The sequence below is a fragment of the Ixodes scapularis genome, unplaced genomic scaffold (genome assembly GCF_016920785.2).
Source record: "Ixodes scapularis isolate PalLabHiFi unplaced genomic scaffold, ASM1692078v2 PGA_scaffold5__190_contigs__length_132052651, whole genome shotgun sequence".
Classification (NCBI taxonomy): Eukaryota; Metazoa; Arthropoda; class Arachnida; order Ixodida; family Ixodidae; genus Ixodes; species Ixodes scapularis.
In genome coordinates, this window is record NW_024609880.1 from 97,235,576 (window position 1) to 97,307,664 (window position 72,089).

Genomic DNA, 72,089 nt, shown 5'->3' on the forward strand with positions numbered 1-72,089 from the left:
GGAAGGGCCTGAGGCTTTTTTACTGCAGTCCAAAGCCCACATCGACAACTACATAGACGTTATTCGTGGGGATGACTAGGACAGCTTGAAGTCGCGGTTGCGCGATACAAAATACCGTCTGCTGACAATAGGGCGTTTTAGGGAACCATTTTTGGTTCCCTAAAACGTAACCCTAAAACTCCTTATTGTCTGAGGCCCGTTTCTTCTTTGTACGACGGTCACGTTGGTTTTACAAAGACTGCCATCAGACATGTTCGAAGCAAAGACGCATCGAACATATGCTCGCAGCGTATCCGCAGATAACTCGCATCATATCGGCAAAGAAACTCCGCGTCTTTTGGATGATGTATGAACCGCGTAATCGCAGCGTGAGAGTGAGAAAAAAAACAAAAAAAACATGTACTATATAGTCGCTCACAGCTTATGAAACACAGGACGCAGGAGCTAATAGCGTCCACGCTCTTTGCTTTGTGATTTGTTCTACGGGGTTCTTATCGGCGAATCCAACAATCTCAAAGGCTGAAGAGCGATAACGAGGTGCTCAGGAGGTTATCCGGAGGGGGCTCCAATCGTAACTATTTTCATCTGAATGGCGGCGTTACGTAGCAAGTGATCGCCGTGGCCAGGTTTTGTCGCGTTCAGTTATTGTTGGAATTAGGATTGTCGAACTTTCGTAACTTTGGTTGGCTTTTTTTCGATTTCATTTAGTTTCATTTTGTGAGCGTTTACGGGCAGCATCGATGATGTGATATCGTAGTTTTCTGGTTGTGTAGAATTGTTGGCGCCATATTGCTCTTGTTTTGTGATAAAGCGAGACTATACCTGTTTACGCTCACCTATTGTCCCTCTAAGAGGTTCCAAGTTTACACTAATGTAAAACAATATCAGGATCTTTCGCCGCCCGTCTGGCCACGTACGTGGTCTTAAAAAATCTGGGTTAATTTTTCAAGTGTGAATTGTCTTGTGCTCGGCTCTTTAGGAGACATAAGTGTGCTTATCGAGTCGTTTATTACACTTATTTTGAATGTTTTCATGTGAGATCCTTCTTTTATAACGTGCTCTTTATCTAGTAAGACGATTCGAGGCCTTGCATTTATGCGGCAGCTCTAAACATTATTTGGTTTCACGTTCAATCGACCGGCAATTACTAGATAAATCTGTAAAATGAACGGAGGGACAAAAGGATTTCTCGTGTGCTTTTGTTTGTTTGTTTGCGTTCGCGTTTGATCCTATACCAAACTAGATTATATTAAAGGCATTGTTGTACGGAACCGCGTTCCAAGGAACGGCGTTCCTGGAACGCGTTCCTTCTAGGAGGAACGACGGAACGCCGCCGTTCCATTTCGCATCGGTGGAACTGGAACGGGAACGCGTTACATCTTTACTGGAACGGAAAAAGAAACGGCGTTCCTTTCTTTGCCCAGTTGGGTAATTTTTACTTTATTTCAAAGAGGGAAATTTGAAAGGTATAAAGACAATATCTTTACAAAGAACAGGATATCGCTAACTTTTTGGTGACTTATCTTAGGGTTTATTTGTGTGGTCCTCGCTTGATAAAAATCGGGTGTAAGAGAGTTAGTGGACATCAATTCTTGTTTCGGTGTCCGAGACGGCCGTTCAAAAAGAGAGAAGTTTCAAACTCAGCTACGTTCTTTGCTTTCACAAATCCTTATACACTCAGAAATTTAAGGCCGACTACAGCCATCACTGAATTTCCACAAAAATCCCTACAGCTATACAACAATAAAAACAGGTTACCAGACATTGAACCCACCCTTGCATCAGGATTAATTGGGGGGGGGGGGGGGGGGGCGGGGGGGGGGGGGGGGGCTAGTTGGTTGATCGAACGTCTAGACGGTGGTTTAAAAAGACCGAATATTTGATACTTAAAAGATACACAAAAATTAACCTTTGTTCCTTTTCCCTTTGTCCCCCACCTTCACATTGAACAAAGAATCCCACCTTTAAGAAGGACTTGTAGTATTCAAGACTGACCTCCCAAAAGCCCTGCCCTCTTCTTCACTTGCTCGTCTTGCGGACAGCAACATCGAGAAGCAACTGTTATTAGGTTCGAACAAGGGAATTTGTTAGATTGAAACGCGTGAGATTGTAAAACGCTCGTGCAATATGGGGTAACAGTACATTTGGCTCGTCCGAATTCCCCACCACGAACTTGAATATGGTTAAAAGCTGAGATTTTTAATGGTGAATATATCAACAAATGAAACCCTGCTTCCGCTTGTTTTCTTCTGCTGGTGCCCTTCCATCATGGTATTCAAATTGGTACATTCCCATTTGATGGGATAGATTAAAAAAAAAAAAAACTTTCCTCGACCTAATTAAATATGGTAATTAGCAAAATACAAATGTAACGTATATGTAACGATACGTTCCAATTTCTTAACTGTAACGGGAACGAGTTCCTTTTTTACATATGGAACTTGTAACGGGAACGCGTTCCGAAATTCGGAAGGAACGAGGAAACGATCTTTCGTTCCTTTTTTGGAGGAACGTGTACAACACTGATTAAAGGCCTACTCGGCGAACCAAATGTCGTAGTAGCTAATGAGAGTGCATCGTATGAGGGCCTCAGCTGTTCCCACTAACGCTTCCTCATTTCCCGACAGTTCTCTCAAGTGGAAACGTTGGTGTTTTTGTGTTTTTTTTTGTTGTTTTTTTGTTTTTTATTACACCTATCGCTTATCTCGTATCTTTATGCAATTTTTATTTTATTTTCTCTTCTTTTTTTTCGTGGGTGGCACAAGTTCTTACTATCTTTCCGCATCAAAAAAAAAAAAAAAAAAGACTGGACGTTTTTGTGACCGCAACTCTGTGGTGTTGATGCGCGAAGGCGGTTAATTGTTTAATCATGCATGCATGACCCTTATCGCCACATGGGATTTATCGCCATAAAACTTGGCGTCGTTATTGCACCCGGACACTCCCTGAAACGGAGGACAACTCAAATAATTAGTAAAAGGCGATACAAATAAATACAATAACGCTCTGGAGCCTGACGGGGAGCAGTTAATTTCTCCCACTTCTTTGCGCCCGTTTTATCGCTGAATTTGCTGGTTAAGCGAGCGCGGGAGTTGTATTTCAATGTTGCGTAAGAATAAGCGAGGAATAGAACGATTAATTAGCTCCCTACTTTATGCTACTGCCCTGTGAAACTGTATCGTTTTAGTTACCTTAAACAGTTTTATTTTACATTCTGTGTGTTTTCTCTTGTTTTATTTTGAAAAAAAAAAACATTTGACGCGCAGTCGATGAGAAAATTATCTAGAAATTAGGGACATTGTTCATTTACGCTTTTCCATGCCCCGTTCAGGCGAAGTACGGCGAACGATACGATGGCATTCGGGCCAATGAGGCGCAGGTATAGTGCCCCATGACCTTTTTCTCCTAGCATCCCTGCTCAGTGCTCACAGTGGCAATGCGAACTGGTGGGCTAAGCGCTTTATTCAGATTTCTTAAGTGAACAGCTCCTGTATGAGTAAATCTTTTATGACGATTTTCGTTTCCCGTGTACCAAAGCTTGTGTGTGTGTGCGCGCGTGTGTGTTTGCGTGTGTGTGCGTGCGTACGTGCGTGCGTACGTGTGTGTGTGTGTGTGTGTGTGTGTGTGTGTGTGTGTGTGTGTGTGTGAGTGAGTGAGTGAAGCGTGCTTCCTTTTTTTAGTTATAACTAAAGAATAAATGAGGAACAAAAAGGACAGAGACGCAGAAACGCGTCTTTCATCACAACGACAATTTATTGGGACGGCATGCACACACCGCCTTCCCAGTGTTTGTTTTTGTTTTCTTTTGCCAACTGGGAAGCAAGGAAAGGATTGAGGCACCAAGTTTAGAAAGAAGTAAGTAGGGGTCTTCAGTCGACATATAATGACTCCTATGTTTTTTGTTTTTTTTTCTTTTGCGTTTGTTATATTATTCTTATAATAACCGTTGTGCGGAAAAGGTCACTGTTTGCACGCACAAAACACTCGGAAGGACAAATTTAACAACGAAATTACAGCCAAACACACAAAAAAAATCATGTTTAGTTTTTCAATTTGTTTTTTATAAGTCTTCTAGGGGGAATGCATTGGCGGAGATATACGCTTAAACAGTGTACAGTCTCGCACAACATGAAAGACTCAGTCGCTGAGAAAGTTTATGCGGTGATGCTAAGCATGCGTCGGCCAGAGCTAGGCACTCTGTTTTTAGAAAGACAATAGAAGAAAGGTTCATTTACTTTCTCACCCTAAGTAATGTACGCTACACCCAAGCAAGTCCCGCGCAGCCACCTGAAACTGCATCGTCGAATAAGTGTTTCAAATTGTTAGAAACTGTACGAATTTCGCTCGCGCAGCATCAGTCGTGACGTCCGATCTCTGTACATAATTTCCACAAGAGCGCAGCCATCTTGAATATCGTCACTTTTGGTACGCGTAAAAACGTCGTTTCGATCTCTCCACACCGCTGGAAGGTGTTCACTAAGAATGACGTGATTGTACCAGATACCGAACCCACCTTACCGGGAACGAAAGGAACCGAAAAACTTCCGCGAAGAGGTGTCGAAAGTGTCGATCGTCTACAAACGTCTCCGCCTTTCCACTGCGTTCCTCCTCACTACGCGAAAAGGCAGCGCATGCGCACTCTAGTGATCAGTCCCCGCGGTATGTGTTCGCCATTCAATATCAAAGGCTCCCCATTGTCTGAGATGGACTCTCCCTTCGGTCTAAGCTCTCTCTAGGGAGGATCAACGGTCGAGCCTCTAGCGACTAAGTTGAAAACTAAAGTGGAGAACGGCGGAGACATCAACTACATTATGAATCATTTCTGTGAGTTTCTGACGCTGGTGCTCGGCCGACGTACCGATCGCTGCGTCAGCGTTCGTTCGGGACTCGCGTGTTTAATCGGTGGAGCAGCGATTGAACGCGAGCCCCAGCCGAACTATGGCTACGTCTACATGGATGCGATCGTAGCACATCGAATCAAGCAGGGACCAATCGCACGTACACTGTCTCGTAATTTATTGCCCTTTTACCCATCTACTACCAATCAAAATAGTCAAATCTCGATTCGATGCGTCACGGTCCCAAGCATGTAAATGCAACCACTGACGCAGCACTCCTGTCCCGTTTCAGAGTGCAGCACTTAGGCCTGGTTCACACTTGCGAATCGGCGGGCGAATCTTCAAGAATTTGGCCGCCGGGCGTAGCGTCCACTGTGCATTGCCGCGGCCGATTCCGCTTCGGTGGCAGCGGATTAGCTGTAAGTGTGAACCAGGCCTTAGGCGCCCGTTTCCGGCTTGAGCGGCGTCGGCGTCGGCGTAACCGCGCGCCGCATGATAGGTAAATTCCCCCGCTAAATTTAGCGGAAAATATTCCCTGCTAAATCTAGCGGAAAATTTTCCCCGCTAAATTTAGCGGAGAATTGTCCCTGCTAAATTTAGCAGAAAAAATTCCCCGCTAGATTTAGCGGAAAAAGCTCCCCGCTAAATTTAGCGGAAAAATTCCTTGCTAAATTTAGCGGAAAACTTTCCCCGATAAATTTACCGAAAGAATTCCCCCGCTAAAATTAGCGGAAAAAGTTCCCCGCCAAAATTTGCGGAAAAAATTCCCCGCTCAATTTAGTGGACAATTTTCCCCGCTAAATTCTGCGGAAAAAATCCCCCCTAAATTTAGCGGAAAAAAACTTCTTGCTAAATCTAGCGGAAAAGTTTCCCCGCTAAATTTACCAGGAAAATTTCCCGTAAGATTTAGCAGGGAATTTTTTCCGCTACATTTAGCGGAAAATTTTCCCTTAAATGGAGGGGGGCGAGCAGGAGAGGATGAGGGGCATAGCCCCCTCTCCGTACCTGCCCCTCCTCCTCCTCAAGAGCTGCGCTCTAATTCGGCGTTAAAGGGAGTTGTAAACGGCTTTCATTTTTTTTTAAGCTTTGTGCTTTACCGAGAAAGACGGCGTAAAGAATCCAGTCCGGGCTTCGTGTCGGGTAAACACCGAACTCTGTGGAAATAACGAGTAAGGCCCCCTGATAAAATTCACTCTTCGCACTTTTTTGAAGTAGCGACAACCGTTGTTGTGCGAACGGGGGAACCTTGTGCCTCATGCGAGCGCTGCGGCGTAAGTAATTCTGTTGTTACGTATGTTTACACAGCTGGAAGTGACTCTGCCTCGATGGGAGGCCTGTTTCTCAGCTATAGGCGAGACATTTAGACAGTGCAGTACAACCGCCAGCCCGATCGCACTCCGGTACGATGCTCATCCAGATCGAAACGGGCTGCGTGGGGAATGAACCCAGCATCCCTGGGTTCTGCAGCGCGAGCTTTCGCTCCACATGTGTTGCGCCGTCACTTTGCTTCCAATGGCACCTTATTTTAATGCTGCACCGCCGTCTGCTTCCAAGAGCGTCACGAGGCACAGGCCTCAAACTTTGGCGCATTTCACGATATCACAAGACAAACAGAAACACGTCAAGAGGCTTCAATAACGAGCCAGATATAGCGCCCCCTATTGGCGACGAGATGTTTCGGTGGCGCCCTCTTACGGTTCCTATCCCTGACGTCACGATCGAGATTATTAGTAGTGAGCGACAAGTTCGATGGTGCGTGAAAAAGTGCGGTGCATGGAGGCCTGTTAAGCACGTTCCTAAAACAACACCGTCAAAGTTCGGAGTCTGACTTCGTTCTTATTTTCGTCGATGAGCGTAGAACACATCCTACTAAAGACGTCATTGTGCGCGTTTGACCAATCGTGGAAGGCCGATGACAGCGGCGCTTTTGGTCGTACACGTCGCCCATAGTTCGACCTCCTCGACAATACACACCCCCATTGTGTCTGAGCCAGAAATGCCGCCGAAAAGCCAACGTATTCGTCGGATGTCAGATATGACAACATGGAAGAGATGAACGAGGGCATTGAACAAAAGGCCCCTGTGTATAACAATTGTCTCTTCTCTTCTGTTTTTTTCTCTCTCTCCACAAAAGGCGTGTCCGGAGGACAGCGGGGATAATCGAATATTCGCTATACCGGGGCGGTTGTCAGGACAACCGCCCCGGTGTCCAAGCCTTGTGTGTGTTGGGCCTGTTCATGAGAACGCCGGACCGAAGAAAAATGCTCGCCCGCCGGACTGCATAAGCCTACAGGAAATTAGCCCAAGAATCTGGACAAATAGTTGGAGCTCCTGTACGTCTGATGATTTTTGTTCTTGCACGGGGCGTTGCACGTAGTAACGCCACCCACGAGGCCAAAGCGGTCATAATAGAGTGGAACCCACAAACGGCCTCCTCTCTCCCCTTTTTCCTCCTCTCTACGGCTCCTGATTTGTTTTCATGTTTATTCTATATTTTTACTGCTGGAACCAGGAGTCAGCGGACGTGATGATAGCGCCGGTCTTGCGTGTATGCCCACCACTAATTGTCGGGTCATTGAACGTTAGCTCGGGTCAACGTGTGACATTTTTTGTTTCTTAATTTGATTTTTGTTTTTTGACCCATGTTTTGTATAAGATATTTACAAGCTTCTTTTGCACGGCCTGCTGTTTTCGCTGTGTTCCCGGGCCCTGTCGAACCGTGCGTTCGAGTCCTTGTTGTTTGGTATCGTCGAGGTGAATCAAATTAAGAGCGACGGTTTGTTGTCGGGGCCGTCGCCGCACACGCGCTGAGCTGTAGCGAGACAACAGATACTCAGCCGGAATAACTTAAAATCTCACTGTGTGTGTGTGTGTGGTTTTTTTTTTTCTTTTTTTTTTCCGGCATAAGGTTTGTTGTTGGAAGATTTGTCCGGCGTGATTACGCAGCGACGCTGTTGTTTGCGACTGTTATCTTTGTGCGTTTTATTTTCAAAAAGTCGCCGTTATTATAATCAATGAGGGACAGTTTATCGTCGGCTACTGTGTACTTGGAGCAAAGAAAGGAAGTGACAGCTAGGCTCAAGGTTTTTGCCAATCAGGTTTTTCGTTAAAATAATCGTAATTGTTTTCAATAACGGTAAAAGCAACGTCGACAGGTTTTTTTAGACGAGCTAGTCGTCAAGTTGAAGTTTCATGTTCTCCTTCATGTTCTGTGCCAAGAAACAAAAAAAAAAAAAAAAAAAAAAACGTTCGACCATATTTTGTATGCACGATCTGTATGCACATTGATTCCCTTTATTGATCCTCATTTTGCAATTGAGAAGCTGAACGGCATTAGACCTTTCCGGAAAATTCTAAGAGACGTTGCAACGAAGGGAGTTGTGGGTCTGTTCGGACGTGCGCTCGTGCCGGCTCGAACGCTTCGTATATCCTGGTAGCGGCACGGTTCTTTCTTTCCTCTTGTTGAAAGCTGAGAACACACAAAAAATTAAGCGAACAAAAAATAAAGTCATTACATACTATGCTTTGCTTTCTTCCGCCTTCTCTGCGTTCTGAAATCACGAACTGTTAGACCAACCTCAACTTGGTCCTCGCTTCTTGGATAATTTCTCGTGACGTACATCTGAACGTCACAGTGCGTAAATCAGACGCTGGGGGCACCACGTATCACCGGAAAGGTCTATTAAAGCTGTCAGATGCTCAGTGCCGAATCACTCTTTTTGAGAAACTAAAAATAAACAAAAATAGCGCACTTCAATGAACACGAAAATAAGAAAGCTTACAAAGAACAAATTGTGTGGACTATATACACGCAATAAAAATCTTACCCACCGTTCTTCTTAAACCGGCGCGAGTCAATTAAACTCTACTCAATTTCATTAGATAGTATGCACTCGTATACAAGAACACTTTCGTTTTTTTTTGTGCTCTCAGAATTTGGTGACTTCATCCAAGCATAGACGCATATCATAGTATTTTCGGCGGCTTTGTCGTTTCGGTTCGATATTTGATGTGTGCGGGACCAGGAAAGCTCGATGCTCCAACACGCGCCGTCAAAACAATGATATGTAGCGGATCGAACGTACAAATTGGTGGAAGCGATTATACATAGAGAAACTTGGGATCGGTCGAAAAAATCTTCCCTTCTTTGGTCAGCGTGCCCTGCGTTTTTTCTTTTTTTAAGTTATTCGTTACTATTGCGCACGCTTGCAGCGACGGCAAAATCAAAGCGTTACTTGGGCCGGCGGCACACAAACACTGGCTCCCAAGACGTGCGACCTCCTCTACTAAAATCAGCGAAGCGCCATGTTTGAGCGCGATGTCGTTGGCCAGCCTCCAACGATTTCGCTCCGCCCGTACGTTACACGCGCCGCCCAAAATGAGGAAACATCCGAAATCCCTGCGAAGGATATGCTGAGCCCTTGCCAGCTTCCTTTGGCTGTGCGTAGATAAGCCTGCTTGCACATGCAAAGCTGGAATATCCGGATGCCTCGAGCACATCTCCGAACATCTCCCTCCCCCCCTTTTCCCCCCCTTTGCAACAGGCTTCTTAGGTCGTAAACTTTCGATGGCGAAAAAGGCTCAAACCCGTGGCGTAATGGAGCATGTTGTGTGTGTCTGCTTTCGGTGTGGGAAGAAAAGCTACGCGACAAATCGCGGCGAAGCAGGCGGCGTCGAAAAATATAGGGCAGTATATTCGAGCCTAAGGGTTGTTTGTGCAAGATCCGTAGGGACGAACAGAAAAGTGGAAACTGAAGAGGCCTTTTCCGCTTCCTTTTTCACTCTTCTTGCCCGGCGGTAAATTCCTCACGAATCTGGAACGTAAGTACCGTCTGCCTAACGCTTTTTTTTTCTTTTTTTCGCCAGCGGCGTCTATAGCGTTTGGCAGCTTTCGTAGAGTGTACAAAAAAAAAATGCATAAGTGCTACAGAGTTACGACGCTTAAATTTTATTAAAGCTGGTCTATAGGACAAATATTGCGTACATTTTCCCGCATAAAATTTGTTTTTGTCTGCCCGGCCGCTGGATTTTCCAGCTGGGTTCAACACCGGCTTCAGTAGCGTGACACGCCGTGACACCAGCACCTGCGTCCGTTTGTCAGGTACGGCCGGACTGGATGTGCGCACTTCGTTTTCATACGGTCTTTTTTTTTTTTATTTTGTCGCAGGAAAAAGTATGCGCATTTTTCCGTGTAGGGGCGCTGCAACCCAACTATTCTTAAAGCCCCTTGATAAAGGCGTTTCTTACAAGTACCGCCAACCATTGTTGTGGAAACGCACGAGACACGTGCCACGAGCGGGTGCTCCGCGGCCATTCGCTTCCAAGGGCCGCTCATTTCAGTGCTGCGCCGCCATTCGCTTCCAAGGGCCGCTCATTTCAGTGCTGCGCCGCCATTTGCTTCCAAGGGCCGCTCGAGACACGGGCCTCGTGCACTAGCGCATTTGACGCTACTTGCAAGACAAACGCAAATATATCGAGGGGCTTTAACTATTCTTGAAGCCCCTCTATCCTGGGAAACGTGGCACCATTCATTGTTGTGGAAAGGCTCGAGACCCGAGCCGCGTGCCACTTCTGGGAAGAACATGGCGTCTGAAATCTAGCTCAGTGCTGCGCTAGAGTGTACTAGAAGGAACGAGTGGGACGAGCTACAGGCTCCGCTCATGCTTTCAGTTGCACCTCAAAATGTGGAAACCAATCAGGCGGACCCAAGCCACTTCGATCGCAGCGCCACCTTCGTAGAGTGCACTAGAAAGGACTGAGTGAGACGACCGAAGCGTTTTTTCGGCGCCGCCGCTTGTGGAACGATCTTGGCGTTGGAAAGCAACGCGTTTTTCCTAAAAACCGGCTAATCCGAACCGCTTCGCTCGTAGCGCCCTCTCGGGCGCTACGGGCGAAGTAGCTTAGATTAGCCGGTTTTTTCCACATGCGGAGGTACCTAAATAGCACTCCGGTCGCCCCACTCGGTCCTTCTATGTACACTCTAGCACTCTAGCTGCGCTGTGCCGCCATGATCTTACCAAGGGCTGCACGCTGCACGTGCCTCGTGCACCAACACACCTTGCGCTACTTTTAAAACATGAAGGGGCTTTAACTATTTTCGCTGTATGAGCCTGCTCCTCAACGGGTCTGGCTTCGCGTGGCCTATTGGTATTGGTGTATTGTTGTGTCTCGGTTTGGCAGTTGACATCGGGGAAGACTTTCGACGCGTTTTTTTCCACCAGCTGCCTTGCGATATATCGCTAAACACCGCGTGAAATAAGAAGACACCAAAAAAGAACATGGTTGTGGACGATATGTCTCAGTCGACGTTTGCGTGCAGCAGGCACTTTAAACCGGAGAATTGTCTATGAGGATTCCGCGTAAAGAAGCTAGTCCCAGGAGCCTTGCCCATGGCCCTGGATGGGTCTTCGATGGACCTACGGTAATGCCTGCACTCAAGAAAACCAGAAAAGAACCCGCTTTGAAGCAGTCGGCATCTGCGCCAAAAAGCAGAACGTGAGAGGCAGATGCATTGGCTCCCCAAGAGGATTGTGAACAGACAGAGCAATATTAATCAAACGGTTCTCAAGCACGTGCTCCCGTGCCTTTGGCTGAATAGTCACATAATGTTGTCCACGACTATTGTAGTGACACTTCCTGCGGCCGCGCTGCGGCGCAGCTCTCGGTCGCCCAGTGTCGCTTCCAGTCTACTATGTGTAAACCCCCTGATAAAGGCGTTGTTTACAAGTTCCGCCAACCATTGTTGTGTAGGTGCTCAAGGCACGTGCCACGAGTGAGCGCTCCGCCGCCATTCGCTTCCAAGAGCCGTTCATTTCATTGCTGCGCCGCCATTTGCTTCCAAGGGCCGCTCCAGACAAGGGCTTCGTGCACTGCCGTATTAAACGATACTTGCAAGACGCTTTAACTAAGTGGCAGTGCCGCATTGCAACCATAAGTGGTTTCACGTCTCGCTGGAGATTCCGTGAGAGCGCGTGCGCGTACCTAGTCTGCACCACTTATTCACTCCTATGATTGCAGCCGTGATCGCTACAGTCCGAGCAAATACGCTCGTTCACAAAAAAACATTATTATTATTATTTTTTTTTAGTCCCAGAATTTGGTTTCACAAAATCAATGCAGCGTCTGAACGAACCAGAATAAGTTGTGCACCCCCAAAAAAAGGATGTGTGTGCGCTGTAAAACAAAAAGGAGGTTCGTTTAGTTTTCCGTAGAACTCGCAGACAGCCAATCAACAGAAGAATACTAGATAATAAAGCAGCTCTATACGGTATAGTTAAATAAATAAGGGACAATCATGGAGTGCAACAGTAAAATAAACGCGATGGCCTATTACAAAGTACTTCTCACTTTCGGAGTTGTATTTCACGTGCACCTTGCCAATCACTTTTACAAGAGACGCGGATGCCGGCAATGACCGCTCGAAAATGCTTTCACACTGGAGCGAACTGCTAGCGGAAGTTAGGTTTTCTACCGTTTTCCATCCGAGCCATAGCAGAAACATGGAAACAAACATAGGAAAAATAACGAATGAATGAATCATAATGTCGATGTCAGGGTGCGGGCGGGCCGAATAGCGAGTATCACTAAATTTTCATCGAACCGTTGCGACGAGAGCAGGTGCTTTCTACAAACATTAGGTGTTGTAAGTTGGGCGAGTTGGTGTGATGACATGGTGAACAGAACAACGCACTAAAAGACAAGCACAGAGAAAAGGAACATCCACGACACAGCGCCTGTGTGTCGTGCATGTTCCTTTTCCCGGTCCTGGTCTTTTTGTGCGCTGTTCTTCTCAGTATAAATATCGGAACTGGCTAAGGTCACCTTTTAATGTGGTGATGCTTTCATTACCCCTGTTTTACGGGCACGATGGAGGCCTTCAGAACCCACTCTTTTTAATAATTGGCGAATCAGCTCACAAACTAGTATGTTGCCAGCGTAACAATCGGCTTGGGCTGCTTCGACGATGTTTTAAAGAAATTCGTTTTGGAGGCCTTTAACGTGACCACAAACCAGGCGCAATAAAATGCGCCCCGAGTAACAGCGTGTGTTTTTATGCTCGTGTTTTCTTCTTGGTTTCGACACGGCCTAATGAACCAAAGCTTCGCTCAAGTACATCGCGTTTTTAGACATGTTGTTATCTCAGTTGTAAGCACGTTTTAATAAAGCAGACAGTGCCTTTTCACTTTTGTTGTTTCACATAGTTTGCCTCGGAAACGCTCGATTTCCCCATCAGAGGCGACGAAGGGGCGTGGAATGTCCGTCGAGTGGAAGATGCGTGTGAAGCTGTCGTGTCAACTATAACTCGCTCTGCGTAAATGAGGTTACAAACAATTCCGTTGCACATAAAAGAAAACATGTCGTGTTAAAAAGCCCGTGACGCAACTTGTCACTTTCTCACAGAACCCAGTGAACTGAAAAAGGTGATTCTACGGAGGGATTCATAGATGAAGAGATACGCACTGCTGAACTCTAAGAATTAGGCGGCGTCTTGCGCCATCTTTCCAGAGTTTTAGACTACGACCGATATTATATAGTATACCCCGATTTCCCTTTCGAGAATGACAAGATGACATGTCAAGCCCCCTTGTCACTGTCCACGGTCGGCTGCTAACCAGCGCGACCGGTGGCACAAGGGGGCTACTTTGAGCAGTACATGTCGCCGAACGATTGGAAGCGATCGCAGCGTCAGGGATTGCGGCAAGGCTTTCAAGACGTTGAAGGCGACTCTGTTACGCCTTAAAGTACATCCCCAGTCACCCCGCTAATGCACCGCACAAAAGGCAGTCGCAAATCGAAGAGCGAAAACACTCCGTGTTTTAAAAATCCGCACTCACGCTGCTCTCATACGTATACAAAGGTCACGGAGTTTCTCTGCACACAGGGTGACAGAATTGTCTGTGGATACGCCTTAAGCGTGTCTTCTGAGACTTAGGCTAGGTGGGGCAAGCTACCTCCCATTACAAAGGGTATAGCCATAAAGATCCATCCATCCATCCATCCACCCAGTCTGCATCCCCTGTCTGTGACGTGTTTCTTCCTCGTGTAACGGTCCCGTCACATTGGTCACACACAAAAATCTGTCTGCGGGCATTTTTCTTGGCGCACACATATGTGTGAAGCAAACCCGCTTAATTCGACCACGCTTTTAGGCGTGTCCGCAGATATTTCTGCATCACGTCTGCGGAGATACTCCGTGTCTTTTTGTATACGTACGAGAACAGTGTGAGCGTGGATTTCTGAAACGCGGAGTGTTTTCCCGTTTTGATTTTTGTTCCTGTCTCACGGGGAGCATCAAACTCGGCAACAGTGTGTGCGGCAAAATATGTCGATTTTTTTTTAAACGCGACGAAGCGAAACAATCCGGAATATACGCGGGGAATGACGCAGAGTCGCTCTTAACGTCGATTGAACACTTTCTAAGCTTGTAAGGACAATTAAACTTGAGGAAGAAAACGAGAAAGAACGAACAACCACAAACTTCCAAACAGCAACAACTAAGCACGTGCTTAGAAACGCGAATAGCATAGTCGTAAGCCTCCAGAATGTGTAGCGCAGTTGTTCGGCGCAGTCTGCGCGTAGCCCGGAGAGCTGACTTTTCCCGTTTTCCTTCTCCGCAACGCTTCGAAGCTGCCGCGGAGAGCCGTCCAAAATCTAAATTGATGCCCATCATGTCGCGGGGGCAGTATTCCTGGCAGCAGTTTCCGCTTCTTTATTGCCCGGCGCTGCCGCAATTGCGGCTTCGCCGTGGCACGTTGGCCAATGGTGATGAGCAACCCTAAAAAAAGTGTAGCCCTGCCTCGAATTCACCTTCGGGTGGCACGACGCAGAAGGAGCAGCGTTGCGTTTACGCACATACGGGAGGACGAGGCGTCGCGCCACCGCGGTGGTGTTGCTGCTGTCGTTCCGGTGCATGTGCAGGCGCTTCACTTCACACGTATGTGAAGTGAATTGATGGGAAAACGCTGACTTGTTTGTTAGCAGCGCATTACTCCCTACTCAGAACGCGGAGACGCGTAACACGGAAGTACATATATAGTGTACGTCGGTGGTGAGACTGGAAAACAACAAGTTTGTTTCGCATAATGGACCTCTTCCACATAAAGACGACACCAAGCGACGAAAGCTCGGAGTGAGAATGGCGTCAGGGAGGAGAGTTGCGCTATTTCTCCTGCCTCATTCGGAGAGATAGCGCAAGTCCCCTTCCCGACAACAACCGTAGTCGAGCTTCCGCCGCTACGTGAGGAGGGCCTGCAGATGTGCAGAACTCTTGTTGAGAAAGGTTAATGCGCTTGGGAGTATTGGCTACTTCTGCGAAATCGACGTCAGCCAGCGACTACATAAAACACAAAGCTGTCATGGCGCGTTCGCTCCCCAGCTTTCTCTAGCGAATCAGACTTTCGCGGCGCCTGGCGGTCAAAGACGAAGCCGTGAAAGAGGGTTCAAAAATGAAAGCCGTTTACAAATCCCTGTAACGCCGAATTGGAGCGCAGCTCTTGAGGAGGAGTAGGGAGGGGTACTGAGGGGGGTCACGTCACCTGCGGGTAGTCACGTGACCCCGGGGGGGTCACGTGATCTTGGAGGAGGGGGGTCACGTGACCTGGGGCGGTCACGTGACCTCGGGGGGGGGGGATCACGTGACCTCGGGGGGGGGGGGGAAGGGGGGGTCACGTGATCTTGGGGGAGGGGGGGTCACGTGTAACGTGGCCTCGGGGGGGGGGGGGGTCACGTGACCTCGGGGGGTCACGTGACCCCCCCCCCCCCCCCCGGGTTACGCCGACGCCGACGGCGACGCCACTCGGGCTGGAAACGGGCCCCTAAGAGCTGCGCTCTAAGACACGCGATGAAAATCACCAATACGGTAAACGATGCGGTTCGGAGTGTAGCCGAGCTGGCGGCTTGCTGCGTGCGGTAATCGTTGCTTGGGGCTGTTAGCGTGTCACAGCTGGGCTCAATGTGGAGCGCAAACGCGCACCGCACGCTCGGAAGTTATGAGTTCAATTCCCCGCACCTGCCGGCTTTGAAAGGGGCTGGCTCTGTGTCGGCGTCAACTCCTGTAATCACACTTGCGCAATGCATCTCGGAGATCCCCAGGTCAGTAGTCGTATTGCTCTGATTGAATTAACTAAACGGAGCACAATTATAGACGATGTTTCAAGTCCGACGGGCTTTTCGCTCCGCACTCCCAGAAACTACTGCATGTCTACTGCCCTGCCGTGCACTCGGAACGCCAGTCATCGGTATTCGGTTTATCAGTTGAACCAGTGAGGAGGGAGTTCGATATTATGACCCAATGTTCATGTTGTCTCGGCGGCCTCAGGAGTGAACAGCCTTTTGCGACTGTGGATCTGCATTGCCATTGACGCGTGGTACTACTCCTCCTTCTCATTGGCTGAATCATGGCAAATGACTGGTGTCTTGAGTTTGTCCAGTGCTTGAGACCTGCGGACGTTTATGAGGACGCAGAAACGTCCGCCTAACAAATCTCCTTCGTGTTGAAGATATGGCGTGTACTCCCGCCGGCAATATGAAGGTGAACACCTTACCTGGCTTCTTGCCTGTTTTACGGCTCCCTAAAGCTATATTAACTCTCAACGTCTCAAACGGTACGGAGTTTGGGGTCTAAACTTTGCGTTCTAGCCCTCTTCTAGAACAGAGCTTGTTCCAAAACTTGCAGGAGCGTCAAAAACAAGATGAGGGCTGTTCACCTCTCATATCACTCACGGGTGTACGACGAGCTCCCGAATGTGCTATAGGTTCTTGAAAGGAAGCTCTTAGGAACGCGAATAAGTAGATTTATTGGTTACAAAAAAAAAAAAAAAAAAAAAACAGAACTAAGAGTGCAAAAGTACAATTTCGCCGGTATAGGACATAATTTTTTTTTGCTCCGTACTGATATGCACAAATTGATTGATTGATTTTTATGACAGAGGTATAGAGAGATTTTAGCCTGGACGTTTGTCCTAGCTTGCTACTTTGTACTGGGATTAGATAAGAGGGGTAAGAGAGACAGTGATGCAAGAACGCAATGAAATAAATGTGATGATGATTCCAGATATGGTTAGGATGATGTTAAAACTCACTTATGTAAACGCGCACACCCGCACGCATGCGCACACACACACAACACACACACGCATAGATATAGAAAAAAACTTAGACACGTTAACCGTCCGATAGTAAGCATCAAATCCTTGGAACGCTTCTGCAGTTTGCAGAGGCGTCCGTTCAAATAACACGCACAATTCCAAACAAATATTGAAATTGCAGTTGTGGACCATCCTTGATATCGTCTATAGCATGCGCACATTTGACCAAAACCAAATAATCTTTTAATCATTGTTTTTTTTCCCTTATTAAAAAAGAAACATAACAAAAAGCTTGCTTTTCATTCGTTCTAAGACTAAATCTCACTTGTATATTGTCCCCGAGAGCTTAAGAAAAAAACGCAGAGCGTGGCTTGATGTTATAATGTCCGGGATTCGCTCCTGGATATTCTAGGCGTGATTGTCTACTGAGTATAAAACATTCCTAACCTTGCTTAAAAAAAAAAAGAGGTAGCACATTAATATGACAATTAGTACGTTCTTCAGTGCGATTGGACGTTCGGGCCTCCTCTGCACGACCAACCGTCAACTGACGCAACCACGCCGACAAACCCTGGCACGCGTCCCATGACGCGCCGCGAGCGCGCTTCGGAAAGCAACGACAACACGTGCAACGCCGATTTAAATAACCCGCGACCAACTTTTACCCCTTTCGCTAATTCGGGACGGTCGCGCGAAGGTTAAAGTAGAAAATAGTAAAGCGATTTTTTTTTTTCTTTCAACGTTTGTTGCCACCCTCGACGACAACCTGGATGTTGAAGAGGTGTTCGGCTTAAACGTCGCAGCACTCCGATTCGTGCCGTAGGTGACAACCCCGGGGGGGGGGGGGGGGGGGGGGGGGGGTTTCCCCCGCTCTAAAAATACGCTTCGGAGGAGCCGTGCCCGATTTGTACCCCTTGGAAGAGCAGCCGTCTCGCTTTGATCCGTCACCTGGCGACAAGTCTCGTTACGCCAGACTGATTGTACGATGCGCCGCATTGTGTAGCAAACCATATTTCTTCCTTCATTCATTTTTTTTAATTGATTTCAGCGAGTCGGCATCTAGCCAGATTCAACTGGAAGCTCTCTTCTAACTTTATTCGCTCTGACAAATAGGACAAGAGTACAAGCTTCAGTATAGATGGAAGGATGGTGTTGATAAAGCCTTTTGTACCGGGCGTTATCTTGCGTCACCATAGAAGCATTTACACCCCTCCACTTTCAAGCTTGCTCGAAATTGTGTTTCTCCTTAAATCGTCTGCTTCTCCAACTTTGTGTATTGTCACACTTGCATAGGGCTCAGTTTCTTTTTAATAAAGAAGTCTTCTCTTTCTCTCTCCTCTCTCTCTCTATTTCTCTCTCTCTCTCTAAACATCTCCCCTTTCTTTTTAGATGTCTCTTTAAATTCCGTCTCTTTGAATCGTCTACCCCACCAATTTTGCGTGTCATCACACTTCTCTTGATCTTTTCCACCTGCGGTGACGAGGTTGAGAAGTTTGGTGGTGCAACAGAAAAGATAGCCAAGCTCCGCCAAAACTTCAAGTGGTGTTTAGGGTTGATGGCCGTGGAATGGAAGGAAGACTCTTGAGAAAAGGTGCAAGAAAAAAAGGGAAATCGATGCTGATGGAATTACGTAGTAAAAGGGTTTTCGGTGTCATCTCCCTGATGGCCCGGCTAAAGCTCGATAAGTCCACAGCGAGTACCTAAAACGACTCCCTCAACTCCTACTCTAACTTAATAACAGTTGGAAACGGCTGCGAAGGGAATGAGCACGGGCGACGGTCCGGGGACAGTTACGTGGAGCAAAGAGCTTGTTTACTGGAACTTCCTCGGCCCGCGGAGCTTGTCGCCGCTCGGTGTGGCAAACTGTGTCCGAAAGTAACGTCTCTGCGTTCGGTGTGGCATGTCGTTAAATCCCCTTGGTTGTCGTTGGCAGTTTCACGGCGAAGGTTAGTGTCCTCTGTGCGGGCTTGATTATGTCGTTAGGGACTTCTACGCAACGCGGAGCTGGAGTTCCTAAATGAAGACGCGTGTTCTCAATAATAGAATAAAAATAGAATACCCTCGCGGTCTACCTTGGTCATGCCTGGCGAAATTCCCGCACGTAAAAAACGATAAAGGCGTTAATTGACTTGGACGGCGCGGTCACTTCACATGACCGCCGTCCGCTAAATTTGGCGGGCAATGTCTCTCGCGCTGAATTTAGCAAGTCGTAAACCCGCTAAGTATGGCGGAGCGCGTCCCTTTCACGTGGCTTCCCTTTTTGTTTTGTATTGTTTCTTTCTGTCATTCTTTTTAAATTCGTCTTTTGATATACAGCTTGTCTTCTCTTTTTTTAGAGGATATATAATTTAAAAAAGAAGCTGCCTTTAGGGTGTTTTGAGCCCTAAGTTTGAGACCCCAGTGTCCACTAAAAAAGTGGCGAAATTGGCTAGTTAGACAGATAAATAACTAAAAAGTTTGATTATATTTTTAAGTTTTATTTTGGCGGTATAATGTAGTTGTTAAATTGACGCTCGACCTCATTACAGTCGAACCGTGACATTTAATTTTGATTAAACCCACTTTGCGATTTCGTCGCACTGCTGACATCGGATGTGGCGCGGGCACGTGTGTTGCGGAGCCGGCGCATGCAGGGTGGAGAGATGAACGCCATGGGCGCTCTTTGCTGCCTTAGTTTCGGTTTGAAGCTGCGTGCGAGGATGACATTTGTTTGTAGTGTTGAGCTACTACTCATCTTTTTTTATTAAAATCTAAGTAAATCTAGGCTATAATAAGGTCCAGCGTCACTCCTCCGCTACATTATGCGCCAAAACATTTAAAATAAAAAAAACAGTTATTGGGAACGTTCTCGTTAATTAGCAAGCTAATTAATTCATTTGTTTCCTTATCTAGTAGCCCCGATGGCGAATAACGTAGCCCCAGTGCTAAAGACACCCTAACACAAGTTATTTTTTTAGTGCTGGACCCACCTTAATAAAACACCCGTGTATCCAGGGCTCTAACGTATTCTACATTCAAATATAATTTAATGTCGTGTTTTTGATACGTTACGAATTAATATAATATAATATAATTTAATATATTTTAACAAATATTAATTATAGCAAAGAAAACACATAGTTAGTTTACTGCAAGGTTTAATTTGGTATACACGCGATCGAAAAAATAAAATGCTTGTACTTCTGTGCCTAAAAATGCGGAATTTCCCGTGCAAAAATATCCTTTTCTCACGTCATCGACAAGAGCAACACCTCGATAGTGCGTTATATAGAAGGTCCTTAAAAACTCACACGTTTGGAGAAGAGGGGTCTAAAAGGAGTGTACATGTTTGCCGTGAAACATGTGATGAGCCAACAACTGCGATTAATGGAGCTCATCTAGCTAATGATAATCGTACAAAAAACTGCACGGCTTGAAAACAACAGTTGTGCAGCGTATACCTCTTTTTTGTTTTAGTCACACAGTTTTTCGCGCTTCGTTATTGGCTCGGTACGTCCCGATAGTTCCTTTGACCCACCTTATGGTCCGCGGGAAAGTAAGACGCGCGAGCTTTTTTTAAGGTGGACGCTTAGAAAGGGCCCTGTTCGACAAAAGTCCGGTCGAATCCCGCAAAGTATAACTCAACAGATGAAACGATGAAGCAACGAAAGGAAAGAAAAGTTCAAGTAAACTTATCAAACGGAAAGTACATTCTGTATTTTCGAAATGCCTGGACAGCATAGGCTCCCACCATAAACACAACGTGGCATCCTTCGTGCACCTTCAAGGTCTGTTCGCACACTTGCGTTTGCTTACGACCGATTCCTTGCCATCTCTTACGACGAGAGAACATACCGGAACGATGGTACCATCTACGAAGTGACCTTGGAATTACATTTCACTGAATCGAAGGTGTGTGTGTTTTTTTTCTCCAGTATTTGCGTAATCACACGTGCGTGCTATATATGAGAAAGGTCGTATATATCATTATCAAACTTTTCTCGAGCCCAAAATAAAGAAATCGATGTAAGATTTAAAAAAAAAAGGAAATATATTAAAATGCCAAGTTTTCTGTGGCTATCCGATAGATGGCTTCATGGTGTTTTTTCGTCGTAAGAGATCCGAAGAGGTTTTGGCGCACTCACTCGTATATAAGCAGCCGCAATGCGCGTGAACCAGCCTCAAGCCAGCTTCTAAACACGTGCAAAGCCTTGATGTCTCCAAACACGGGTAGACATATCGAAAAGTGATCACGCAGCGTGTTTACCATCACTTGAATGTCAGCGAGCAGTTTTTCTTCCTCTGTGGGGATAGGCTTTATCTTTCTTGTTTCTTAACTTTCATATTAGCTCAAGTTGCGCCCGAAGCCAAGGTATACTGTAATAATAGTTCATATGCAAACAGCATTCGCCGCGGGATCAGGGAGATGATTCTTAGGAAATATGAGAGTTTGATCGATTGTGCCCGTTAGTAAGCGAGTGGCCGTATACGCCACTGTCGCGTTTCTGGCGCGTGCGGCGTCGGTGCCGTCAAGTCAAATAAGGCGACGTATAAAGGGGTGTCGACAGGGTGTATGATGGCGAAAGAATTAGTCAGAAGGATGAGAGATCTTGCAACGATGAGTGATTGTCCCTAAACGTGCCCGGCACGTTTAATAATGTCTACAATGTTGAGTAGATTACTAATCTCTGCGAGCCAGATCGTATTGTTTTATTTATTGCGTTTATTGTTTTTTTAAAGCGCAGAACCTTACAGGTTTATGTAGGATGGTCAAGGTTAATTTAAGAACTGACAAAAAGGTATGCCGACGCGCGATCAATTTTGCAATAAACCTTGTACCACTAAGCTTGAATACTGAAACGGTAATCATCTAGTTGCACGCGCGTACCTACCCGTATGAAGCATTCGAAGCAAATTACGAAAATGAGTCGTTGACGAGTGTATGTGCAAAGGGACATTTATTTTAGAATTTTGTTTTCTTTACAGGAACTTTTGTTGCAGGCATCAACACGTGTAGCACTTGTAACTACGCGCTGCTTCGCTAAATTACACAACAGTAATGATCCTGCTGCGAGTGTAGTTCGACGCAATACACGTGCTGGAATCTGCGGCGATAGCTGTACTGAAGAAAAAATAAACTACAACGAAGCATGTTTGTTTTCCGATGTCTTCATTTGGATACTTCGAATCTTTTATACGGATAAATCGAGCGCTCGCAGCGCGTGTATCTACGTTCCTAGCCTTCTCCTTGGTGCTTGGGTGATTTGGCGAACGGTTTATTCGGAAAAATGTAGTTGTGTAAAGCTAGAGTCAATGCATATGGCAGCTGTAGCTGTAGCGTTACGCTTTTCCCCATGGCGCCTCTCATCGCGATAGGCCTAGCGCGGTAACACAGCAACCGACTTCAGTTCCCATACCAACCGATAGAGACCCCTGAGTCGAAATTTCGAAATTTTGCATAGATTATGTGCGGCCGCCATGAGTGGGTCATCCACTGTGAGCACGCATTGTACACGAGCGCTTCGTCAACATTCGGAGTGTAATCGGGTCGAAACTCATTCCGACACGAGTGCTGCGTGAGTGCTCGGCGCAAACTCGAAACCAATCACGGGCCTCAGGCATCACTCACCAACTGAACATAAGGTGAGTGATGCGCTCAAAACTTCAGATACGCCCGTGCCGGTATGCCAGCCACGCTTTAAGGTGGCCTCTCTTACTTTTACTGACTTTTACCGCATTTCAACGGACGGATAACGAAACGATGCACGCCAAAGGTGGCCTCGGAGTTTCGGGTATCGCTATCGGAATCATCGGAACGATCTACTAAAACTCTCTCAAAAAGAGGTCGGAAGCGCCGCTAGCAGCTCGGTTACCGTAGCAACCGCCAAGCCCAAAATGGAGGTCACGCTTCTGACGGTGTGATCTAAGTTTTTTTTTTTTTTTTTTTTTTTTTTTTTTTGCGTCGTGTCGCTATTCTGGCAGCTAAAGCATGTCATATATACAGTGGCTCATGTAAAGCTCGTCCTCTCTCTCTCTCCCTCTGATAGTGTTAAAGGGGTACGGAAACGAACTTTTAGCTCTTATTTCTTTGTTTAGCCAGAAACTACTGTGCCTCAGCACCTTAGAAACACCAGTCTTCTGCTCGTAAACGCACGGAGACTGATTTTAAAGGGGCGATGCAACAATTTTTCTACTTTGCGCAAATACCGCCTAGAACGGATCCCTGACGTTAATGACCTATGAAACACGGGTTCGTTTTACACCCCGCGATAGGAGTCCCAGAAAAAAAAAAAAAAAAAGCTTAAAGAAAAACAAGCAGCGTTCACCCCTCAACTCGCACTGCAGAGCAAGCGGCCACGTGATCTGGAGCAAATTATATGCCGTCAATGTTGATCACCACGCGCTGGGGTTGGCAAAGCACAGGACACGCGCTGAGTTCTAGACATCGTTATGGCTCGGCTATTGTCGTCGTTGCAGCGATTGGACACGGGCCACTACCCGAATGCTTCTCGAGTTAGTAATTATCACGAGCCTAAATCGAGTGCCCACGCAATGCTCGGGTCCAATCTATAAACCGCATTCAAATATTGTCATTGGGGTGTACTGCGATCCCCACGTTACGTCATCAATTTTTTTAAAGAAGAGATTGAATGAAAATGATCGCTTTTGTCCTTGAAATTACACCGCAACAAATGTGTTTCTTGGCCAGCGGCGTTGCACGCGAGTATCCTTGAGTCCCACTAGTGCCAGTAAGCTCGTGTGAAGTGAAAAACATTCCAATTGAATATCGGTGCACCGCTTCTTTAAGTCGAATGAAACGATTTCTCAATAGACCCTTTCCGGAATTCAGTCCCATCTGGTGACTTAAATGGCAGTTTAACTTTTACAGTACTAATGGCGGCAAGGAACCTGTGGTCTGCAGTATTTTATGGGGCACCGTCACTTTCGCAAGTCAACGGTAAACGAGAATGTGCCGTTCACTGCACAGTTCTTTTTTAATCTCTCAGTGTCGATGGCGAAAAAGATGCAACCAGTCAGAACGAAGCGCCAACCCACATAGATGCCTTGAAAGATTTCTATGGATGAACGGGCATTGAAGCCGAGTGTGTGCTACTAACATATTGGCTGGGACAGTTAGAAATCAACGCTTACGCAGCTCTTGCACCCAATTCCTGCTTCATGTCGCGCTAACGTCTAGAATGCGTTGGCCTCGAATCATCTGCTTAGGAGCATCTTCAACTTCTTCCTTCACCAGTAAAGAGAAGGCCGCCATTAGTATAGCACATGTGCCACTTTTCAGATGATAATGATTTTGATCAAAGTGGGCAGACTGAATTCCGGAACGGGTCTATACCGTCTGGTGGTTGGGAGGCCGACGTAGTTATGACGTTCAATGCCTCCCGCCCCAACGACACCCACGGAAGTACAGCGCAAATGTATAGACAGCTCGAGCTTAAACGGAATCGCGGAGCTTGCACAGTGCTGCCGCAACGTGCATTCCACACCATGAAGACCGCCGTTCTTAGCAGACGATAGGTAGGAGCTTAGATTTGAAAATGCGAGGACCTCCGCCACGCCAACCATAACACTCCCTCTTGAGATGCCTTGTGAATACCGCGCTCAGGTATGGCACCCAGTGAATACCTTATGTCCATAGCTTGCAGGTGTCGCTATTGCTGGGTACTGACGGTTATTTCTACTTACTGGTTCCCTCGAGCTGCTACTTCTGCGGTGTGAAACTAACACGGTGGAACCGAACGCTCACGGCACTTAAAATACCGGCATGGCCGCGAATGACGTTACGGGCAAGCTATGTATAGTTCATAGGGCGTACAGTCTTCGGATATTAGTACTAGGCGAGATTGTCAGGGCCGTTTATACTGAGGGAGTTTGGCCGATGGGCGGAGCTTGTTGGCCGCTAGAACAAGCGGATTTCGCGATAACACAATATGGCGTTACTTCTTTGTCTTGTTCATTCCTGAGAAATCGCGTAGAGTTCCTATGAGTCAGAGCCACAATATGGCGGACGGAAGTAGTCATCCCCCGGTTGTCAGACTACGCTGCTGTGGTTGTCAGACTGTCATAATCTCCTTAAGAAGGCCAAACTCTCTCAGTATAAACGGCTCTGGAGATTGTCACGCGTAGGCGCCACCAAGCGGCAATGCTCGCCACTACAGTATCCTTGGCCGTGCAGAGGCTCTTGACGTCACGAGCGCGAAACGCATTGCCATAGCCTCTTATATACTGACAAATCCTGGTAGCTTGCCACGAGAAGCGGCCTACGAAACGGAAAAGGTGGAGCGGCAGACAACAGATGAGAGGAGAGCCACGTGACTGGCGCGCTGCTACGGCGAGACGCCGAAACACACTTCTCCCGAGCGAACAAGTGTGTTTTGGGTCCTCGCCGCTGCAAAAGCTGTGCGCTGATGTTCAGGTCCCCCGAGAAATGGCTCTTTGATGCGCTGTGCTACCAGATCCTCGCGCTGCAAATCTGCGACAGGGCACTCTATGGCTCTGTCGTCGAACTGCCAGGCTTTGTGAGTACAGAGGAGGCTATGGCACTGCGCTTCTCGCCGCTCATTTTGAAGCGAGAGGTAGAAAGCTCACGGCCACGTCAGTTCGTTTCCGCACCAATTTAAATTGTAGGGGTACTTGTCAGCTTACGTAATGCGCCATTCCACGTTCCCCATCTTACGCCATTCTACCGTACGATGGACAACAGACAATCTTACTAGCCGTCCCAACTAATCCATGGCTGTGAACGTATTACGTGACTGCACGCCCCGCGCATCGCCACTCTTTCTGAAGGTCACGTGACATGCACACGGAATTGTATTGGCCTTGTTGGCTCGTAAAGTGGTTTCCGGTTTATTGGAAGGTTAAACCGAGCTTAAGGGAGGAACGCAGCGAACATGTAGAGGTAACGTGAGCAACCTCATAGGCCCAAGGCGGTTTCGGATCCTCGCCACCCTTAATCTACCGGTTAAATCTAAAGCATCCGAAATCCACGATGCTAACGAGGCAAAAGCGTACCCAAAAAAAACATGTAAAAAAAAGATAGCAGCAGCAGCAGCACCAACAGCGAGGAAAGTAAGACAAAAACGGTGATTTACGATAACTCTGTTCCGTTTCTAGTCTTTCTGTTTGCGTAAAGAGCGGTGTCGGCAGCGGCACGTTTCATGGCAACACACAACGCGGCAGATTCTTCGGTTTTTACGATCATGTTTACTTTTGAAATACGAGCGTCTGTTTGATTTGGCGCGTTCTTTTCCTCGTCTGTGCGGCCGTAAACGTCACTTTAATCACCGGCCAGTCCAGTACAAACCATTGCAGACTTTTTTCCCTTTTTTGTTTTCGATGAAATTCGTCCTTGCAGTACTGACCCACGCTCCGCGCATCGTGAGAGTGCACTAGCGCGCTTTGCAACGTAACATTTTAGGCTGGGAGAGGGAAAGATATGTCCAAAAGAATTGCTCGTAGTAAAGTGTGTATTAGGCGTGCGAGTCTATGCGGGAGTTTAGTGTTTTCTATGTCGCGCAACGAAAAAGCGGAGACTGTGCCAGTCCGTACACCTTAGTTATCTACTGTATTGTCTAGGAGGCGTTCACTGACCTCGTCCTACGACTCATTTCATTCGACGAGAATGAACTAGGGCTGTGCAAACAATGGTTCAAATTGAATGGAGCAGAGTCATTCCTAGCTTCAACTCTAGAAAACTAGTTGTCATGGCTTTCCTTTGCGCTGCAAAGGGTATGAATGACGCTGTGATATTTGATTTGAAACACTATTTGCACGGCCCCAGGATAAACGCTTTATACTCGAGATGCGTGAGCGTGAGCTTTCTTATAGCAGACGTTACGAGCGGTTTAAAGGGAGGTTCGTTGGGAAGGAAAGGCGAATTACGAAGGCGCGGCGCTGGCTGATATAAATCCTCTTTGAGAGTCGGTTGGATGTGTTCCGTTCAACATGACCGTGTTCCAGCCGCCGACTCCAATTGCAAACGGAGCCGCCTCGGTCAATACATCACGCCCCTCGCTCTCGCGTGACCGAGAACATTTGACTGGTCGCTCGAAGAAATGCCATTTCATTTCGCTCAACCACACGGCGATGATTGTGGGTGCGGTTCTTCTTTTATTTACTTTTTTTTTTTTAACAGGAAGAAGCAATTTCTGGGTCGAACCTCGTCGAATCTTTTTTTAGAAACCTTACGAGTAAGACACGTCCAATGAAGTCAGTAGATGACGGGGGTATAAAACTTCAATTAGCTAGATGTTTTGCACGCTCGCTGCCTCTATGCAAGTTGTATTTTGAAGTATAACCTCGTATTTTTTTTTAATCTTATATTCGTAGCTCAATGGAATTGAACTTACGCTTGGTCTGGAAAACGACAAACGTGCACGCCTTTCTTTCTTTTTTTTTTTTTTTTTTACGTACGTTGCTTTTTTGAATTTTTTTTACATCACGATACAGCTCCTCAATCTAGAGTTTGAATATCGCGTTCAAATGATTTTATTTGACTCTTCGTGACAGAGACATGGACCTACACTCCGCTTCAAACTAAACCTAAGCGCAGCTATCGCTGCGATCGAAAGAAGTCAATCAAACGACGCCAAAAATTGCATCGTCACGTTTACAATTACAGACTAAACCAATCACGCGTGGTGATTGCACCGTTATCCTGCGCGTGATTGGTTGATCTCCGAGTGTTTAGCGAAAAAGTAGACGCGCGTTTTTTTTTTGTTTTTTTTTTTCTGTGTATAGCAACAAGTACTTTGTGCGCTGCACATTGATGAACAGAAAAGTCGTATTGACGGATCAGTTTGATGTTTCTTTTTCTTTCTTTTTTTCTTTGTTTTTATTCAACCCCCTCTTCCAGCAGATACATCTCGGTTATTTCGTGACAGCTTCGCTGTCACCGATCGGGTTCAAACTTCGTAGGAGGCAGCGAAGCAAAGCGTCGAGTTGGACGTCTCGAAAAGAACCGACTTCCATCCATTCCGTTAAACAGATCACTTGTGTTCATGAGTGCCGACCGTTTCACTCAAATTGTTCCTTCGAAGCGCCGTCTAAAGCGCGTTTGAAGAGCGCTAAACGTTTCAAAGCGATCCCGGAATTAGAGGGGACACCAGAGCAGGGTCCTGGCGCGCAGCCAAAGGGGTTTCCTCCGTCCACAGTTGTTTTCTTCTGCTCTCTTTTCTCGGTCTCTTCGGCGTTGTGGTCGTCGTTATATCATTCTCCACACTTCTTTGTTGTTCCTTTTGTTTGCTTTCATTCGACCGGAGGTGTCGCTCTGTCTATCTCTCCCCGTCTCATTCTTTGTGATCTTTCTTTCGCCCATACTAATACGAGCTTCGTGAATCGTGGACTCGCTCACTCGCTCGCTCCCCCCGCAAGGTCGAATTCGCTGCCTTCCGGGTGGGGCCTTTTTCGTACTCGAACACTTCCGTATCGGTCCGAGTAATTCTTCAAGGCCGGAACATCGAAAACGCCCAAGCTTAAGCAACAAACACACGTTTATGTGCCACTATTCACGGACCGACAGCCAAACAAAAAGGGAAGAAGTAAGGGTATCCTGTCGAAGAATGCCGTTTCGTTGTCGTCCCTTTCCTCGATGATACAAGCATGCAGAACATACATCGCAAGCCTTACGTCGGACCGCTTAGACCGCAGCGGACTATATTTTATGGAAGCCAATCCAATCCAATGTGGTGTGAGTGTCACGTGACGCGAATGCATTACGCGTACTCACGTAATGCGTTCGCGGCGCGAGATAGGCTGGGACGTTGCACGCAGCCTCCACTGCAGTCCATGGTAGTTGAAACGGAGCGCAAGGGGTTTGCATCCTTATCAAAGTGCTACGTCTACACACTCTTGTCCTCCGAGGCTTTTGGGGGGAGGGAGGGTTGTTCCGACCCCAGCTCGGGATCCGGTATCGTTGTTGGCCGTGACGGGCTCTAGTCAGCCGTGCTCTAGGTTTGGCTCACGGCTCGTCAGCGATGCCGACGTGTTGTCGCCGTTCTTTGTGCCGCATCGCGTCAGCCGCATGCCCCTCTGCCCTCGCTATCTGTCCTTCCGGCTCGACCGAAGAAGTCACCGTGGCCGCCCGAGGAGGAAGCTGTCGGGCAGGGGGGGATCGTTCGCGCGGAACGCGAACGCCGACCGACAGTATGCTCGAGAAAGCAGGCTCTCTCTTTCTATCGTGAAAACGGAAGCGGCGTTTTGCAAAGGCGGGAACAATGTTGTACGGTGTAGCATGCACCAAAAATACAAATCGCTTTTTTTTTTTTTGCACGTTTTTTTAGCAGTTGCGTACGGCTCCTGGCTTGTATAAATTTATGGATCCAAATATGTTACCTTTGATCGATTAATTTAATCGTTGCATTCTCTCTTCGATATAAATTCTTCCGGGGCTACCGTCCCAAACCAAGGGACGTAATTGGCGATGTCTTTGTTTGACGTCTACAGATTATTTAAGATACAACCGAGATCTTTGTCACAAAAAGGTGCCTTCGCAGCAGTGACCATTCTTATTGGTGAGCACCTGTGGCACGCATTAACCCCGTAAACATTCGTAGGCGAGCCCCTCGTTTGTAGTCGCCGATGAGGACGCATTTCACGGTGTTGCGTCAAACATCTCATAGCCTGTTCGGGAGAGATATCTCCCTTATAAATTCGACTTTACATAAAAAAAAAAAATAGATGGACGCAGCCTTTTAGATACGTATAGACCCCTTTCGGAATTTTGGCAACACTAAAAAAAATTTAGCCGGAATAGTAAAACATCTAGCAACATTGGGTGATCGCCGCCATTACGCAGGGTTCGACTCGTTCGATCGGTCGGCGTGCAGCGTAGCCGCCGTAGCGTTTTGAGCTAAGCCTTGTGCGGGTGTTTTCCCGCGATCACCTGTTGGTCTAATGATTTATCGATACTGCCACATATAAGTGACAGAGAGGTGGAGCAGTTCTACAAGAGCCGGTCAGGCACAAACCGGTGCATAAAAAGAAGCTGCAACTTCGTCGTCGAAGCTACGGGGTCCCCGCATCGATAAGGGCTAACTACTCACGGAACAGGCAAGTTCTTTCTTGTTTTGTGGTGATTTTTTTAGTAACATTCCATAATTTTAATACAGTTAATCATAGTGATTGAGCTTTTAGCGTGGCCACTCCGAACGACCCGGTACGCTGCCCCCGTCGTGAGCTTGTCGTTCGGTGACAGTCGAGAACTCGCTCGTTTCGTTTTTCGTACCCCTCCAATAAACTTACGACCGCGTACCAGTAACTGCAAAATGTGCCTCACGAGTCACAGCCTTGAGTGTTCAAGAAATCGCAATCTCAAACCGTACAGAACAGCAGAAACGGTTGTACGGGTGGGTTGCAGGCAGCATTTTAAAATCCTTCCTCGGTAACCTTTTAAAGACTAAGAAGTTAAGCGGTTTATGGCATTGCTCACAAAGCTACAGAGTAGACTTTTCAGAACCACTGATGCATTGGGTTTATTTCACGGCGTTTGTAAACGTACCACGTTTGTTTGAACCCAACCAAAATACGACATTGCAAAAAAAAAAAAAAAAAGTGTGCTGGAACTGATTTTTATTTGCACAGAAAATATGCACAGCTGTTTGAGTGTAAAACTGGTGTATAATTTTTTTTTTATCCCATTCAGTGCAGGAAGTTTCTTCATCAAGGGTTCCTGCTACCGAAGCAAGAGGAAGACCCAAGAACAACATACAATGTGTTCAGGAATAAAAACCGTTTAACAGAATAACAATTGTTGAACATGCTCTAATCACCAACTCTGGCTGCATTCTTACAAAATTCCAAACTGATTAGTAGCGTAACGTCCCTAAACGTCTAGCGGTACGGTCTTGGCACTCTGTTTAGCCCACCACTCCAAATGTTCCCACGATTGCAAGGCGGGTTCGAGTGATCTTCAGATTTGGTGTACAGTGCATTTAGTCTGTACACCCCCTCCACCCGACGTCTGTTTTCTGGAAAACTCTTTACCGGCGTGAGTAAAGGAAATGAACTTGCGGAAGTAATCATGCATCTACACGCCGAAAAAGTACCTAAAATGGCCTCGGTTGCAGTGAAGAAGCACTGAAGGAGGGAGCCGCTCGCGCATGCGAGCCGCGCACTGAACCGCGGCCGTACCTTTCTAGTTAAAGACGGGGCTCGACACACGGCCACACTACTACAACATACAATCGTTTGCGATGCTTCCGCTTACGGATGATAAAAACGTTTTCTTGTCTAACCCGCGAAAGTTTTGAAAACAACACGAGGACTCGGTTTATCTTTTTGAACACTTTAGAACTTGTCTGACACGTACCTTTTTTCCGTCTCCGTATCCATCCTGCGTACACAAAGGTACGCAGCAATGCAATGGCATATTGATGCGGCGCGCGCAGACTGGGACTCAAAGTGTAAGCAGCACCGTTGTAGGCGGTAAGATGCAGGCGGTTCTGGCGGGACCCCTGCGTGATGGCGGCGGACCTAGTTGCAGTTGCGTGCAACAGGTGGCGCTCTACTTCGAAAGGGGTCTATATAACGAAACTCTCGGGCAGGTCATTATCTTCAACGACTCCTCACTGCAAAGTGCATGAAAGTTAGGCCTAGCATGAACCAGGAGTATGTGAGTGAGCTTACGCGGAGCGCCAGTTCGTCTGCTTCTTTTGCAGAGATTGTGATGACGTCAGAACGCCACGCTCTGATTGGCTCTGATCGAAGGATAGTGGGTGGACCTCAAAGCAACCTGCCTTGAGGTCTACCCACTATCCTTCGATCAGAGCCAATCAGAGCTCGGCATTCTGAAGACACAATAGCACCCGCAAAAGAAGCAGACGAACTTGCGCTTAGTATAGAGTTACTGGCAACTTAATGAACTCAGGGTATGGCTTATCGCGTTCACGATTGCTGCGTCGTGATTGGTTCTCCTGCTTTCTTATCGGCTAATGCCGCAATCTTATTGGCCGTGTAACGTCAGGAGGCTTGGGATTCACCACGCCCGTGTCAAAAACTGTAGTATCACTTTTTTTTTTTTTTTCAGAGGTTTTGCCGTTTTTTTTTGTTTTTTTTTTTAGTACGACGGAGCGTCGTTTTGCGTCGCCAGTTGTTCAGATGATATTGAATTACACCGCCTGTTAGCGGCTTAGCAGACCTACGTTACAGGTGCCTTTGCCCACCGCGTTATTCTCCGTACCGCAGAGCTCTCGCGTTGCGCGAAGCTCGTTCGATGCGACGCTGTGAGGCGACGCGACAGAAACTACCACTTAAGTTGCGGACGGCGGCTCCCGCGCGGGGCCATATTTAGAGTCCGATATGCACCGCGTTAGGCCAGAGGTGGGAACAAAAAATAAATAAAAATAAAGCGCTACGCTCAAGGTAGGCGTTTGTGACGCCACCTTATCGATCACCTGAAGCAACTCTGGCAGGAGGCATTCTGCTTTTGCATCGAGTGTAATCAAGCGCTGCTGCAGTCACCCATCAATACCCATTAGTGACGTCAATACAGAAAGGGGGTCACTTTGTCACGAGATATGACGATCTTTTTTTTTTTCTTCTTTTGACACGTTAATCGAAGGTAAACTTGTATAAAAAAAAAAAATGAACGCGGTGCGTTAACGCGTTAGCCAGAAATCATGGGATACGGTCCATTCGTCACATGCACACTCGTCACAGGACGATTCGTCACACCGGAACATTCGTCATAGGATGACTCGTCACGTGGCCAACCGGTCCCACAATAGTTCGTCCCCCAAAAAATGTATTGTTCAACTTGGTTCGGGCGGACAAAGTGGCTCACTTCATATCTTAGTATGTCTTTGGCTTCTGGAAGGCGAAGAATTTGTAACAAACGTTTTAGCTTCTGGTTCGGTCCCGAACATTGAATGTTGGTTCGGCATGACAAAGTGGGTCACCTCTTATCTCAGCATGTCTTTCGGTTCTCAAGGTCAAAGTATTTACAACCGACGTTTTAGCTACTGGGTCCGTCCCGAACGGTGAATGCCGAGGCCATGTAAGAGCGACTTTTTTTTAACTGAGACTGCATTCAAAAGGATGGAGGTGATCGCAACAGAGAGAGGTAGAGCCATGACGCTGCACGAGGGGTACTCGTACTAATTCAGCAGAAAGAATTCTGATAATTAATGGTTTTGTCGAATAGGTGTATGCAAGGCAAAACTAAAAACTGATTTGGCTGCCAGTCGGATTATTAGTCGTTCAAGCCAGCAACTGAGATCAACCTGCTGAAGACCCGTAATTTAATTAAAGGAAAAGCGAATGACTATTGTAAGATTAGTTTTTCTAACCATTGGTTTACGTGACAGTGGAAAATCGCGGAACTCCTCATCAGGGAATGTGGGCAGATGTAGAAATTTACAATTTACTATCGTCCCCTGCTCGATCGATGTGACCACTTGCCCGCATGACGAGTCATCCTGTGACGAATTTTCCTATGTGACGAATCGTCCTGTTACCAATCGTCCTGTGACGAGTGCGCGTGTGACGAATCGTCCTCATCCCGAAATCATAGTTCTCCAACCGGTCGTGTCTCCAAGATTGTTTGCTCGAGCTTTTTTACAAAGGGAGCACGCTCATGGAGCCATACGCCGGCGCCTCCCACCACGGTACACACACAGGGAACGGTCGCGGTTTCATTAGTACACGAATGTCTGCGATGTTTCGATACGCTGCACACTTGGATTCTATAAGGACCAGCATGCGCCGTGTTGGTCTATAAGACCAACACGCGTCCCTGACGTCACGCAGCTGCGGTGGCGCTGTCGACGGCACTGCGCTTGCGCAGACGCTTCAGTTCACTCGAATTCGGTTTCTGCGCATGCGCAGTGCCCACACCTGGTGTGGGCAAACGCGGGTTTGTTTGTAAACAGCGTGTCGGTCTATAACACCGAAATGGCGCCGCTGCCGGCGCCACTACGAACGCTCGGGCGTCTCACATCTTCCAAAAGCTGGTTTGTGCGCGTGTGCAGTGCCCACACTTTATGCGGGAGAACGCGCGCTTCTTTGTAATCAGAGTAGACGTATAAGTTGTCGACCAAACTTCAACGTTGCGATGTGGGAGACATTTAAATCAGTTTTGTGTCCGAATTTCATCTCGAATTTGTACCCATCTCAGTTGTCAGTGGCCGTATCGAGAACAGGACTGCTTTCGGCGCGCTACAAAACGCTCCCGAATTCTTCGCCCCAATCGTCCCTATCGCAGAGACTGCTTCACGCTGGGCACGCTTTGCTTAAATTCTGGCCTTCGTTATCGAGAGCGCGGTTTTGAATTTTTCATGAGCCCGAAGCAACAAGACCGTTTTCCCGTTTCGGCGCCGGAATTTTAGTTTATTATAGATATAGATATAGATATTTTTTTTAAATTTCCACTTATTGAATCCGCTCCGTATCACTTGTCGAGCCTGTCGTGCCCTGCTCCTTCTTTCATTTCAGAGATAGCAATTTTGGTACGAAGTCGCGTTTACCAGTTTTTGCTTCGCGATGTGTTTATCGAAACAAACAAACAAGCGAACTCCAAAAGGAAAACATCCGGTGCCGTTTTCGAAATGCCGACGTTGTCCGTACTTCGGCACGGCCAGCCATTCCGAAGCCAATATAGATGCCTGTTGCAATTGCCGAGCCGGGCTCTTTCTTCAAATTCCTGCACTAAGCGTATACTGCCCAGCGGCACAAACGAAGTCAGTATAACGGTGTATATACGTGGCGAGCGCACGCAGTCGCGCTAGTGGCCCCGCCGAATTGCGGATTGGCGAAGACGCGCGTGTACCCTTCTATTCTTTATGTCCTCTGTTTGGACATCTTCCTGGGGGATTTGATTCTCGTCCAGGTTTGCTTCTCCGCTGCTATTCACAATCTTACGTGTGTTTCCTGCTCATGTGGCAAACGCATGTCAAGTTGTCAACATATACATAAAACTATTTTACAAAAAAGGGGAGAAAAAAAAAAAACAGCTTGCAGTCACTGATGGTTTAAGAAACCCGGGGAGTGGCTTGTTGCCTTCATTATGCTTGTTTCCTGATTTTGTCTTCGGCCTTCTTAACGGCAATTGGTGCAGTCAGATTGATCGCAGCGCTAAGGCGGTTTGCGTGTGACGTTATCAGACTTTGCTGGTTGTCGTTCTTAAGTGTTATTTACGAGAAGAACATATCCGACGCGGTGAAATGTATGCTCCTCAAGATACGCTCTCAGAAGCAAGCTTGCACCGCAATGTCCGCTAATGTCACGTCAAAGAAAGCCATCTGTAGTGTTGAAAGGCAAATTTCTAGAACGCATCTCCAACGTGAATTTTATACCGTCAGGGCTGTCGCTCTTGGAAACGATTAAGCGGCGTTGTAGGCGTTACCGAAAAAAAAAAGTAACGAAATACGTTATTCGTTACTTGGAAATAAAAGGAATGCGTTACCGCACTACGTCACCTCAAAATAAAAGATACGCGTCACCGATAAAAAGTGACGCACGCTACTTTTTCCGTGAATTTTATAGAATTGTGAATAAGCACTTTTTACTGTTTTGACGTTACAGGTATGCGTAAGCGCCATATTTCAAGAAACATTACGTTGATGCAGAAACCGAACATAATTACTTTATCTTTTCTTACGGTTTCACTTAAATACTCACGAGTAAAAACGCAAAGAAAAACACAAACAACTCAAACATTCACGTAACCCGGGGAGAAAAGAAATCATGCAATTTTTGTTTCTGTTTTGGGAGGAAAAGTAATGAGTAACGTAATTACGTTAACTAAAAAAGTAGCTCGTTACCGGTAATGCAGTTACTTGTAGCGCGTTACCGCCAAAACTGCGATCAAGTAACAGCGTGCTTCGTGCATGGCCTGTCGACAACGAGCCCAACTATGGGGTCCTCATCCGCCACGCACACGTTGCGGTAAATAGCTGAACGAAGCTCATTTTCACTTTACTTTTGAGCACAATGATTGCTACGGGCTCAAAGGCAACGCTCTGAAAGGCACTGTTTATCCGTGCAAGCTCATGCAGCAGCGGGGAATACCATACTCCATTCGTTAAGAAAAAAAAAAAAAAAAAACGCAATGTTTTTTTGTTTTTTTTTTTATTGTTTGTGGTGTGGTGTGATAGGCGCCTTCCACGTGATATTCCTAATAAACGACAAGAAAAAGGTGTCATATTGAGTAAAGAAGCGTGTGTCCGTTCAATCTCACTGCGGGCAGCACTTTCAAGGACAGAGGCACAACGTCAATGCCTCTGAAACATTTTTTTTTAGTTAATCGAGAAGTCAGGAAAGAGAATATGGCGTTTATCGAATGTCCTCCTCCAAAAGTTTGCGGTAAAAATTTTCTCTAATCTCATTTCTGCCTTAGCTTCGAACATGTGGAAGGCTACAGGCGCGAAGCGTTGAAAGACCCTGCTTTTGCGTGACAGGCTCTCGCAACATACACACAAGCGGCGGCGAATCCTACCTCCGATTTCGTTGAGGGGCCAATTGTGAGGATGCCGACATCTTATTGTCCGTGGCGCGGTCTAATGGGAGTCTTCCGCGTAATACCTTCATTAAAATAACAACAACAACAAAAAAAGTGACACATTCGCTGAAAAACGTGTCTGCACTTAAACTCACAAGTTGCGCGCAGCGCTGTCAAAGGCACGGACGCTAAATCACTGCCCGGCAAACCTTTTCTGCTTAGCCGACGAGTCACGCGATGAAATTATTTCAGTACAAACCAAGCTCGAGCCAACGCCTTAATCAAATGTGCGCACAGCTCTCGGGATAGGGTGCGAACACACCTTTTTATTTTAATCTTATATTTTTGTTAAATATGCATTAGTATTTAGTTTGGGTAGCTTGGCACCTCTCGAAACACAGAGTGTTGCTTGTCTTGTTCTCACTTTTTGCTTCGTGATCTGTTCTTCGGGTTTTTTAGGCGAATTCCAGGTTCTCACTGGCTGAGATGCGACAATGAGATACTCAGGATTTGTAGTCCTGTGTTTCTTAAGCTTTCAATAATGTCATCGTCCAATCAAAAAATTAAAAAAAAAAGTTTTTGTTGTGGTGAAAAATAAACAACCAACCCCGAATTCTTCGTCTTCGCCAAAATGTAGGGCTCCATAGAAGTATAAGTCCGACACAACACTATATAAGCCCTCACCGTTACCTGACGCGAATGTTCAAAGCGACATTTACAGACAGGTTTAATTAGAAAACGTTGATCTATTTCATCGCGAAAGAGATCCATATCTCTTTTATGCATTTGCGGACTTCGGTGGCCACCAATTTCCTCGATGAAAGTTTTCCGATATCAAGTCAGACTCTTTACTTTTTTTTTAAATTCTGATAACTTAAAGGCCCGTTCACTCTTTTGCGACCGAGTAAGACCGAGAGAGACCAGACCGGTTTTTAAGCCTCTTGCGACCTCTTAGGACCAGCTCCGCGCTGCAGCGCATCCGGTCCTAAGAAGTCGCAAAAGGCTTAAAAAACAGTCTGGTCTCTCTCGGTCTTACTCGGTCGCAAGAGTGTGAACGGAGAGTATAAAGCTATTTCAACCTTACTTCAAGCGCTACACTCGCTCGAAATTTGACCGTGGTCGCCTGAGCCATGGTAGCTGCTATCCACCTTGGCCCCTGCCTGCCTGCCGGTCTGAGGTCCAACGTCGTCTCTGGAACAAAATACGAAGCGCGAGAATCAGGCGTTGTCGGTCGTCTCCTGAAAGCCATGCGCAGAATCCCTCCGGTCGCGTGACTGTCATACATCTCCGTTCCATGCCAGAGATTACGGGAAGGCCAAGGTGCTTTTTTATTTATGCTTCCTTATACACTTGCAGCCGAGAAATCTCGCACCGCTCATTCACTCGCACGCGCGCGCCATTCACGCTTATCACGCATCCCGCATAAAATATGCTCCTAGGCGACGGCTGCTTATTACGATTCATTTGTTTTGTAGGAAGTTTACTCGTTTGGCTAGTGCCGTTACCTCGTGTATTGTCCTTAGTATCTTATTTTTTTATTTTTTAGGGATGTAACTTGTTCCTCGTCTGTAGTTCGCACGCTAGAGTTAATATGATGTGATGCGAGGCAGCAATGCCAAAGGACCGGGAGACAAAGTGGAGACACGCCAAAGAGCATTGCGTCTTTTCGTGCTGTCACTTTGTATCGTGAATCCCCAACTCTCCCAAGCTGCCACGTTGATCCGATGCATTAGCGAGGGTGAATATGCGCATCTCTCGATTAGGGAGCAGGGCGGCCCTCGAGCACGCCGGTATAGAATGTTTCATCGTAAAACACCTAATGTTCAGATTTCTTACGTTCAAACTTGCAATGTCGTCTTCAGTTTGTGTGCTGCCAAAGTAGCGATTTGTGTTTATGACTTCTTTTTTTCTTATGTGTAACCCCTTACCCCCTTTTCTCTCCTTTATATATATATGTATATTTTAGAAGAACCCGCGAGTTCCTAGAAATCAACCGATAGAGTGAACTGGAACGTATATAGCGCTGTCCCTCGTAGCCACGCGTTCCACCTACGCGAAAAATGGGTGGGAAGTTGGCGCCTGCGGGTTACTCAAACAGTCACGTTGCCGAGCAACGTGACAGGGTGAATGAAGGTTTCGTAGAACTTTGTGCAAGAAAGGCCAAGGCCAACTTGGTTGTGCTCAGACTTGTACGTATAGTTATTACAAGTAATCAAATGACTCGTAATCGATTACCTTTTTATGGAATAGTTTGGTAATGTATGGGCAGACATTTATTAGAAAGTAATCGCCAGAGTACTCTGATTACTTCTGAAAGTACCTAAATTACTCGTGATCGTTGCTATTTTTTCCCCACCCCTTTTTTAACGGCGCCGATTTTGTTTCTACACGTTTCCTGCCGAGGAGTCCTAGAACCTTAAGTTTTCGAAAGAAGGATGGTTTATTAAGCTTGCCGTATTAACAAGATAAATGGTTTATAATTCGGTGATCCTAATTCACCGATGCTCAATACAAAAAACCCGTTTTCAAACCAACATAAAAAAAAAAATGTCGTTTTCAAAATCCAAAGTTTAATTAGAAAAATAACTTACTTTTTTTTTTCAAGTCAAAGACAATTACTTTTCTTATCGAGTAATTAAGCGATCCAATTGACTACTTTTAAAGCGAGAGCAATTCTAATTGCAATCTATTAGTCTTTTTCCTGTAACATGTACGAGACTGGACTTGTGCTAAAACTGCGGTCACTCTGCTCTTACATCCTACAAAAGAGGCGTGTTTCTTCCTTAAATGACGGTCGCATTGCTCATACAAAAATTTCTGCAGATATGTTTCAATCATGTATGAAGCAAACGTACTTCGAGTATGCTTAACACGTGTCCGCAGAAATTTCTTGATCATGCCCGCATCGTGAGTCAGCTAACTTAATAGATCGTTCCGTCTAATACGACGGCTCGTGTCTCAAATGAGCTCCAGAACATTGCCCTTTTATGCTTGAACCGCATTTGAAGTGGGCTTATCAGAGACAACGACGTTGTCACCGCATCGTCGCTGGAAATATACGCTTTGTGTGACTCGCGCCTGCGCAAGCGCGCAGCGATCGTCGTGTCTGCGTTGCGGTTATTGAAACGATGCGATGCTTTAGAACGTATTCCGAACTGTAGCAATCACGTTTCAAGCTGTCAATTGTAAGTTTAGGGATCACGTTTCACTCGAAAAAAGTAAATCGATGTTTGGACGCCATACTTCTCAGGCACGCTTTCAAGCTTTTGCGCGCACGTTACTTGTGGCAACTTTGGGCATTAATGAATTGTAAGCTTCCCGAAGTCTGATCAACGCAAAGGGTGTAAGGTTATGGAGACATAGGAAAGTGGCACAAACGGCAGAAAACGCGAGATGACCTAGTCATCGATCCTAGTCATCGAGGAACTCCGCCATGCGAATCTGAATCTCCTCGAGGCAGACGAGCAAAGTGTTTGTGCTTCTGGACAAGACCCAGATGAAGGAGAAGACATCAGAGGCCCCGCGTAAAAACTTTAGGCTTCCAAAAGCGCGGCCCAAGGGCTCTCTGCGCTCAAAGGCGAAGGCTATCGTGATGCTTTGAACCTTCCTTCTCTAAAGACTTCCATCCCTTTTGCTTCTCAGCAATATCTTTTAATTTTTTTTTTCCTCGGCTAAAACACAAACTGGGGATTTCACTTCCTATGGAAACGTGATTTGTCCCGTTCGCGCCCTTCCGTAGTTCGTGTTGCCTTCCTTTATCCCCGTAACTTTATCAGCACGCTCTACTTTGTAATGTCCGGTGTGAGATACGTAGCGTTCTATCTATTTTCAGTTTCTCACGGGTGTTTCATAACTGCAGGGTTTTGAGAGACGTCTTTTCAACAGTTCACGCTATGAGGACAGGCGCGGCGCGAGAAATCTTGCGTGGTGCTGTGTTGACGAGCAGCCTAAAGTATCGGCCGATGTTCATAGCCCGCGAGGACTAAGATTATGAAGACTCAAAACGAAGCATAGAAAAACAAATAAAAAACGCACAAAAGATTTTTCTTTCGCGATAAGTATATGAACCGATTCGATAAGTATATGAAAGTTCGCGATAAGTATATGAACCTGGATAATTGAAAAGAGTGACTATGTAGCAGCTGCGCGGATCATGTTGTTCGTCCTCAGAGGTGCTATGTTAATTTTATTTCAACATCAACATAGTTCAAACGTATCATCAAAGGCGACAGCTTTCAAAACGATGCCCCCTGAAAGTACGCAAAAGTAAACTTCAAGTTCAGAAAGACAAACCAACAAAACCTTTAAAATTAATTACATCACATATGCTGCAGATGAATTTCAACCTCTGGATTAAGAAAGACCGCCTTATAATAAAATAAACTCGAACATTCTTCCGCTGGATTGAAGCAGCTGAAAAGAGAAAGAGAGAGAGAGAAAGAGATATGGAAACGAAAGGCCACATTCTGCCCTTATTCATATTCAATCTCCCGTCGATGAAGTTCTCCATTTCGTGAGCATTCCTTCCGCTCCAATCTTCATTCTTATTCTCTCTTCCTTCTTGCTAGCGAAGATTTAAGTCACAGACCTCCGAAGGCGCGAAGGCTCAAATACCTCTCCTAGTAATTTCAAGAGCTCGCTGCTCGGACGACGACACCGAGCCAAATCAGTTTTGAACGTCTAGTTGAGACGATGTTGTTTTTCGCTTCCGAGCCATTTTTATTTGAAATATGCGCGTAGGCATTGGAAAGTCGATCGGCGAAATCAGAAGCACTTCGTTTGTGCCGATTCCATTTGGATGTCGAAATAGTCCAGGACAGAAAAGTAAAAGAATAGAAAAAACAGGTCGGCTATACATTAACCCGGAACCGGGTGAGAAAAATTTAATTAGTGACAAGATTTTTCCATCAGTACCCATCAGAGCCATAAAGTGGCGTTCATTGTCAGCCGTATTGTTCTCCGCAAACTATAGTGGCTGCTTGCTTATTGTCTGGTTAAGTGCTAGGATGAATGCTGTGCCAAAGCACTCTCTCGTTTTACGAATTCACATTTAGCGCACTTAATTCGATTCTCCCGTCTACGCTCTCCGAAGGAGAGCGAAAAAAGAAAAAAAAAGGCTTTACTCGGCGCAACGTGGGTGCGACGAAACGCACCCACTTCAGACTCAAAGCTAACTGAATTCTTTACTTCTTTTTCTTTCCTGGAAAAGAATGACGTCACGTGATCAGTAAACCTCGACGTGTAACTGGCCGCTGAACAACGAGTTCAGATTGCGGCGGCCTCGTCACTGTAGACTAGAGTAATGCGGATCCTGTAGATTTCTTTCCGAACTACTACGCAGCGCTATGTCAACCGTCAGTGAATGGTTCATGCAGTTCAGGGAAGCGCTCGCTGCGTGTGCTGAAACAGTGGCATACCGGAAGGAAAAAAAATAGTGCGCAGAGAATCAGTTGGGGCCTGAAGATCACACTGGATTACGGCATCATCTGATAAGATTAACAACGCCCAATAACGAATCACGCAGCAAAAAAGCTTGAGCATGATAAGTCATCTGTGCCTTCTACACCAAGCCAGGCACGTTTACTAAGTTTCCCGAGTTGGAGAGCCTCTCCACACCTATGCCCGGACAGTCTATTAGGCCCCCATATGCTTACCGAAAGAATGCACTTTATTTCGGGTTCGCGTTCACATGGAAGCCCCGTGCGTCCGGGATGTCAAAAAGGGGGCGATAAACACCGCGATCAAATGGCAATTATTTGCGCGGAACGCGCTATAAATCCAGTAAGCATAACCCGACGAATTCGGTAACCATGCTCTGGTTCCGTCTGTCCAGTAAGCATTGCGGAACGTGCGTCAAATATTCAAAGTACCCCATTTCGTCGAGGGCTGTTTGCGGAGCGGTCGGTCGGTTGAGTTGAGTGGTTGGTTTGAAGCCAGGACGGGAACGCGCTCCCTTCGAAAGGTAGTCACGCGATGAATTATTTAAGATGGTTCTCGAGTGCGGCTGTCAGCGCACGCCAAGAGCCGCGCGTTCTTCTAAATGAAACAAATCGTCTCGACTGGTTGATGATGGTTAAATTATTCCGTGGAGCCGCGCTCCCACCGCTCCTACATCATGTAAAAGACGCGGTGTACTCTGGAAACATAAAGACAGCATTATGATCTGCGGCCACTCCTCACGCATGTTCGACGAATGTTTGCTTCACACATATGTGTGTGCTTCGAACATGTTTACAGATTGTGTTCGTATGGCCAATGTAACGCGATTGTCACCAAGGAGGAACACGCCTCAGGGAGTGACGCACTAGTGTGATCATGGCTTCTTTTTTTCTAAAACACCAAGTAAACCAACGTCTTTTTTTTTTTTTTAAGGCGAAAGCCTTATATGTTTTATCGTTCAGTCGACTTTTAAAGTCCTCGAGCAAAAACACGTCGGCGACTCGGAAGGTACCAAAATGTTTACGTGGCTACACAGGCGAATCAGAGGCAGTCAAATTAAAAAGGATGACAAAGCGAAATAAGAGGAATTGAATTGAATTAATAAATAATGGTCTGTGTATGTTTATAAAAGCCTAGAATATAATCCCTCGAGAAGGGGAACAAAGGCGACAGAGGACAAACGCACATCTACAAACGCAGCTAGGTGTCTGGTGCGCAACTAAAACAATCCGCCTGTCCTGGTTTCAAACCAGGGACCTCTCCATTTCGAGTGGAGCACTCTACCAACTCAGCTAACCAGGGGTTAGACATCAGTAGAAGAAACAGATTTTCACAGCTGCCACCCGTCCAACACCAACAGGGGTGAACGGCTTACATGTTAAGTTTATGACGATGATGCAAAGGGTGCAAAGGTGCAAGCGAGCTGTACAAGAATAACGAAAATAATCCACTGGAAATTGAGAGGTCCCTGGTTCGATACCAGAACCAGACGGATTTTTTCAGTCGTGCACGAGTCACCAGCTGTGTTTGGAGATTTGTGTTTGTCCTTTGTCCCCCTTGTTCCCATTCTCCAGGGATTCTTATTCCGTTATTATTTTCTGGCTCGCTTGCCCCTTTACATTAATTGCATTATCACCATAAGCCTCCCCTTCACCTACATTCTAAAAAAAGTTTGTGCGTCTACTTTCACGCACAACACTCGGAGAGCCAATCAGCGCAACTTACAAAGGCAGCTCAGCGAATGACGATGCCGAAACATCTGTTTATACCAAAAAACGCAGACTGAGTTGTGACATTAAGCAATGCAACACGTCACGCTTGCATTGCTTAATGTCACAACTCAGTCTGCGTTTTTTGGTCTAAACAGATGTTTCGGCATCGTCATTCGCTGAGCTGCCTTCGTAAGTTGCGCTGATTGGCTCTCCGAGTGTTGTGCGTGAAAGTAGACGCACAAACGTTTTTTAGAGTTTACGCCACTGGACAATGCCATTACACTGACACAATATGTGTGGAATGAACTTTGCCAACATATTTACCCCCCACAATTTGAAACTGATAATTCACAACGCCGAAAAGTTTACATAATATTATAATGAATATTAATTAAAAAATAATTATCGTTATTCGTAGCATTGCTTGAAACGGCAGTCAAGGATAAAAAGTAGCATTAGCAGCTTGACGGAAATCCAGTCCCCCCCCCCCCCCCCCCCCCCCCTTTACAGCGAACAATTTAATAACACATAAAAAAAAATACACCGCCGGTTGTTGTACCCGCCTTCTTCTACCGCACGAGCAGGTTCGGGTAGTATCGGGACACAAATGTAGCACGACAGTAATTCAGGAATATATTATGTATTTACATTTCTGTATCGCGATACAGCTTTTCAACTATATTTTGTATTTCTGTATCTAAATACATTGTCGGGTGTGTTCTTGGTATCGCGACACAATTAGTGTTGACGTATTTTGTTACAATTTTAAAAATGTTGACCTCCATATAGAGGGTCAACACCATGTTTCGACAGGGACGTTTTGCGTCTCTGACTGCACATGACTCCCTTCTTTAATGTGCAAAAGCTAACAAATGTTTTGGTACACTTTAGGTGGTCGACTATTGCAGTCGATTCCAAAAGTTGAAGGATGTGTCGGCGCGCTTAACTAACAGATGAGTGGGTACGGGTTCCTTGAAACTCAATCCACGGTAACGTTATAAGGTTACTGCTGCAAGAGGCGTCCGGATGAAACATAATCATAGTGATTTCTAGAGTTTATTCGGGAAGACACAAAACTGATCTAGGTGTCCCTGGGATTTTGCCTTACGGAAAGATAAGACATGTCGAAATAAAATCGCGCTGGAGCTAGGGTGAAAGCCCATCGCTTGCTTTACTTACTATTTTCCAAAATACAAGATGTAATTAATTCTGCGGTAAATTTTATTCGAGCTTAATTCAGACTCCAACAGTCAGTGAAAGTTCGCTTTCTAGTTTAAAATCAAAATTTTGTATTCTAGAGTATGCGTTTTTTTGTTCTTCGCATATTCTGAGGGGTGCACCGAAACATCCACAGAAATTTATCTATAACAATGTATATCAGTGTCTGTATTACACCCCACAATAATGTATTCGTGTATTTGTATTTTCGAATGCTTTTTTTTCTATTTTTCAAATGTGTTTCTGATACGTCTCGCGGTAAATTTTTATAAATGTATTTTAGTATCAGTATTTCAGCTGTTTTTCCTCTGTATCCCAGTATTTGTATGTTTTCCCCGTATCCCAGTATTTGTATTTCCAAATATTTTTGAGAGTGTTTCTGCCCAACTCTGCGCGCGAGCTAGCACGCAAAAACTGACACATTTTTACGCATTGACTTGAAGCTCGTAATACGGGGCGGCTCTTTTTTCCACCGCCTCGCGGTCAACGATCGCATCTCGCGAACAGAGAGCCTAGATTTAAGAGAGGGAGCAGGTTATTCGGTGGCCGAGTAGGCCAGCGCACATCAGCGCGGAGCACGTGGAGCGAAAGCTCGCACTGCAGAACCTATGGATCCTGGGTTTAGTCCCCACACCTGCTCGTTTTGATCTGGATGGCCATCGTACCGCCGTGCGGTCGTTTATCCCTACTGCGTGATGCACGTTAAAGACCCCAGGCTAGCGGTTGTACCGCACTGGCTAAATTGCTTATCTACAGCAGAGAGACAAGTGGCCGTTAAGGCCGACTAAGTTCAGGCTGTATAAATATACAGACACCACAGATTATTACTATAGATATGTAGCTGTCAAGTTTCGAACAGCGCCCCTGGCGAGCAACATCGAATATTTCTAGGTCGCTTTGCGACCTTTCAAACGGTATAGTGCCAATGGACAGGCTCTAGTTTGCGCCCGTGGACCCTGCATGATGGGACGCTAGGACGCCGCTTCACTTCAGCACTAAATGGTCGCGTCTCGTGGACGCTACCGGATGCACCTCTTTCGTGGTCGCGTATCGTGTAGAGCCGTCCGTGTATTGGGAGAGTTTGGCCATACATTGGTTTGGATAGGCGTATATCTCGGAGCCAACCACAGGCCTCAAAACAGCCCCTAGCGATGGTCGTGAGCTCTAAAAATGCGACACGACTAATTTAAACCGCTTTAGCGACGCTAGAGTGAAAAGGTATAACTCCCGGTGACTGAAAACTTGGCGAATGGGAGGTTTTCGTCGGGTCCATATTCAACGGCAGAATGAACGAACGTGCACTCCAAACCAGGGCCGACTTGCTAGAAACAGCGTCTCAGCTGAGACTGGGGGAAAGGAAGCACTGCCAAAGCCAGCGCACGAGCTAAGCGGGATTCAATCTGCGTCTCCAGACGTTCGCGTGCTCCAGCCTTTACACTGTTTTCTTTCAGCCAGTCTCAGCTAAGATGCTGTTCTACCAAGCCGGCCCGGAGCAAACTGTCACCGAGACGCCGAGATTGACCGCTTCTATTTCGCGCCTTAAATGTCGTTTTGAATATCGTGACGACGCGGTCTGCTGATTGGTCGACGCTGTGTCGCCCTTTTCGCTTACGCTCTAACCGCGGGGGCAGTATTCGGCGCTGGCGGTGGCCTTTGCTCCTCCCATTGGCCAAACTCACCCAATATACGGCTCTGGTATCGTGGACTCTACAGCGCCACCTAGCCGAGAGAAACAAGCCTATTAAGAGGAACCAACTCAAACCAGAGTCTCAAACCATGGAGAGTTGCAATAATGGAGAACGCCAGAGCTGGCCAAATTACTCATATTTTGTAATTAAATTACATTACTAATTACTTTGCTGAAAATTGCTGAAATGTAATTAAATTACATTACAAATTACCACAGTCAGAAAGTAATTAATTACCATTACAAATTACTTTTAAAAGTAATGACATTACTTTCGCATTACTTTTGTATAATTTTAAATATAAAGGAGCTATTAATAACTTCCTTTTACAGATAACTTTATTTACATTATTTACACAGTTCATGGCACACAGCTAGAACTCTCTGTTGCACGTTTACCGATGGACAGAGGAACGCACGCGACTGATCCGTTTCCCACCCCAACCCGGACAACTATGTTTGGAGATGACTGAGGACGCTATGCAGATTATCTCTGGGTGGGGGAAGAACAATTGTCATTGTTCGCAAAATCGCGTCGAGGGCCGTTCCACCAGGAGCCTTAGTTCGACCTACTTTCCCTCCTTCGTTTCCCGAGAATGTCGAGCAGAAAAGCTCGAATGGCAGGCACTTACCAGCCCTATTTCTCACAGTGGAAGATAACACAGAGAGGGTACGCAGCATGAATCAGAAAAAGTAAGCGGAAACTTTCAAGAGGGGCCAGAAAACGTCGAATGCAAAACCGCAAAACATAGGTAGAGAATCGCGCTGAGCGTGTTTTCACAGTTCAAGAGAGTGGCAGAAAATGTCTAGCTGATGGCGGGCGCGAGAGTCGCACCAGCCGCATGAGCATCAGCATCAGCAACGTAGCGGCGGCCGAAGAGCGTTTTTTGGAAAGGTGTAGAGGAAAAAGAGAAAGTAAAATAAAAAGAAAAGCACTCTTGTGTATTGTGGACACAAAAATATGCCTGGTGCGAAAAAGTAATTAGGTAATTTAATTACAATTACCGTCGCTTTAGTAATTCATTACATTACTAAATTACCTGCTACAAAAAGTAATGAATTACATTACTAATTACTGGAACAAGTAATTAAATTACTGTAATTTCATTACAGTAATTACATTACTGCCAGCTCTGGAGAACGCCTCCTGCGCCGATTGGACGCAACTGCGCGTGCGCTGCGTTGTCGCTTCGCGAACTAAAAAGGGGGCGTCACTTCCTCGCAGCTCGCATTACGAACGCCGCCCGTAAACCACGTAACCCCGACTGAGCATTTGGAAACACTCTGTGATCAAGGCACCCTGCTCGCGAACCATTTATTAGACAGCATAAAATACGTAAAAAATACAAGTTCCCACCCGACGTACACGCCGCGCTTCCAAAACGAAAACATGCTACGGGGACAGGTCGCAGGGTACGAAAGCGACGAACCGCGGTGAGCTTTTAATGACGAAATCATCATCTTTTCGGAGTGACGAGATAGCGGGAAGGTTCCGGCGACGGGGCTTCGCGTGGGTGTCATTCGGGACGCGCGCCGACTGCGGAGCGACGAAGTGGCGTGCTGTGTGGACGTGCCCCGAATGGAAATTTGCGAGAGCGTCGATGGCGGACAACGACGGGTGGGTGCGGCAGTGCTGGAGTTTTATCACTCCGATGCTACGCTGTGGCAGCCGCCTAGGGCCGATAAAGACATTTCTCGGAGCTTTGTTTGTGTGGCCCTCTTTGTTTGGGCGCGCTTTATTCGTGCGCCTATAAAGCTGGTCGTTCTGCGGAGGGTCGTACAATGTGGCCTTCTATTCTTTTTTCCCCCATCCTAATGGGCACGAGTACTTGTGACTTAGGCGTTTTAATTATTCTCCCGCTCATATTAGGAGTTAATTGATTTTGCGATTGCCTCATTAATAACGTGAAGGAGAGACGCTGCTCTAAAATCTGTCCCGGCTAACCCCCCCCCCCCCCCCCCCCCCCCGCTCCCTTTCATCTCCCCCTCAAGCCTAACCAGAACTAATTTCTTGTTTTTAAGGAGTAGACACTGAGGACCATGATCATTTGATGTGTTCATAATTTTTATGCCATACATTTAGCCTTTTTCGTTTCCTGTTTAGACCAAATGAAACTTCTGACATTATATTTTAATCGCGTAACTATATCTATCGTCAAGTGGGCACATACAAACCGCGACGAAAAAAGAGGCTCGTAGGAAGAGATTAGAAACAATTCTGGAGATTCTAACATTGACTGCCGATGTTTTGTTTGAATATGTTGCTTTGTTTGGTTCTGAACATGACAGCCTATGGACTAAATTCAAACGAAGTTACCAGCGATTGCCGACGACTGATGTTCCGTCTCGTTCGTTTATCTCTTAGATTAGTCCAAAATTTCGCTTCGTAGTCCCATTTCACAAGAATCGAAGACACTTTAGGTAACGTTCGCCGGGTACCCACCCTGTAAAGAATGTATTATTAAACGAATAGGCGAAATCCCCTAGTATATAAAAACACAAATATGAAACTGCAGCAACACGATCCTTCCCATGCAGCGCAACTAATATTTGCGTATAAATTCACCTGTTCTAACAAGATAATACCTTCTTTGCACAAAGTATACGCTAACTCTCTCTCCATCTCTCTCTCTTTCTCTCCATATTCGGGCTCCTTCCGCAAGGGGCACAGCCCGTCTACAACACAATGGCATTCCGGGGGGAATAAGCGAATCTCCCTCTTCAACCTCTTACGCATTTCTTCCATTCTCGTCGTTCCACAGAGGGACATCCCGCACGCGTCTAGGCGCTCCACGTGGCGGCAAAGCGCGTCGCGACGCAACCGTCGCCCGCCGGAAGGAAGTCTCTTGGGTGGACTTCCGGTACCCGAGATCCAGAACCACAGGGGAACCTAGGATCTTCGGTCCCGGGAACCTGCTCGCTCTCGGAGCACCTGTGATCCATCTCCCGTGGACGCACAGAATCCCCGATGGCGTTCCTCGAAGGGAAGGCTTAGGAACGGCTCGCGGTTGGAGATGTTTGCTTCCTTAGATTCGACGCGAAAGCTCCGAGGAGGAGAAAGGCGGTCGCGGACATGTTTATAGCCCAGCGAGAAGCTCTCTCGCCGATTCAGAGTGCCGACACACGGGGCAGCAGTGCAATCCGTCGGCGCCACTATTTTGCTACTTTCTCGTCCACGGGGCAGAGACTCCGTGGCTATGCACAATATGCAGTCAACGCCATGGGCGCACGTGCGCTTGCGCACTTTGAGCGCCCATCAAAGCTACGCATGCGCTTATTTTGAGATGCCACAGAAAGTTGTCTGCGAGTATAGTTTTACGGTGGTAGCTGCTATAAATAACGCTAATATATTTGCTGCAGCTACCGCACTTTTCCTCTCTAGCCCCTCAAATTAGATTACAGCGGCAGGGTTGAAAGCTGGGCTAGTTTCTAGTGGTTCATGATGAAATAAAAAGCGCGCGAAAATCCAGGACAAAGGAGGGGACACGCAGACCAGAAAAGCGCTTGGTGTTTTAGTATCGAGTCACTGCTGCGTTTATTCGGTTTCATATTTATATAATTATACGCGTGCCCGCTTCCTCCTGTAATATCCCCACGCGAGTTCTCGAGGAAAGTAAGTGATGATGAAATAATGATAGGGACCTCCCAGTTGCGTTCGATTTGGGTGGGGGGGGGGGGGGGGGGGGGGGGGTTTGGTAGGAAGAAAACTATGACGTCACCAAATCGAGTGGCGACATCCAGCCAAAGTTGTTCATCCCTCAGCCCATAAATAGCGGCACTACTCGACCGAGGTTGGGAATTATCTAGTATTTTTAGACAGTCGGGAAAGGTTATTCATTCAGGGCTTATAATAAAAAAAAAGTCTAACATTTGTTATAGATAGATCTCTTTCTCATACAAAAAAAAAGTTTAGTTTTATTTATCTAATGTGAAAGGTAAATGGGAATTTATCCAAGAATCATATTTTAGGCTTTTGGAAGTGGTGTAAGAACGGATTTTCTCTTACTCAACGTTTCGATAGTTTTTCGATAATGAGTATATACTTTGCTCTCTTGGTCGTTCCTCCCCTTTTTCAGTATCTGAAAGTTTGGATGTGAACATCCGGTATGTTCTTATTTTCTGATTGCTTTTCGTTGGCAGTTTATATATATAATAGTCACCGATTTATTCCCTTATACTTTCGGGAGCAGTTCGGAAGTTATCAGATAGATTTGCGACAGCATTTGTTTATATCTATATTTTCTCGGCGACCTGGTATAGACTTAAATTATACCGATATTTATAGGTGATTTTTGTAACTGTTGACCTTAATGTTCTCACAATTGAACCGCTTTTTTTAATTTCATTTTATAAAGGCTATATTACCTATATTCTAGAAGATTTGGGGATTTTTAATAGTGCACCTCTAATTCCTTCATAACATCCTTATAGCTATTTCCTGGTATACGCTTCTCGGTGCTCGCTTTCTTTCTTATCAAATATCATCGTGTACAAAAGTCTTCAAAAACATGCTATAGCAAGTTCCAAAACTATTTCTAGCAGTTGTTTTTTTTTCTTTTCCAAAATACTTTTGTCTTTTTCCGATCTACGAAGACCCTTTACGGATTTTATGTGGTCAACTTCCCATCGTGCTCTCGACGATCCGTTATTAGTATCACGCGATCGATACGGTTTATCACTACCATTAAGTTTACACTATATGAAATCAAAGTCTCAACACGCTCTCTACTGCATCGACAACCAATTACGCCGAGCATGACCTCGTCAAGACCAGCGTTGCTCGTACGCCCTTTTCCATCGATCCACGTTTCACCAACACCACCTAGAGATCCCCCCCTTCGCCCTCGAAGGATAACGGCGCCAACACAGACCCGACTGTCGCTTTCCGCTTTGCGGCGTGTTTCGCCAAGCTTCAACATCTTTGCCGCTTGGGGCGTCCCGGGGATTCACCACCGATGACGTGAAGCGAATGCCTCGTTTTTTGTTTATTTTTTTGAGCGGTATTGGTTTGACACAATAACATTGAACTGGATTTTATTTTTACACCGTTTTTTTTTCTCCGGGCGCGCGTGTGTGGCGCGTGTGGGTGCGGCGAAAAGTTTTTGGCGGGGCCGAATGAAAAGAGGAAAGAAAAGTGGAGCGCCGCGGCGTTATTTTCAGCCATGTCTGTTTACCGGCGAGAGAGACTTGGCAATGGACAGGACACACGTCGAGCACTCGTGGCCCCCTCCCACCCCGAGAACTGTCAGGACGCGGGGTCGGCGGTCCGTGGCTGCCCTGGAAAAGAACCTTCTGCGCTAAGTTCTTCTGGATCGCACGCCTGAGTCTGCCGCTGAGATTCGTGAACTGTGAACGTTCCAGTTCCCCGTTCTGGCCGGGCATGAAGGCCCAAAGGGCCACGTGTTGACGTTTCTGGAGAGTTGACTGGAACTCCCGATGGAATGACCGGTGAGTGTTTGGAGACCCGTCTGTATGCGTAGCGCGACATTGTTAACGCGAAAAAGCGATCGTCGATCCCCCCCTCCCCGTTTTTGTTCTAAAATTAAGCATCCGGCATAAAAACCACTAATGTGGTGGAAAGTCCTCATCCAGGGTAGCTTCTTGTGAAGATGAGTACCCCAACAGTAAAGTGTTTGAGTAAAATTCGAAAAAAAAAAAAAACGTTGATGTCGCGTTCGCGCTAACAATGCCTGCATTGTATGCAATGCTCACGCGGAGCGTTCATTGCGCGCGATTCACTCAGCCGGTGATCACACGTACGAAGAAAGACCACAATGACAGAAAGGTTTTTTTTTGTTTTTTTTTTTTCTGCTTGAATTGCCCGATGGACTCGTCGTTTAGTCTACGTGAGACGAAATAAACTGCGCGATTCGACTCTCTGCAAGCATTTTCCAGTCATCAATCAGTCCGCCAGTTGGGACGTACTTTTATTAATTTTTTTTTATCTCCGAGCCTGAGGCAGCTCCTGTAAGCAAATCAACGCAAAAAAAAAAAGTTGCAGTAACTTTTTTTTTTTTTAAATTTGCTTTAAAACAAAAAGTGATATCTTTTCTTTTTTTACCAAAATGTGCGTTAGATATTTATATAAAGCGAAGTCATCGCTGCGAACAACGATAAAGAAATACCGGGAGCGCATTTCCGATGTGATTACGTTTTAGCACCGGGTTTACGCCGCGTTAGGACCGCGAGTCACCGGATGGCCCCTTTCTAAGCTACTCTGAAAAAATGTCGCACGTTTAATACAAAGTGCGGAGGTCGCGGTTCTCGCGGTCGTAACTAGTGGTACTCAAACGCAGTCAGGCATAGTCAAACTGTACTGTGTGAACGGGACTTTAGTTGAATAGTTGCGTGAGAAATGAACCTTCACACTCCTCAGCCACAATAGCGTTGATTAGGGTGCCTCAATGTCCTTGCACATGAAGGCACCCTAGCGTTGATGGTGTGTAAAAGAAACGTAAAACACAGACACGTGCACATACGCCCGCGTGAGCGACACACGCATGCACACACACAGACACGCACGCACACGCTTTCACGCACGTGCACACACACACTCACGCGCGCGCACGCGCACTCGAGCACACACGCACACGCACGCACACACAGGCGCGCGCGCACACACACACACGTAGAGACGACTGCCAGCGAATACATTTCAGAAGGCTCGCAATATTAAAGCAGTCCCCCCCCCCCCCCCCTCAAAAAAAAAAAAAAAAAAAAGCCTATCATTCTTGCGGTGCGGCGGCGAATTGATTTAGAAGCGACGCCTATGGGGCCGTTTCTTATTTGTATATACGCAGGTTCTCCGTAGCCCTCTTTTGTACTCAATCGTTGGCACCATTTGAGACGAAACTGACTTAATATACTTGGAACGTGTCCCCGAACGCGAAGATAGCTCCGAGCGAACCCATATCGAATTTCTCATCAGCCACGATAAGCGGGGAGCCCTGCAGGCGGGCGAGATGATCGAGATCGGGAAACCCATAAAAAAAGATCCCACTGAATCTGAACGGCTCTGAGATGGCGCGATTTCGTCGACGCACTCGAGGCTGCCCCGAGCAAGCACAAAGAAACCAGTACCGCTAGCAAGTTCAAACGACAATACGCGTTGCGGACGTTCGTATCAAATTGCGAAACAGAACGCGCGTTCACTTCCTCTCCAAAGACGCGGTCGCGCCGCCAATACATAATACCAAAGATCGTCCGCCAACACTGTCTTAAGGGTGCTTCTTCCTCTCCCCTTGGTTATACAAAAACTGTCCGCAGAGATGTTCCCCCAGCTTACATGTATGTCGAGACCGGTTATAACGAAGCCACCGGGAATCGGAAATCACTTCGCTATATCCGCTATTTCGTTATAACCGACTTCGGTTAACGAAGTGCAAAAGGAAATGGGAAATCGTGATTGCTTCGGCTGTAGCCGCGATTTCGTTATAACCGACTTAGCTATAACCGGTCTCGACGGTATATGGGAAACAAACACGCTGCGGACATTTCTGAGGCATGTCCGCAGACATCCGCAGACAATTCTGTCATCGTGTCTGCGGAGAAAGTCCGCGGGTCTTTTCGTACGATGTACGAAAAGGGTGAATGCGACTTAATAAGATTTGGGATGAGTGAGGTTGTCGGTGAAGTATACCGTACAACGCGTGAAACGTTTAGCGGACATTTTCTGCATAGACCATCTTCGCCCGATGATCGACATGTTCGCATCTGAACGTATATAGCTAAGTTGGAAGACTGAAAATGAAGTAAAACGTTCCCGCGGAACTACGATACAAATAGGGGTTGTAGCCCTTGAGTTTTGGGCTGCGCCTCTTTGGGCGAGCAAAATCGAATATTCCTCGGACTCGTTTCAAACGCATGTAATTGCGCTTTTTCGGCTTGCTCGCGGACGCTAAGCTGGCAGAACTTCAATGGTGGATAAATACTTCGGGTAAAAAGATGATAAGAACAAGAATGCTAAAAGAAAAGCAGTTTTATCGTCTTACTAGAACAACACGAGCTGCACTGTGTTTTGTTTATTAACATTCTTGTTTTTTTATTTTACACGCCCTCCGACTGCGCGCGAAGTGATGTTGACGGACGCTTGTATACGACACTGGCTCGTACATGATCGAACCTGCAGTGGCGCTTTGCGCTCAATGCAGCGATTGCATGGCCGCGTCCCTGGTCGAAAGAAACAGGCTTATAGAAGTAATAGCGAGAACCTTTTGTATTCTTGGGCCTTCCAATCGACAATATTAGGTAATTTGGGATTATTGCCCAACCAGGGTCACGTCAGAATTTAACAAATCATCGCGCTAGAAAAGCATATAGATTCTATAAACGTATCTAAAATATCAGAGAGATGTGAGGTAGTCCAGGTTAAAGCAAATCCATTTGAAAGCTGCTTCAATATGCTTCTTATGGACGCTTTGCACACGGGCCAGATTACAGCCGCGATTGCGGACCCTCCCTTGTTTTACCGAGATGCCGAGCTACCGAAGCGGGCTTTGACGAGACTCCACAAGGGCCAATGCTGGGGAGAAGGACACAGCGTATCTAGAATGGCAATAACCTGTTCCGCTACGGTAATAATAAGACAAAGCGATAAAACAGATAGGAAACGAAAAATTCAAGGTCGGTTATGGCGGCGCCCATGGACAGCTGCTGCGAGGCGTCTGTAACTATTGCCCTTGTACCATGCTTTAAACACGGCACACAGCGACGTGTTGGCAGTTATTAGCCCCGAGACCGAACACAAGCGTCGCTGCGGTCGCCGCGTCCTGATTGGGTGAGGCGTACCGTGACGTCAGGGCGATGACTCCGCTCCGCGATCTCGCATCGGCTCGCTTCCCAGCACCGGTTTCCTGGTTTGGCGTTGTGTGCCGCAAGCTCTTCGACAAGCTGGACTTCGTTTACCCGGTGTACAAGAGGTTGAGTTAGGCCGATATTGACGTGCTTACGTACATTTTATAAGCCTGCTTGTCCCCTTTACCTTTCGAATCGGGCTACAAATCCCGAAAGCTATCAGCGGAGGCGGTTCCGCCGATGAACCTCCCCGCCCGTCCACACGACACAAGGCAATTTTGCGAAGGATCGGTGGAGCGGTAGCGCAAGTGTTTCAGACGCTGGAATTCTGTCCCTTGCAGGTTCATGATTTAGGGCGATATTACACCCCGCTTTCAAGGCATTTGAAGTGGCATTTATATCATGAGCCTTTAAGTCGTGGGCAAATTAGCTCGGGACTCCGACCTTGCGCTGCCGCTTTGCATACGCTGGTTCGCAGACATTTTAAAGGCCCTGTGTCTGGTTATCTTTGAAGTGCTCATGGAACAGGGTTGTTTTACATAAATATAGCTTCTTTGTAAATTAATTATATAGTTTATACACGTATGCAGGCATATTCCTTAGAAGATGCACAATTACTGGAAATAAGTTTGTATGGTAGCAGCAAAAACTGCCGAATTGCCCCCAGTTGCCTGTATGATATGTATTGAACTGCCCAAAATATGCGCAGCAATAGTGCCGTAATTTGGAATGTTTATACTTTTTCCTGACATTTTTATTCCAGCCTTGGGTATTCGGAAAATGCACCGTTTAGTCTGAATTGTCATTTCCAATTAAAAGAGATACTGCTGCAGGTCTCAAAAGCTTCCTCAGCCTCCAAACTCCCTACAGCTGGACCCTCTGACAACAGAGGAAAACAGGAGTAAAAGCAAGCATTCGGACATCTGTCCAGTGGTAGTTGCAGCACTGATAGCACAAAATGTGGAACCCGTGAAGGGCGACAGTTTGCGTGAAAAAAGGTTCTGGTATTTTAGCTTCAGGAGAATTCGATTTAAGTAAAATCTCAATTTAGGGCTTAACGGAGTAATAACGAGCTAGACACCTTCGCTTACGTTTGTTGTACATTACTTGAGGGTTGATATAAACAAGTCCACAGATATCACCCGTGTAGTCCATTAAATTACTATCCGAATCCAGCAAAGGTCAAATATGAGCAATGTATATAATAAATGTTCCTTGTTTTTTTACTTTGCCCCTGCACTTGGGCGCTCTTACTTGTGATTCTCTCCCCATGGCCCAGGCTGTATTTAGCATGTTGCCCGAGCAGCATGCAGCTTTTCTGCTCCGGCGATCTTGTTTAAAAACGGAGATACAAAACAAAAAATAGTATACATAACCTGCCAATTCATTCAGACCATCAGCGGCATTTATTGTGCGAGATGTAATTGTATAGTGATGCTCCTGCAATTGTGGCCATATTTCTTTATTTCCATATACCACTCCAATGCATGCGTCGCCTGTCCTGTCAACCATGCTTAAAATGTTGGTTGAAGTTTCGCCTGTAGCTACAGGCCACACCTCAATAAAGGCACATAAAAAAAAATTACACTTCCTACGAAAAACACGCCAAAACAAATTAAATAGAAACGAGCGCGCCGACAGCTGGCGTCGTCGCAGCCTCCACAGGGCGAGCGTGGCGAGCCGGGGAAAAATTCTTTCCTCGCCGTGACGTCACCCCGGTTTGCTGTAAGGGGGCGCCACGCGAACTTCTCGGGGCTAATAGCGTGAGATTTCCTCTACTTCATCGGGTTAGAGTGCCTCGATGTCGACGTGGCATCGAGGCATCAAAGCAAAAGGTATGCACGCAGGGCAAGAGTGAGTAAGCGTTGTTACTCAGAATGTTTTGGCGCAAAATGGATCCACGCGCGGCAACGTTCTCTTAATACAGTCGCTTCCCCTCAATGCTCGCTCGACATCTAAAAAAGAAATGTTATTTTTTGAGGCGGAGATGGCGATATCACAATTTCGAGATCTCTGGCGCAAATGAAACTCGAGGCGGCGCATGACGCCCTCATGCGAGCCGCTGGACGACCCGAAGTTCTCAAACGTTATTTATTTATTCGTGCTATTTTTGTTTGCACCGGTACCTCTCCGGTTTCTCAAGCACGCAATAAGCCGGGGAAGAAAATTGCGACCCTTCCCCCCTTCTTCCTCCTGGTTAATTTAGGAAACGAAGACGCTCTCGTGCATTGCATCAACGCATCCGGGTTTCTTAAATTAAAGTTGAGTAAGCAAAAAACAAACACATAAACGCAAGTTGAAGGTGTTCGACGATTACCGCTCCAGATCAAGCCATGCGCGAAATTGTGCGGGCGACCGAAAAAAAGAAGAAAAGGGTAGAGACCGCAGCTGTTCCAGCTCCAGCCCGTATATAAACTAACTCGGAGGAAAAATAAAAATCTCGCGAAGACGACACTCTGCATTCTATTTACGACGTACACAATAAAACCCCGGGCGATGGAGGGAGCCGAGCCAACCAATCGCACGACACCAGTCCCTGTGGACGGCTGCATTTTAATTCATCTTCTTTTATATATTTCTTTTTATTCATTTCGCTAAACTTTTTTTTCCTTGAAAAGGAATTTAATAGTGCGCGAGCTTCAACTTTTTCTGGGCACGTTCGCGGAGTGAAGGCAGCGAGCCGAAGCTGCGTGGAGTCCGCCGCGAGTTTAAGCGCTCGCGTTTAAAGTCCCATAAAACGTGACGCTTCCTTCCGCACTTGCGAGTGGTCGAATCCCAATCCAGAACAGATCGCTCTCCGGACGGCATTTCACTGGCGCGGGCGTCCGTCCATATGCGCTCGCCTCTACATACGAGTACTATGTAAACCCTCTTAACAGCTCGCAAAAAAACAAACAAAAAAAAAACATTTTTTTTTGTTGATATAACTGGTTATACCAACAACTCGTGTCCAATACATGCTCAAAATGTGTGCCCAAAACAATGGTGGATTCGGATAAACGGCGGAGCAGATACTTGATGGCGCCGCGCGTTTGAAAACGTTCTATGGCAGAAGGGTTGAAGATCATTCATCCCTTACTGTGCGACGAGACACTGAGGGAGGAGAAGAGACGAGAACTTGCTGGGACGCAGTGTTGCAGACGCGTTACCAAAAAGAAAAGGAACGAAATACGTTACTTGGAAATAAATGGAACGCGTTACCGACCTACGTTACCTCAAAATAAAAGCAACGCGATACCGATACCGTTAAAAAGTAACGCACGTTACTGTTGTGTTACTTTTTTCTATTTATGAATTAACACGCGTTACTCTTTTTATTGTTACAGTTATGCATAAGCGCCATATTTCTAGAAACATTATGTCCCTCCAGAAACTGAACATAATTAGCTTATTTTTTTTAGGGTTTCACCTAAATGCTCACGGGAGAAACACCCGCAAAAAGAACGCTAAAAAACTGAAAAAGTTAAATATCTTGGCGCTATAGAAACACACACAAAAAAACTTCATGTGCAATTTTTTCGTTAATCTTGGGAAGAATATGTGACGAGTAACGTTATATCAGAGCTGTTATCAGAGCTGTTAGTCATCTTTTATGTCTGCATTCATTGTTTAACTAAATGTTGTTGTTTTTTCCTACAAAAATGTTTCTGTTGAGGCAGTCTTATACCAGAGGGAAATTCAGCTGCCGTTCAAACTCGTTCGAAATCCTTTGCGTTAAGAGTATTTGAAAATTAATTCACACCACTGCGTAGCACCTGCACCACCCTAAAAAAGAAAAAAAGGGTATCACCTTACACCTTTTTGTCCCATATAATACACCCCAAAACTTCATCTCGACGTACAGCGCCCTATAGTTGAACAGACGGCCCCAAATTTTATTAGGGGCTTGATAACGGTGCGATATAACTTATTAAATTTCTAAAGTACGTATCAAAGACCAAAGAAAGAAAACACGGAGCTTTTGCAGTACGGCCAAGAAAACTCCGATAATCGTTTTTTGTAGTCATTAATACGTACATCAGCTATCTTAATAAGTTGTACCACACGGCTATCAAGCCCCTCGAAAACTTTGGGGCCGCCTGTTGATTATGGGGCGCTGCACGTCGAATTGAAGTTTTGGGGTGTATTATATGGGACAAGGGGTGTAATAATACACCTTTTTTTCTGAGAGTAATGCACGTTACTCTCAGAAAAAAGAGGAACAACCGTGGTTGTTCCTCTCGCGAAAGACACACGAGTGGTTGGGTTGGCTTCTGATAGCACCCAGAAGGCAAGGCCCGCTCACGGCGTCATCTTGAGCGCATCCCCGACCCACCTCAAGCGGGCTGAAGCCTGGAAAGAGACACCGAAAACCGGCAGACGCGTCCGTCTTGCCGATGCCGCCTGCTAGCGTCGCGTTCGATATGAGACGCTGCAAGGCGCGCTAGCGGCGATTGACGCCAACTGTGGAAGGCGGCGTTGCGTCGACCCACTGGCGGTGACGTTTTTGAAGGGGGGGAAAGGCGCGGGCCCAGTGTCTACTATAGGTGGTACTACTGTCTGCAGTCTGGCGGCCTTGGTCTTTCTCAATAGGTCGTTTGCTGACTCGCGAACGCGAAATTAGAATAATCTTAGGACGAGGCCGCGAGTCGGGGCAGGGAGAGCGCCCGAGATTGCAAGGTAGGCAGGTCCTTTATCGCAGCCAATCAGAGCCGTTTATGTAGCGGAGGGAAGGACAATCTTTCGTAGAGATTTCTCCCCACTCGGGGCAGTTCTTTTTTTTTTTTTTCGATTGTTTTCTCTGCGTAAAGTTATTTCGGAAACGATTGTGCTGCTGTAAAATGTTTGTAGACGATTGACTTTGCAGTCGCCGTGTCTCTTGCTTCCGGCGATCGGCGGGGCAGACTGGGCTACGTTTTAACAAGAACCAAATGACGTGAGCGATTAAAAGCGTCGCTGTTCATGAATAACGAAACGTTCACTACACTCTGAAAAGAAAAGATCGCCTGGCTTGGGTACCTCATCCAATGCAGCGAAGGCACAAAAGAACTGGATGGGGTTTTAACCAGCAACATTCGCCATTGAAATGATCTTCATTGTGACGCGTGGCGATTGTATAAGGAGACTTCTTCATTTATGCACCTCTTCTTTAAGGTCACTTCATAATTTTCTCGGGAAATCCACCGCGCAGCAATCTGACTGTGAAATGCCTCAGCATCTGTCAGCGATAGGATAAGAACGGCAGAGAGGGGTATCAGTGGTACCGCCTCCAGCGCGAGGTTTCTACCTTCGATGACGCTTCGGCACCTCGTGAGCTTGCGCGCGTGCGCAGCTAAAGCACCACGGAAGTTAAAAGCGTGAGCTGGAGGCCGGACGATCGAAAGAGACCCTCTGACGTTCTCACCTTGTTAGAGATTATAGATAACACACAGTTCGAACCGTGTTTCGCAAGCACCAGGGAGAGCGGAGTGCTTTAGAGCAGCCCTCCGGCCTTCCCACCCACCCACCCACCCACCCCTCCAACAACACGTACATACACACACCCCGCGCGGTGCTACGCCATTGGTCGCTCGAGTTATGACGTCACACTAAGGGAGAGAGTGTCAGCCATGACACAGCGTCAGACCATTAAGACAGCGTTGACATTACTTACTGGCACTGAACCTTTCAGTGCCGCGAAGATCGATCTACCATCCTTGGTGCCGGGGCAAGCGCATGGAACGTGCGAGAACCAATTATTAAATCTACACATGTTCAAAGTCATCCAAGGTGCAATTAACAACTTGGTTCGAGCAAAAAAATAAAAACGAATATTTTCGCTGTAACGTTTTCACGCACTTAGCGTAAGAGTGCTGGGTGTGGCGGTGCCGGTTGCAGTTCGCAGAACTTAATTTCAAGGCTGCCTACTTTCCGTAATTTGCCGAGTTGCTATCGCCCGCAGCGGCAGCGTGACAATCATCTACAATGAGAAAATCCAAACCCTTGACCCGATATTGTAAGAGGAATTCATGAGACCACATTATTTTCCAAAGATACAAGTGATACTACTTCGATCGCATAGCGTTCTCTACAAAGCTTGTTCCGCGCCAAGAGTGAGGCGCCCCGCACAGGGCGATCAAAGCTCACGGCCCTGCTGAGTGGAGACGTAACAGATGCGACTGGCTCGCAATATCGAGAGAGTTTCTTCTCCGTGCTATCTCGATGGCGGGGAGTTCAATAACGTGTCGTCCTCGTCGGAGTCGTGAAGCGACAAGTTTACGTCTGGCACAGTTGCAATTTCGTCCAACAGCGCCACGGCGGACGGACAGCGGAGTGTCGCGACCAGCGCGGGGAGTGTCGTCCGAGTTAGAGCCGGCTGCTGGAGTCCGCGTCTTGCGTTTGACAATTACTCCTCGCCGCATTATTCGCAAGTGCTTAACTTAGTTTCCGAAACTTCGTTTCCGAGTGAACGAGATCGAACCGAGGGAGGCGAATGTTTGCCGCAGCCACCGTTTGGGTTATTCCGACCGACAAATGAGATTTCCACGGGACGGAGCTAGTTGATTTATTATTCTTTGATTGAAACGCGCTGCTAAGGTGTTAACAATAGTCGACACTGCCATTAGCAACAAAATACACGACGTACAGAATAAAAACGCCTACGTTTGTACGTCGTGTTCTTTACTAGTCCCCATGTCATTCAATGTTAATATCTAGCAGCGGAGTTAAACTAAACCAAATTTCAAGGACACGCTCGAAAATCGATGTTGTCACGACGGACGAAATTTTTTATAGTAATGCATCTTTATATTAATGCATCCGGGAGAAAAGAATCTTCTTTTCTCCCGGATGAAGTGGTTATTTGATGATAGTCTTTCAGACTGTTGTGCACGTTTTAGGAAAACGTCTGCCTATTTCACCTCGGGGAGAGATTACGTCGCATCAGACGTTTCTGAAGCAAGCTACCACAACGAAGTTGTTTCAGGATTAAAGAAAGCTCACGACCATACTCGCCTATCTTTTACTCAAACTTATTTCGCAGCATTTTTATTGATAGTTCGACAATATATTTTTGTTTTAATATTAAAGTAAAGATTTTCCAAGGACCCATCTCCCTCGATAAGCCCGCGTCGGTTCCAATTTTGAGACTTTCCCCGATGTCGCTGTTCTCGGATGTTTCTTCCCGTCCGTCGCCTCCTCCTGCCTTAATTATACGTCGCATATTAGGACAGAGCGTCTCGGTTGCTTCCGCCGCAGTATACGGAGAAAAGGTAGCGCACTCTCGCGACGCAATCAGCGTGCTCCAGGACGACGCTGTAGGCGACGTGTCGTAAGTGTCAGGGCTGACGCGGCCGGCTTCAACGAAGCTGCTTTTACCTCAGAACACGAGTGACGTACAGGCAAGCCCGCTCACATGTCCCCAGGGGTGTTGTGCGCGAAGGAATAAGGCCGTATACGACCTTCGGACGGCAATTCATGCCCCACTGAGGGGAGGGAGAGAGGGAGGTAAAGGGGGTAGGGGGGTAGTGACACCGTGTTTGCTTTCACCTTTATTGCGCGGCCAGTATCACCGCTAGAGTTTGTTTTCAGTGTAAACAACACTGATATGCAATCTGTTGTCTTGTGTGGTTCAGCGTGTCGGCCTTAGTGACTTTCGGTGTCTACGTCGGAAATTAAAAAAAAGGCGAAGCTAGAATAGACAAATGGAAGGATAGAAAGAGGAAGAAAAATGAGGGTGACGGATCAGCTCAAAGATACGGGATAGGGACAAAAATCAAGTGTTTCCATCGTCAAATTGCTAAAGTTTTCTTCTTTTTTTTTTTTTTTTTTGTTGACAATTGCGATTATGCCGGAGGCGCTCGCTTCATATTGTCATTGGATGAACATGGGGAAACTGTCAAAACGCCATGTTGAACTTCCATGGTTTGCGCGCGTTGCTAGAATCCAGTTGTTTTGGCGGTTTTAAGATAAACAAAGCGCCACTTTTATGGAATGCCTCGATGCATTTTTGCTGACCCCAATGCTAAATATGTCGCGTGTAAGCAAATAAAACACATCTAGGTTTAAAAAACAATAATCTAGATTTATTTGACTTATCAGCCTTATTTGATTTAAATCGGATTAATTTGATTTAAATCACCGCAGATAAAAAAAATATTGATTACTCTATGCATTTTTAATTTTTTATGCACGGTAGTCTGATTAACCAGTCCATCAGGTTATTCAAAACAGTGCGGACGAAGTAATTATTATGCATTTAAAGTAGACTTCAATTATCAACTTTTTAGTCATGCAAATCCCGCCGTACTATACTCCGTTTCACCTTCAGTCCGAGCGCAGGGGACGCTAGGAGTAATCCCAGCCAATCCAGCGTGGAGAGAGTGTCATGTGACCTTGAGCTCCCTGTGTCCCTCTGCCCAACCGGCAGGTCACGCGATTTTCTCCCGGCGCTGGACCGGCTGGGATGGCCTGTGGCGTCCACTGCGCTCAGACTGAAGGTGGAACGGAGTATAGACCCAACACAGCTTGTTTTCTTTTCTTTTTTTGTCTCTAAAAACGTTTTAATCACATTTTTTTACTTTTTCAGTTGCTTGCAATATGGCATTACTTTTTCTTATTTTCATTTCTTTCTTTCGTGTTATGATTTGCTTGTAATAAAACACGTAACATAGGAACGATATATGGACGGTAGAAAGAGCTAGTGCTTAAAGTAAAAATATATTTTGAGAATTACTTCTGAGGGAAAGGTATGATTTAAATCATCCCAGCAAAACCCAACGTAACCTAGGTCATCGCAGCAAAACTGGTCTTTTTTTAAATCGTGATATAAATCAATATTAAAATCATCTTCATTTTTATTCCTCACCCTGCGTGCGAGTCACTGCGACATTTTTTTTTTTTTTTGGCTATAGTTTTCGCTATAGTGGCTATAGTTAGTGGCTATAGTTTTCGCAGCGGATCCCTTGTACCACGTCGTGGCCCGCTCGCTAAACTTAGAGAGAACGTTTCTCCGCTAAATTTAGACGCCGAATCACAGCGCCGTTATTTTATGACGTGAGAGCGTAACGTCACATGACGTCGAAACTTTCCGACTAAATTTAGCCGATAATTTGTTTTTTTTTTCTCCTCATTGTTTTTTTCGGTAAATATAGCGGGGAAAAATGCCTCCCCTTTAAATTAAGCAATGAAAAGTTCTTCGTTAAATTTAGCGGAGAATTTCTTCGCGTCACGTCACGTGACGTCAGAATGTCACATGAACAGCGTTCGCTACTCTAAGCGGACCGCAAATTCGCTAAATTTAAACACAGAATGCAGCAGTGTGCAAGCGTCCCGGCGGTCGACGTTGTTTGCGTCCGGTACTCTGCGAGGAAACGTGAATTCTTTGTTTCTTCTAAAAACACAAGAAGGTCTTCGGGGCATTTGACAGGGCACGTACCACGCGGATCTATGCCTGAGTAATGCCGTATCAATTAAAAAGTCTTGAAAAAAAAATTACTCAATTATAAACGCTTTTGCGCGACTTCCTCGCGCGAGCGCACTATTCAATATATAACTCGCTCTAGTTGATTTCTACCACTGTGTGTATTTTCTGTTCAAATGTATGTGATGATTGAGTAAACCGCTTTACTTTAGCAAGCTAGAGAATTTTAGGCTTGTGAGAATCCTCGTAGTTTACGAAAAGGGTAGGTAATAAAACAGTTGCGAAGCGAAGAGCGAATAAGCAGACGAAAAGATGAAAATATCACAGGTTCACGGATTTGTTACGTCGTCGAATGAACCCTAAAAGCCAACTGCTGAACATAGTCGTAAACCATTTCTTTTGTTCTCTTATACTTTCTTTTGCATTTTATGATGAGATTTTCTAGCATCATTTTTTTAATGTTTCTTCCTTTGTAAATAAAAAGAAGAGAACAACTAACTCGCTTTCCTCTTTTAGCAACCAGGTGTCCCGTTTCCAACTGCCAGAAGTTCATTGAGCGAGCTTAGATAGGGTTTCGTAATTTCAAAATGAAAAGCACGTGCATGTTCAGTCCGCTAGAAGCCAATGTCTAAGGCTTATTGACCAGCCTCGTCTCATGTTTCTCAGGAATAATATTGATTCAGAATTAACTCCTAGGCTAGTTGGTAATGCATTATAGAGCACAAGAGCGCATAATACACGGACAAGTAGAAGAACCCGAGGACAGGACAGGACAAACCACTACTATCAACCGGCGTTTTCCTGCAACAGGTTCGTTTTCCTTTTTCACATTAAAATCCAAAAGTTGAAAGTACCGCTTTGCCCCGTCCTGTCCCGTCCTGTTCTACTTGTCCGTGTCTTTTGCGCTCTTGTCCTCTATAATAATATTGATTACTTCTTGTTGTGTTACATGGGCTTACTCAACTATTTACATCTATGTATACAAATCAGAGAGAGGTGATAGAAAATGGTCCGTCTTCATTGAGCTCGAAGCCCTTTTAGCTCGAGGGCGCGCACGAGCTCAGTGTCTGCTTCATCGTGTTCAGGACAGTACTTTAATATACACAACATGTCTCTTTGCTTGTTTTTATTTTTCCTTTTCTTAGTATCCAAATCGACTCGGTGGCTTCACTAGTCTTCCTAAGCGTGTGGTGTAGCCAGGTTGTGGCTCTGGTTGAACGATGAGAGGCTCGTCAGTTTGATGTCCGCTGTGTGAGCTTGAATGCGGTAAACCATCCCAAGAAATCTCGTCGTCTTCAATGTTCGCACTTTGGTCAATAATCAAAAACTTAGCATTTCGCCTGACGATGCCATCCTTGGTGGCAACTCAATAACAGCGCGGCGCGTCGTCCTTCCTGAGAACTGTCCCTTGTTTCTTCAAGTCCGTTATCCACAGTTTTTGTGACGGCTGAAGCTCTGATAGTTTGATGACACCGTGTCGTATGTTGAAATCAAACGCTTGCTTGTCTTTTGCTTTGAGCTCGGTCTCCCGCAGTAGGGAAATTCGCAAGAAGTATTGCCCTTTCGAGTATTAATTCACATTCTAATTGGAGCTTTGTGGACAGCCGTTTATCGCGAACGCTGACGACAATACGGTCGCGAATGAGCTCGTCGCTGAGCTGGCCATACCCGCACGTCTTGCTCAATGTGTAGAGTGCAGTCACAAAGTCCGCGACATTTTCGCCGTGTTTTTAACACGACCGTTGAATATCGCGCGCTCGTAAACAATGTTCTTCTTGACAGTGAAGTGAGCCTCAAAAGCCTTGATGACAGACACGTAGTTGTCGGCTTCAGAGGTTGGGATATTGAGCGTCGCATAGATTTCTTCTGCTGCAGGTCCCATCAAGTAAATAAGAGAGTTTACCTGATCAGCCTGTGGCTTGAGATGTAATCCGCACGCTGAGCGAAACCTCTCCCAGCGGCGTTTCCAGGTCATCCATTGTTCTGGTTGAAACGTGAATGGTTCAGGCGCGCTGAGTTGATATGGCATTGCAGGGGCTGCTTGCACCGATGAGGCTGCTTGCTCCGTATCCATCCTCAGAATTAGGGCAAGCCGGCCGTCCAATGCTCTTCTCCAAGGCGGCTGCTTACTTACGGTAACGGTAATAGTTGATCGAGTCTCTTCCCCCTTCTGACACCATGTTGTGTTACATGGGTTTACTCATCTATTTACATTTATATACAGGTCAGAGAGAGGTGATAGAAAAAGGTCCGTCTTCATCGAGCTCGAAGCCCTTTTTGCCCGAGAGCGCGCACGAGCTCAGTGTCTGCTTCATCGTCTTCAGGACAGTATTTTGGTATAAACAACACTTCTCTCCGTGCTTTATTTAAAGATTATTGTTATTATTATTATAATAGCAGATGATCAGAGGAGATTCGATCTGGTTTGTGCACATCACGATAGCTTGCGTGAATACATGACTTCCAGATACCATGCCAACCAAGCATTGCGTCACTTGGTTGCCATGGCAAGGCGCAGCCGTACCCCATCCCCCGCAATGTAGTCGAACCAAGTTAGACGCTATTGTGTGAATGTGCCTTTGCCAAGTGTGCGGCATCGCTGTATACAGGCCTCTCATCCAATGTAAGCCTCAGATGTCCTTACATATAACGCTTAACCATTCCGACCGACGTCCTTTGGCGAATAGCAAATACAGACGCTACTTGGAGCATGTCGTTTGCCACAAGCACTGCCTGATGTCTTTCTCAGGCTCAAGCTGAATGGTGCGGTAACACGCGTCACTGTCTCCGCAATCTTATTTCCGCAAATCACCGTTGGATGTAATCCAAAATGTAATTCCTGCCGCGCCGATTTTTTTTTTTGGGGGGGGGGGGGGGACCTTAGTAATTTATTCTGGATTGCCTCTTTCAAGAGCGAAATCGCTTTCTACGGCCCTTATGCTCGGATTAACAAAAAAAAAAAAAAAGCAAAAAAAAAAAAGCAAAACATTTGCTCAGGCCGATGACTAGAATGTTCGGACCGTCGTTCCACGACTACGCCTCATTCCGTCTTTATGCCGGCTCAATGCTTACTTATATACGGGTACGTACGGCACGGAAATTGGGAAATTAGGTCTACACAACAATCTATTAAGAATGAAAAGACCCGGGACAGAGTATGGGCTTGGAAAAGACGAAATTCCGTCCGTAATACTTTCCGCTCGATATGTTCCCATCACGAATGAGTGTTCAAAAGACCGTAAAACGACCGCGACGGCGGGACGTTATTCTTGCTTAACTCTGGACAAATAATGTCCCGCTCTGTGTTGAATCCCACTTGTCAGGGGCGCTCATTGCGGACAATGTCCAACAGGGCGAAATGATGATTCGTCGCTCATTGTGGCCGAGGCTGAAAAAACTGCGGTGTACTTTGGCTCAAAGTACGACATATCGTACGAAGGCAAATGCTCTGGAAAAAATCGGACGAACCGTTCAGCGCTTCCTGATGGAGTTAGGAGTCAATCTTGACAACGACGGCACCACTTTCATTGATAGTTTAATTACGTGTCGTCGTCTTTCACTCCAGGCACGCGCAATGCGGTCAACCTTGGGCTAACACTCACGATTTGTTTTTCGATTTTTTTTTCTCCATTGATCGATTTTGTTTATTTGAACGTGGCTAAGACCGCGAGTACCCAGGTTCATATCACGCATGTTTAATTTCATTTCATTTGTTGACCTCAAAATCATCTATTGATGCATTACATGGGGGGGGGGGGGGGGGGGAATGACAAGAATGGGGGAGAAGTCGTGACTAATACATATATGAGAAACTTTGAAAAAAAAAAAACTTATTCACCAATGCAACAACAAAAACGCCAAAGTGTACAAAGGAGGAAAACGTGCAATGAATTGCACACACATTGTGGAACTCGAACAGTACAAACACTTAAGTTACCAATAATACAAAAACCGTCATGGACCCCTAGCAGGTAAACAAAACATCTCTTCATAACTTTGTTTAAACAATATCGGGTCAGATAAAAACACAACATCACTGGGGAGACTATTCTATTCCTTTATGGCTAAAGGGAGTGGTGAAAACATGAACAGGTAAGTACGTGATTTAATGGGTTCGATTTTGAAAGAATAATCAACCCTGCCGGTGAGCAGAGAAATGTTTTGAATAATGATCCGTCGTAATATATTTGATGAAAAAAAAAACATAAACGAGCAATTTTCCGCCGATTCTCTAAAGGGTCTTTTTTAAGTCTGTGACACTTGTGAAGGTGGAGTACTCGTGACAAATAAATCGCGTAGCTTTATTCTGCAGATTTTCTAGTTTTAAAGTTGAATAGCTTTGGTGAAGATTCCATATAATACTTGCATATTCTAGTTTGGAAAGGATGATTGATTTATAAGCTAGTAGCTTCGTTGTTTGTGGAGCGAAATGAATGTTGCGTTTTAAGAAACCGAGCTTCTAGATGCATTTGCGATTGTGCTCTCTATGTGCGTTTTCCAGGACAAGCTGCTGGTAAAATGAACCCCTAAGTACTTATACGATGGTGCATTTTCAATACCCTGGTTTAAAACAAAATATTGGAAAGATGACAATGATATTTTTGTTTGTAACTGTTAATGCGCGGCATTTACTAGAATTTATTTTCATTTGCCAGGTAACACACCACTCGCTGATTATGTTCAGGTCGGCAAGGAGCCTCATTGTTGAGGTAATACTTTCTGGGAGGTCGTTAATGTATACTAAAAAAAACTAAGGGTCCGAGAACGCTTTCTTGGGGAACTCCAGAGATCACAGGCAGCTGAGAAGAAACACCATTGTTAACCATCACTGATTGGGCTCTGTTGGTAAGAAAAGCCGATGTCCAGTCAACTATCAAGGGGGTCAATTTGAAGGGGACAAAGCTTTGAAATAAACGCGTATGAGGTACTGTATCGAAAGCTTTTCCGAAATCGATAAATGTAATATCAGTTTGCGCTCCAGCATGGGTGTTTAAGTGTAAGTCATGTACAAATTCGAAAAGCTGCGTGTTACACGAGTCGTTTTTCCTGAAACCATGTTGATTAGGAAAGAAAAACTTGATTTGATCTAAGTGTGCCATAATGTTCGTAAAAATAACATGTTCTATTAATTTCCAAGACACACTTGTCAGGAAAATTGGACGGTAATTAGACGGGTTGGATGCGTCGCCAGATTTAAAAATGGGCTTAACAATTGCACAACGCCAATCGGGTGGAACACTTCTCGCTTCAAGACTTTGTTGAAATAGTATAGAAAAAAGAGGGGACACAAAACGTTTTATCAACTTAAGAAACTTTCCTGGTATGGAATCCTCACCTGGGGCACTGTTGGTTGGGAATGTTTTTGTTATCTTCATAATGCCATCACTACTAAATTCAATGGGAGACATAGCAATAATTGGGCGTTCAGAAATCGGTGGAAGAGGGAAGTCTTCCTCCGTGAATATGCACGAAAAAAAAAAAACGAGTTGAGCGGATCTGCAGCCTCACTGTCGTTCATGTGGCGAGAATCGTCCCCTATGAACACGAGGGCAGTACGGCCATGACTAGGATTGATAGCCTTCCAAAACTTGTGCGGGTCGGAACGGAAAAGGAGCGATAACTGGGGACCAAAAAATTCCTTCTCAGCTTTCTTTATTTCACTTTTAGTCTGAGTCGAAAACAGGCGATAAGACGACCAATCGTAATCCTCACCACTCCTTTTTGCTTGCGCAAACAGTCGTTTCCTTTTGTTCAGTTAGAGCTTTAAGTTGGTCGTGAACCAAGGTGAAAGGGCGTTATATCTAATTTTGATTATGGGTACGTAGGCTGAAAGCAGGCGCTGCAGCGTAGTTTTAATATTCATCCAGTTGTTTTCCACCGAACCACCCGCGCAAGTTATAAAATGTTGGTCAAAGAATAAAGCTAGTTCAGCGTTTAAGCCGTCAACATTTGCGTGAGTGTAATCATGAATCTGCTGTCGGATGTTTCAACATGCAATTGGCGTGGTCACTAATGATGTCAATGACGTTAGCTTAATTTACATAGTCAGCATTCGATATCAAGAACAAATCTAAAGTTGCGAGATTCCGTGTTGGAACATCCACCATCTGTGTTAGTTCAAACGGTTCTAACAAACGAAGAAACTCGTTTTTAGTGACTTGAATGCCCAGAGTTTGGGAATGGCTGAAGTGTCTCCCAATCTATTCCTAGATAATTAAAGTCTCCAGCAAGTATCAGAATATCTTTTGGGCAAGCACTCTTTACTGTACCAAGGCAGGTGTACAAGATCTCGTTAAAGTCACCAGGGTTAGTGCTCGGCGGACGGTAACAGGCACCCATCAAAGCGTGGCGAAGGTCCAACTCCACCCGGATACAGATTATTTCCAGGATGGAATCGTACTTAACAAGAGAACAGGGTATGTCATTTTTAACTGCAATGAGTACCCCCTCCCCTCATAAAAATTCGATTCTTTCGGAAAAGTTCGTAGTTTTTACTTAAGATGAGTTCGGAGTTCTCGACACTGGATGTCAACCAAGTTTCTGTACCGAGAATATTATCTGGGTCGCATAACGAAGTGATGCTCTCGAAATAATCTTGTTTGGAAACTAAGCTGCAAAATTCTTTACAAAAAAAAAGAAAGTGACGTTGGTACATTTTTAGGATGAGCTACCGATGAAGATAGTTCGTTTCGAGCGAGTCACTCGGCTCGACGTGGACTTGCACGTGGTGGGACAAGCAATTGGATGACAGCCGCGCTTTCATTATCGTACACATACGTTTGGTTTCCGACACGTAGTTTGTCAAAAGAAAGCTCATATTTAATATTCTGGCTTGGAAATTGAGACGCAAAGCCCCACAACTTTTGTCTAGCGAATTGCACGTTGGGTCAAAAATCCTCAGAGATCGAAACTTTCGGAGACGCCACATTTTTTTAGGTCTTGAGCCTTTCGTAGGACCTCATCTTTGCTCTTAAAGCTTAGGAACTTGACAATGACCGGCCGGGTAGAACTGGTTTGACTTGACCAAGCCGATGAGCTCTTTTATTTCCCCAGGTTTTCAGTATTTTTTTTTTTTAATGATGTTTGAAGCCAACGCCTCTGTGTCACTCCACGACTCGTCTTCGCCTTCGGGCAAGCCCTTCAGAATTAAGTTGTTTCTTCGCTTTCGGTTGTTCATATCGTCAGGACCTTTAGTAAGCAAAGGCATGTGGTCATGCAGAATCGCAGACTCACGTTGAACATCACCCAGCGTTTTGGTAAGGGTGGCAACATTTTCCTTTACGTTGGGAATTTCGTTGACCTTTACCTCCAAGTTAGAGACCCGTAACCGAAGACCGGCAATCCCAGCATTGATTGCGTCTAGTTTCTGCGAGCTTTCTTGTTGGTAACGTGCACAACTCGTTGTTAATGCCTGGATGGCATCTTGCAACTTATCCAGTTTTTCTGCGGAGGTCAGGGGCCAGGATTTGTCTCAATATCCCCGGATGCGGAAAGCAACATCA